This window comes from Hibiscus syriacus, unplaced genomic scaffold (genome assembly GCF_006381635.1).
Source record: "Hibiscus syriacus cultivar Baekdansim isolate YM2019G1 unplaced genomic scaffold, ASM638163v2 tig00110377_pilon, whole genome shotgun sequence".
Lineage (NCBI taxonomy): Eukaryota > Viridiplantae > Streptophyta > Magnoliopsida > Malvales > Malvaceae > Hibiscus > Hibiscus syriacus.
The window spans coordinates 81203-153291 of record NW_024062711.1 but is presented as its reverse complement, the minus strand read 5'-3'; the positions used below and the strand labels follow the sequence as shown (position 1 = coordinate 153291).

The following is a 72089-nucleotide window of genomic DNA, read 5'->3' as shown; positions in this document are numbered from 1 at the left end:
TCTTCTCATTATGAATTTCTTCTTCCTTCTTTAGATGAGTTCTTCTCATTATGAACTTTCTCTGGAAAAGCTGATCCATCAAATGATGGATTTGAGCAAAAGGTTAAACAAATTCTTCTCATTATAAATTTCTTCTTCCTTCTTCAGATGAGTTCTTCTCATTATGAACTTTTTTCTGGAAAAGCTGATCCATCAAATGATGGATTTGAGCAAAAGGTTGAACAAATTCTTCTCATTATGAATTTCTTCTTCCTTCTTCAGATGAGTTCTTCTCATTATGAACTTTTTTCTGGAAAAGCTGATCCATCAAATGATGGATTTGAATCTTTGCTAAAATCTTTGAAATTCTTGTCAAAATTCAACATGGATGAGAATGAATGAAAATGCAACTATTTTTGTAAATACCTAAATATGATGCATGAATGTTAAGTTATTTGATTTCAGATTGGTGAACTGAGTATTTCTTCAGTTGTAGAAACCCAATAAATCTTTCTTCTTCAAATCAGAGAATCTATCATCTTTGACAAATGTAGATGTAGATATAATGTCACAAAATCTCTTGAGAATAAAACTCAATAGTATAGGCTCTTGAAAAGCTTGCATTCATGCAACATGTTGATTCTGATAACAACTCATCTGATTATGAAGTGATCTTTCAAGATGATTTCACAGATATCGATAGTTCTTTTAATACCGAGAAAATATTGAATTCTGATTCTGATGAGGAGAGTAAACTGTTATACTTGAAAAGAAATGGGATTCTCAGAGGCTGAGGCTTCAATAGCCATGAAGAGATGTGGTTCAGATTCATCAATTACAAAATTGACAGATTTTATATGTGCTGCTCAAATGGCTAAGGCTGCTGACGCACTTCTTCCGGTAAAAGATAGGAAGCCATTATGCAATGATCCCAATTACAAGAAAAGGTGAAACTTGGGCTATGATTTTTGGGAAAGGAATAAGCAGAAGAAGCTTGAAAAGAAGCTTCTTAATGAAGATAATCATGCAGTTCATCTTTTAATTCCAATGATTGGTTCTGTGGTTCCTACCGAACCAGATCAGATAACTCAAAGAACACTTCCAGAAGATGCTATTGGGTCTTCTTATTTCTACTATGAGCACATTCATCTTTCAAATCCAATGATTGGTTTTTGGGGTTCATACTAAACCAGATTAGATAACTCAAAGAACACTTCCAGAAGATACTATTGGGTCTTCTTATTTCTACTATGAGCACATGGCACTTGCTCCAATTAATGTTTCGACTGGAATATCATAGTACTTTATTCGATGTAGAGCCAGAATTTGTAGATTCGAAGCATTTTCATGCTACTACACTGAAAAGGGCTATATTCATAATTCTGCCAATTGAGAACAGATTTTCTCTTATTCTGCTTCCTCCATGTGCTGATGTTTTTCCATTGACAAAGAAATGATGGCCTTCCTTCGAGTGTCCAAAAGTATGTTCTTGATGAGTGCTGAAAATGGAATCTGGTATAGGTTGAAAAGAATAAAATTGTTCCACTTGAATCTGATGAGGTGGAAATGCTTCTAGGTTTCCCTAAAAACCATACACAAGGATCTGTATAGAGACATGTTCCATGGTGGTATCAATGTCCTGTCTCTTTTCTCTGGGATCAATGATGCAGAGGTTGCATTTTACTGTCTTGGCATACTTTTGAAAACAGATGTGCAAGAACTGAATGATGATCGGTTGGAGCAATTGATGAGTAGTTTTAACGGACTCGACCTTATTGTCGGTGGCATCCAGCGTAACAACCTTACTGGAAGAAATAAACATCATTGTGATGGGCTTGAAGATTTTTGTTGGTGCATTTACTTGCAATGATTGCTACAACAAACTGTCTCTTCTGCTGCTCCAATATATCCCACTCTTTTCGAATCATGGAACGGTTTAGTTGACAGTAAAACTTATCATCTTCAACTTTTGGAATACTGTAACCAATGTTACCCTATATAATCAGAGTGCAGATAATGACTTGTTCATGGCTTTATGATGGTGATAATTTGCTTACTTTGTATTCCATGCCTTTAAAAGTATTAACATAAAGTGATATTCAGAAATCTTTAACTTATTTCAAAATTATGTTAATCCATAAAAGAATAAATTGAATTTTCGAAAATAAATTGAATCTCAAATAAATTGAACTTGGAATTTATTAATAAATAGATAGAATTGTATTCAAAGTTATGGCAAGCATAAGAATGATAAAAATTCAAATGACTCAACAAATTATTAGCATAAGTATTTCTAAATTAATCAAATTGACACAATTTAGAGTAATGATGTAAGCTTTTGTCTGGAAGATCTCAAACGTTGTCAAAATGCTTGTAGATGTGAAGTTTCTCCCAAACTGTCAAAATCTTAAGAGGGTTCAATTGCCAGATGCCTAATATCAATATGCATTTGAGCCGCCCATTCAGGTTTTCAACTCAAATCCTTCCTTTGGTTACAAGATGTCCTTTGCGAGTTTTCATCTTGACCCCCTTTTTTCTTTTTTTTTCCTTTCTTTCTTTCTTTCTTTTTTGTTCTTTTTTTCTTCAAGCATAATATTTCTTGACAGAATCCGAGTTTATTGGATTTCTCAAAAAAATTTCATCCATTTCTGCCAAGATCAACGCTCCTCCGGAAAAGGCCTTTTTTACAACGTATGGCCCTTCCCAATTAGGCATCCATTTCCCACGGAAATCTTTATGTATAGGAAAGATATTTTTTAGTACTAGATCACCCTCTTGGAATTCTCTTGGATGTACTTTCTTGTCATGAGACTTCATCATCTGTTTCTGATACATCTGTCCATGGCAAATAGCTTTCAATCTTTTCTCCTCAATAAGGTTCAATTGATCAAATCTACCTTGGATCCATTCGGATTCATCCAATTTTGTTTCTCTCAACATTCGAAGCGATGGAATCTCAACTTCAATTGGTAAGACTGCTTCCATCCCGTAGACTAAAGAAAAAGGTGTTGCCCCAGTAGATGTTCGAACAGTAGTTCGGTATGCATATAAAGCAAAAGGTAACTTCTCGTGCCAATCTTTGTACGTTTTAGTGGTCTTTGTAATGATTCTCTTGATGTTCTTATTTGTTGCTTCAACTGCCCCATTCATCTTTGGACGATATGCCACTGAGTTTGCATGTTTGATCTTAAACTGTGCACAAAGTTCGGTCATCATTTTGTTGTTCAGGTTCAGAGCATTATCTATAATGATCCTTTCTGGTAGGCCATACCGGCAAACTATCTTTTTCTTTATGAATTTGCAGACTGTGGACCTCTTAATATTGGCATATGAAGCAGCTTCAACCCATTTGGTAAAATAATCAATTGCCACAAGGATGAAGCAATGTCCATTCGATGCTTTTGGTGTGATTGCACCAATGACATCTATTCCCCACATAGAAAATGGCCAGGGTGCTGTCATTACATGTAAAGGAGATGGGGGTACATGAATCTTGTCTGCATATATCTGGCATTTATGACATTTCCTTGCATAATCAATGCAATCTGTGTGCATGGTAGCCCAATAGTATCCATATCTCATTATTTTTCTGGCCATGGAAAGACCATTTGCATGTGTTCCACATATTCCACTGTGTACTTCTTCAATGATGCTTCTGGCTTCGCTGGTATTTAAACATCTCAATAGCATTTGATCATTGCTTCTTCTATACATAATCTCGCCATCAAGAAAATATCCAGCAACCATTCTTCTCAAGGTTATTTTATCAATTTCAGATACATTTTGTGGATAACTTTGATTTTTGATATATTGCAGGATATCATGATACCATGGTTTACCATCTACCTCTTCTTCCACACTATAACAATGTGCAGGAATTTCATATACTTGCATTTTGATTGGCATCATATCAACTTTCTTAGTTGCCTGAAACATATCAGCTAATGTAGACAAAGCATCTGCCATTTGATTTTCTTCTCGAGGGAGATAATTGAAGGTGACTTTCTCAAATTCTTTCACTAATTTGAGGGTAAAATTTCGGTATTCCAACAATTTGGGATCTTTTGTTTCCCATTCACCTCGTAATTGATACACCACTATCGATGAATCTCCATATATCTTGAGACATTTGATTTTTCTTTCTATAGTTGCTTTCAATCCCATGACACAAGCTTCATATTCCGCCATGTTATTAGTGCAAAAGAACTCCAATCTACTTGTAAAGGGATAATAAATATTTTCTGGAGAAATTAACACTGCCCCGATTCCTCGTCCCAAGGCGTTGGATGCTCCGTCCAAGTAAAGCTTCCAAGATGCAGATGCATCATTTGTTCCGACTTCTTCATTCATGGATATACACAACAAATCTTCATCTGGAAAATTGAAACTCAAAGGATGATAATTATTTGATACACGACTGGCCAGAAAATCAGCTATGACACTTCCTTTTATCGCTTTTTGCTTGACATATACAATATCAAACTCAGATAATAACATTTGCCATCTAGCCATTCTGCCTGTCAAAGCTGGTGATTCCATTAAGAATTTCAAAGGATCAAGTTTGGATATCAACCAAGTAGTATGATATAACATATATTGTCTGAGTCTTCGAGTAGCCCACACCAAGGCACAACATAATTTTTGTATTGGTGGATATCGAATTTCACAATCAGTAAATTTCTTGCTCAGATAATAAATAGCTTTTTCTTTTCTTCCAGATTCATCATGCTGTCCCAGTACACATCCCATCGAATTTTCAAAGACCGTCAAGTAGAGAATTAACGGTCTATCAGGCATTGGTGATACTAAAATGGGGGCATTGGATAAATATTTCTTAATAATATCCAAAGTTTCTTGACATTCATCATTCCAGACTTCAGGATTGTTCTTTCGAAGTAATTTGAACACTGGATCACATTTGTCAGTTAATTGAGAAATGAACCGAGATATATAATTTAATCTTCCCAAAAAGCCTCGAACTTCTTTTTTTGTATTGGGTGGTGGAAGATCTTGAATTTCTTTTACTTTATCTGGATCAATCTCGATTCCTTTTTTACTGACCATAAATCCCAAAAGTTTCCCGGAAGTTACCCCAAAAGTGCATTTAGCGGGGTTGAGCTTTAATTGATACTTCCTCAATCTCTGGAAAAGCTTTCTCAGATTTTGAATATGTCTTCTTCAGTTCGGGATTTGGCAATCATGTCATCTACATATACTTCAATCTCTTTTTGCATCATGTCATGAAACAAAGTTACCATGGCTCTTTGATACGTTGCCCCTGCATTTTTCAATCCAAATGGCATCACTTTATAGCAGAATGTGCCCCGCATGGTTACAAATGTTGTTTTTTCCATATCTTCATGATTCATTTTTATCTGATTATATCCTGAAAAGCCATCCATGAATGAAAACCATGCATGTCCTGCAGTATTGTCCACCAAGGTGTCTACGTGGGGTAATGGAAAACTATCTTTCGGACTAGCTTTGTTGAGATCTCTGTAATCCAAACACATTCGAACTTTCCCATTTTTCTTTGGTACGGGAACAATGTTGGCTACCCATTCTGGGTATTTGGCTACCTGTAAGAAACCTGCATTAATTTGTTTCATCACTTCCTCTTTGATCTGCAACAACATTTCTGGCCTCATTCGCCTGAGCTTTTGTTGGACCGGTTTATATTCTGGATTGATTGGAAGCTTGTGCATTACTATATCTGTACTCAAACCAGGCATATCTTGATAAGACTAGGTGAAGATATCTTTGAACTCTTGAAGAAGATTTATCAATTCTTGTTTTATCTGGATTGTCAGAGTAGTACCAATTTTCACCTCTTTCATTTCTTCATCTGTTCCCAGATTTACAGTTTCAATCTCTTCTTTGTGAGGTAGAATTTTTTTATCTTCTTTTTCTACCAGTCTTAATAATTCAGTAGGAACATCACATTCCAGTTCATCCTCACACCCATTGATTTCTTCCATACATATGGGATGCTCTAAATTTATCTCAAGATTAAATTTAGGAATAAACATGCTATTAACATTGTGACACCTGCAAATTTAAGTCGGACATATTTTCGAAAGAATATAGTAAATTTATGAAATAAATGTAAAATGTAAGAAAATGTAAAGAATGATTGCCATCTGAAAATTTTAAAGAAAATTTCTTATATTTAATATTAGGTTAACATAATTTCCTTTACAAGATAACAAAAAGTTTTCATACTTTTGAGCTAAACATAAAGATTAGTTCTGAATATTACTCTGTGTTAATATTAAAAACTATAGGAAGGTCTTCAGTGGTCCAATTGTTGAGTGTTTCTCCAGGAAAACATGGGCGAATCCTATCCAAATATTTGCCAGTCTTGTTGTCATTCATGATCATGTTGATAAATAATCCATTCATAGCTTCTTCAATTATGCTTTGATCTTTCATCAACTTTTCTTCTTTAAAGGCCTCAACAAGCTGTTGTTCTACATTAATTGTTCCCCCTTATTTGAATGTGGTCTTTAACTGTGGGAAAGACATGTGTTCCCAAAGGATTTCTTCTCCTTTCAACCTTGCCTTTCTATCTTCACACCTTCTTTTCATCTCTTTGTTCTTTTGCTAAAAATTGGGCTTAAATCCAAGCCCAAAACGATCTTTCTTCATCTTTATACTTACAGGAATTGAAATCCCTTGAAGATTCTTTCCTAAACCTTTCCCAGCTTTAGCTCCGATGCCTAAAGTTTGTCGTACCGTCATCTTGGTGCAATCAGATAATCTGGGATATAGAATTTTGCTTCCTTCTGCAATAAAGGTTGCATTGACAAATTCAAGAGCTCGGAAAGAGCATTTAAGAGCATCATCATTGGTTTCAATATATGGAACATCACTTGTTATAGACGCAATGATTTCTTCTTCAGCTCCTACGCATATTAGTTGTCCATCAACAACAAATTTCAATTTCTGATGTAATGAAGAAGGAACGGCTCCTGCTGAATGAATCCATGGCCTCCCTAATAAACAATTATATGTAGGGTGGATGTCCATCACCACAAAGTCAATATTGTACACGACTGGTCCGATTAACAACGGTATTTCCATTTTCCCAAGCACCTCTTTTTGAGTACCATCAAAAGCTCGTACTACATTCTGGTAACTCTTCATGTGTGATTTATCCACAGGCATTCTTTGAAGTGTGACTAGAGGCAACAAGTTGAGAGAGGATCCATTGACAATCAATACTCCTGGCAAAACATGACCATGACAATGTGTAGTGATATTCAAAGCTTTTACTAACCCCATTCTGCCTTCAGGTATTTCATCATCCGTGAACGTTATGTAATTGTCAGCTGCTATATGTCCCACAATTCTGTCAAGTTTATTGAGGGATATATCTTCAGGGATAAAGGTTTGATTAAGCATTCTCATCAAATCATTTCTATGTGCTTCTGAATTCATCAATAGATCAAGAATAGAAATTCTCGCTTGTTGTTTGTATAGTTGTTCAACCACACTATACTCACTATGTTTCAGGAATTTCAAAAATTCTTGCGCTTGTTTTTCTGTTACAGGCTCATTGAATGCTGGAGGGGATTCATCATCAAATACCTTTTGGGGTATTACCATGGTTTTTCCTTTTGTTTTCACTTGTTCCGAGGTATTGGATGTTTCGGGAGAGTAACATGTCCCACTTCTTGTAAAGAATCCGACTTCACTCACTGCTTCAGATGTCGAACCCAGACTCTGTATTTTCTCTTTTGTTTTTTCTAGAGAAACAGATCCTCCTACCATTGAAACATTGGTAGTATAATTCCAAGGTATTCTGCGGGTATCCTTGTATGGAAATGGTAGAGGAGTGGTGATAACTACTTTCGGCTTTATTGGTGCAGGAATCACCGTAGAAGATTTTACATTAATGATCACAGGATCACTTGTTCTCTGACTAGGTTTAGAATCTTCTGATGAGCAAACATCATCTTCTTTTTTCCTTGGTTCTTCTTCAAAGAATTCTATCTCTCCGCTATTCATCAATTCTTGCAACAAATCCCTAAACTCAGGACATATTTGAATTTCATGCCCCTTCTCTTGATGATATTCACAATAATTCTTGCCTTCATTATGCTTTGGCCTGAATTGTTGTGGAATTATACCGGCTAAAGAGAGTTGTTGAAATATCCAAACAAAAGGATATTTAATTTTAGAAATGCCAGTTTTTGCTTTCTTTCTGTTCTCTTCCTGAATTGCATTCACGTTTTTATCTCCATGATTTGGCAATGGATGATTTGATGTAGATGGTGAATTGAATTCCAACTTTCCAGTGTTGATCAAATTTTGAACCACCCTTTTGAATGCCAAACAGTTTTCAATAGAATGACCCGTAATTCCTTCATGGTAAACACAGTGTGCCTTTACATCATACCATGGAGGGAATGGTGGTTGCATGGGAACCAAAGGATAGGGCCGTATGACATCTGCTTTTATCAGCGAATCATAGATCTCTACATAGGGTACTGGTAAAGGTGTAAAAGACAACCTTTCATTTTCCTTTCGAGATCCTCTGGACTCTGCTCGATTAGTGTTTGTTTCCTCTTTCTTAACCCTTGGCTGGGTTATTGTAACACTTTTCGATGAATCCTTGTTGTAAGAGTTTGCATTGTTGATTTCATTTTCTTTTTTCCGGTACATAGGTCTTTTGGAACTAGACCCTTCATTTGATTCAATTTTGCCACTTTTCAAGATATTTTCAATGAGTTCTCCAGAAATGACCAAATCTGCAAAATTTCTGGTTGCATTCCCCATTAGATGATTTAAATAAGGAGCTTTCAATGTATGGACAAATATTACTGTGGCCTCTTTTTCTGACAAAGGTGGTTGAACTTGGGCTGCTGTGTCACGCCATCTCTGAGCATAATGTCTGAACGTTTCGTTATTCTTTTTCTCCAAATTTTGGAGAGTCCATCTATCAGGGACCATGTCTGTTACGTGGCGGTACTGCTCTAGGAATGCTTTAGCCAGATCTTTCCAAGATCTAATGTTGGCTTTGGTCAATTGAGTATACCATTTTAAGGCTGGTCCTGTCAAACTATCTTGAAAGCAGTGAATTAACAATTTCTAGTCTTTCACATATCCTGCCATTCTGCGACAAAACATAGTAATGTGGGATGAAGGGCATGTGGTACCGTCATATCTATCAAATTCGGGAACTTTGAACTTGATGGGGAGGATTAGGTCTGGAACCAAACTCAACTCACCAGCGTCAAACCCATAGAATGATTCAGTTATTTCCATGGATTTCATTCGTTCTTCTAAGCTCTTGATCTGTCTGGTCAATTCTTCATTTACTTTTTCTTTCTCATTCAAATCGGGGATTAGATGCTCAGCATTAAAATCCCCTATTTTCACATCTGATATAAGTGGATTTTTGCTTGAAGATGCAGGATCCACTTGTCGATTTTCATGTGGTTTGGCTTCTTGAAATGCTGATGTGCGGGCATTGATTTGTATAGGTGTAGTACCAGAGTGATAAATTGGTTCTGGTGGAAAACCTAAAGGATACATAGGTTCTTGGTCGAAAGATACAGGATTTTCATGCATTTTTCCAATGATAGCCTGCCTTTTAAACATGTCTTCTATTTTCTGCATCATGCTTTCTTGTGAGTTTGCAATACTGGCTTCAATTTTCTCTAGCTTCATTCTCATTTCTTCTTGTTCTTTATTATGTTATTCCTCAATACGTTGTATTTTATCCTCCATAATTCTCTTAGTAGCTTGTCTAGTACCGTAGTGATGTTGTATTTCTCTTTTGGCCAGAATAACTGCGATTGAAAATTCTTTTGATATTATTTTTTCAAATTTTAATTAACGAATGTTATAAAAATAATGAAAATAATGCAATGAATGTATGTATGCGGAATGCATGTATGCAAAAAGGTATTGATCCCAAAAATTTAACTGTCATAGAACAACTTTCATCGGCATATAAAAGTTTCTTTATAATAGTTCATAACTACAGATAAGGCGTAGCTTTCCTATTAAGCTCTATAATTTCTTTCATTAACCATGACACCTTCTTTCTGAACTTAGAAACTGGATCAACGTGATGCTCAATTATTTTAGCTTCAACAGCTAGTTCCCCAACATATCTAGCAACTTCGCTCATTTGTACCATGGCCTCGAATACTATATTACTTCTTTCTTCACTTCTTTCTACATAGAAATCAGTTAACTTTTGCCATTGTTCATTAGTTCCTTCAAGAGTTTGCTCTAACTCAGTGATTCTGACTTGACAATTGTGCAGAGTTTTTTCAAGATCTCTAATGCGTCTTCGCAGTGAAGCACTTTCCTCATTACTTTCTTTGAGATCATTAGGTCCTAGACGAACCTTTTCTTGAAATAATGACTCTTCAAGTTGCAAAATGTAAGCGTTAAACTCTGAGTTTTTGTTTCTAGACTGATCCAGATCTTCTTCAAGTTTTGTTCGTGCTTCTTGCGTTCTTTGATTAAGCTTCTGGATTTGAACATTCTTGTTTCTGCATCTTTGCATCCAATTGCTAGCCATTTCTTGCTCTACCTCAAGTTTGGTGTTGAAATTCTTTCTTTCCATCTCCCATTTTTCTTTTTCAATATTGAACTCTTCAATCTTTTGGCCTCTGACTTCAAGTTCGGTAATCAGCTGGTTCATTTCAGATTCAAATCCCTTGAACATGATATTTTTCTCACCCTCAAATTTATCAAGAATATCACTCTTCATCTCTTCTAAATCTTTGGCTCAATCTCTTTCTCTTTGCATTTCATTCATGATCTCGCGGTGTTCAGCTTTGTGTTTTATAATTCGCTCTCTTCTGTTAACCTCAAAATCTTCCATTTTTTGTTTTCCTTTCTCAAGGCTTTTGAGTAGACGGCTATTCTTTCCTTTCAGATCTTCAACTCGACTTTTCTCGATGTTCAATTCTCTGGTCATTTGTACTGTTGATTGGCTTGGTCCTGATGCTTTCCGGGATCTATATAACTCCTGGTAATTTTTCTTTAATGCTCTAAATTCACCATCAACTTTTTCTTTGTTTTCTCTCAACATTGCACATTATGATGAATGAAAGTCAATGTCAACACCCAACATAGCTTTATCTCGTCTCATTTGCTCTAATTCTCTCGACCAGCCTTCTCTTTCTGCTTCAAACTCAGCTCTCAGGATTTCAATCTCTGATGGAACCACCTTAATGCGATCTTCCATAGAGATATCCTCATTTTGATCTGGTAGAGGAATATTTTCATTTTTCCTGACAGATCTCCATTCCTCATAATCAGGAGTTAGCATTTCTTTTGCTGCTTTAGCTCGGATACAAAAAGTTGTTTTCTGAGCTGTAAAGGCTTCCATGACATTTCTTTTATAATTTTTGATGTGGAATAATAACTCAGATGAATGTAATCCAGTAGTGATAGGTACAAATTGACGACCTTCATACTGTCTTATGACCAGAAGTGGTGCATATCCAATTCCTCCCCACAATCCGAGCAGCATTATCCAATTGTAATCACCACATTTGTAAAAGAATTCTCTTTGGATTTGCCATGGGGCTCGCCAAACAATGTCATTGCTTTGAAGATTTCGAAAGGCATTAATCCACATATCTTTCTTAATTTCTTTCGGCCATTCTTGCTCCAGAAATTCTTTTAATGGTGAGTAATCCGTATTAAAGCGCCGGTATGAAACCTTTTCTGTCCTCCAGAAATGGCTACGGATCCAAACATATAACAATTAGGTACACCCTGAGAATCGTCCACCTCCTAGCTTTCTACAAGCATTTAACGATCTTAAAGTCTCTGCTAGAATTGCAGAAGCAGGATTAATCTTTTTTAGTAGCTACTCAAACAAATCTACTACTACAGCTTCAATATATCCCAATACTTTTGGGAAGATGACCACACCATACATACCCAGAGCAAATAGATCGAATCGTACTTTAGTGTATGGATGACTCTGAATAAGTTCTTTAATGTTAGTCCAAGCAATGCCTTCGCTTTCGCCTTTTTGTTTTGTACGGGATGCTACCCATTCTTCTCGTACTCCGGTAATCTTTGCTAATTTAACTCGAAAGGGTTGAGTTTTAATTGACTTTGAATAAAATTCGATTCTCCAAAGCCCCTTCTATATGTAACAAAGTTGTGTATTCTTCAATAGTAGGGACCAAGTCCTCTTTATTGAGAGTGAAACAATTGTACTCGGGATTCCAGAATTGAATTAGGGCTCGAAGTAAGTAATCATCAACTTCAACATAGAGCAAATATGGGATGTCTCCGTAAGTCTGATAAAACTGCAACTTTTTGTTTGAGTCCCAACTTTCCCAAATGCTTCGCAAATCTTGCATATCATTTCTTTTTAGCGAAACTGGAGCATAACTGGCCAAGTCCGATACATAGTCATCTTGCAGACTGTCTCCTCCTTGTCTTTGTAAGTCCTCAACCCACTGTCTTACTTCTAAATTTAGAATTATTTGATTTGAACACTTTTTATCCATGGATGAAGGCTTTCCAATGAGACAATTAACACGAGGATCAATGCCTTTTATCTTGTATGATGCTATGCAAACAGAAGAAATAAATAACACACAAAAAGAAATGAACTAGTTTACATAATAAAGGAGAAATAATTTAATAATAATGTCTACCTAAATATCCTTATTTAAACATGCTTTTTTCATAATTTAAATAATTTAAATTCACATGTAATTTAATCAGTAAGAAAATAAATAAATAAATTAAAAGGAAAGTTAGAATTCATTTCTCCTGTGTGTACACCGATTTTGGACAAAATTTCGGCATGGCTTCAGATCGAAAGAGTTTCTAGGGTTTATTATATGCAAGGTTTCAGATCTAAGAATAAATGTACCCGAACTGTCCTTGTTAATACCCCCTTGGGCTATCAAACCCTCAATCCTAGTCCATTACAGATTTAAACGGATCGAGTTTAATTCGAGGGGACACATTTCTCTATGCCTGACACGGAGAATAAATTCTCACGAAGACATAGAGCATATGAACCCCGAAAGTTACTTGCTAGGTCTGACATGGAGAATAAATTCTCACGAAGACGTCGCTTTCACTCCCACTTAAAAGGGACAAACTCAATTATAGAGCTTTATGTTATGCAATGCAAGTGTTGTGTGTGAGGAGAAATGTTCAAACCTTTGACAGAAAAATAAATAATGAAATAAAATACTTGCAAATAAAATGAAATATTAATAAGAAAATATATAAATGCTATGAAAATAATAAGTATATAAAAAATTTGAAAAGGAAAGAATTATAAATCAAATATATGAATTTTTAATTTATAATTAATAGAGACAATTTATAATTGATTTTAAAAGTTTGACCAGTTCCCCAGCAGAGTCGCCAAGCTGTCGTAACCGGTTTTCGCCCGGGCATGAATTTTTTTTACTTGGCGGGAAAAGTGATATGAATAAATGGTATTTAAAATAAAATGGGAGTCGCCATCGGCCTTTCGGATCAGGTAGGTCGAATACCTAAAAATCATCCTTTAAAAGAGTTTTTAAGAAAACGTCAATTAAAAGATAAACTGATCTGCGTTTTAACCAAAAATTCGTTCTTTTTAATAATAAAAAGGGATTCATGGTCGGTTACGTTTAGGGAAGGATTAGCACCCCTACAATGCCCAAAATTGGTACTTTTTAATTATAAATTGTCTCTATTATTGGAAATTTAAAAAATTCAAAATATATTTAATTTATAATCCTATTATTTTAAGATTATAACTATGAAAAATATACATTAATTTATATATATATTTATAAATAAAATATTTATTTATTTAGAAATATCAGAAAATGACTTCTAGGTGCCTTAAGACAGCTCTTTTCTTTGATATTAATAAATATTATAATAATTAAAATTTTTTATGATATTTAATTTTAAAATATCAGAATAGGACATCCAGTTGTATTAAGACTGCCCTTTTCTTTGATATTGAAAAATAAATAAATATTAAAATAAAAATAATTTATGACTATATAATAATAATAATAAAAATAATATTTAAATATATAAATAAAATTAAAACATAAATAAACAATAAAAATACGATTAGAACTATATATTTAAAAGCAATGAAAATATTAATTACTAAATTATAATCTAATAAAATTAAATACTTAATTTAATTAATTATTTAAAATTATAGGGATTAAACATGCTATTTTTCTTATTTATTAATTTAGTAACTAAACTAAAATTATATAAAATTCGAAAATCAGATTAAAATAAACTAAACATATGATTTGGGGTTAAAATATTAGTTAATAAAATTAGAGGACTAAATATGTTATTTATCCTAAATATTTATAAATACGGTTAAGGGCTAAAATATAAATAAATAAAATTTAGAGACCAAATTAAAAGGATTATAAATTCGATTTAGTGACTAAAATGTAAGGATTACAAGTTTAAGGGATTGTGGACAGGATTTAACATTTAGTTAATTACACAAATAGCCCTCCCCGAAACGACGTCGTTCGGGAAGGGCTATTTAAAGCCCGAAACCGGCTGGCCCGAAGGGCCAGCTCTCATTTCTTTTTTTCCCTCTCTCTCTCTTCTTTGAGAGAGTTTAAAACTCTATCGCTTCTCTCTAAAACAGAGAGAAGCACACCGACCGGCCGTCGTTTGCCGGCGGTGGCCGGAATTTTTTTTTTACACTAAAACGTAGATCGGACCGTCCTAATGACGGTTCTGGTGTTCCTTTCTTTTAAATAGCTCCCGATCGGAGCAAATCTAAGAAAATACCTTCGGTATTTTTGGTTTTCCAGCGCCGTTTGGGGTTCTCCGGTAAGGTAAACTCCTCATTCTCTCTTCTCGATTTGATTGCTAGTTGTTGTGAGTTGGTCTCTTTTTTTCCTTTTTTGTATCTTTGCTCTCGGTTTTTTGGTTGCTCTTTCTGTGGGGTTTTTTTTTCTGTTCTCCGTTCTTCCTCTCTCCTTTCTGTTGGCAGGGGGCTCGGTGGCTTTTATAGCCACCACCGGTGATGGCTTCGGACCGGTCCAAAAGGGGTTCTTCGGTGAGTCACCGGACTTCTAGTGGTGACTCACCGTTTGGGGGAGACGTGTGCGGCTGGAGTGGCTCTTCTGGAAGCCTTCGACGAGATGTGGCAGCGGTGGAGATGATGGGAGTAGCTGCGGCGGCCGCGTGGCCTTAGGGTATGATACCCTAGGGTTTGCATCTGGAGGAGTGTGGGCCGTTGGATCTCTCAGATCCAACGGCTGAGATTGAGGCGGCGGCTAGAGCTAGGGTTTAGAAACTCTAGCTGAAACCATAAATGTTTAGGGTTTCCTTTTGGGTTTGGGCCGGTTCTGGTTGGGCCTGGGATTTGGGCTTGTAATTATTATTTTTTTAATAATAATAATAGTATATATTATAATAATAATAATAATTATAATAATAATAATAATAAATAAAAAATGGGTAAAAAAGTTAGTATCTTCAGCTTTTATGTCTTCATCCGGTTTCATCTTGAAATTTTCATAACTATGGTTGAGAAGACTGATTTTGGTTTCTCTTACTTCGTTGGTTCCTTCATGAGTGACTTGGAACTTGTCCCAAATCTCCTTGGCATTAGAACAAAATGAGACTCTTCCATATTCATCCGGGTCTAATGCACAAAATAGAATGTGCATAGCCTTCGCATTGAGTTAGAGCTTCGTCTTCTCTCCATCACTCCAATCATCCATCTCATCGGTTGGAATGGAGTATCCTCTTATGATTGAGTTCCAAGCTCCTAGATCGTTTGCTTGAATGAAGAGCATTATTCTATTCTTCCAATAGGCATAATTTGCTCCATTGAAATACAGTGGCTTGTTGACCGGTTGAGAGCCTTCATTATAGTAAGAGCCGGAGGTTGAAGCCATCTTCTCGGTTGCATCGAGAATCAGTAGAGATTCTTCAATGATCGTCTCAAGGATGTGAAGCCTTCTAAAGAGGCAAGCTCTGATACCAATTATTAAGATTTATGAAGCTCAATTGAACAACCGAAAAAGTTACCTAGAGGGGGAAAATTGGTTTTTTGTTTAGTTTAAGGAGTAATGAGATTTAAAGGTATAGAAAAATTGATGCACAATGATTTATAGTGGTTCGACTTTCTCAACCAAAGTCTACATCCACTACCTAAGCTCCTCACTTTGGATTTTCTAACAAATCCACTAATTTGTTCTTTCTTTTTCAAGGATCAAGAGTAGCCTTTACAAACTCCCTACTTTTTCAAAGGCTTAGCTATACAAGACCCTTTTACAAAAGGAAAATGATGTAAACAAAAAAACCTCTAAAAAGGAAGATGTTTACAAATTAAAGCTCACAAAAACACAACTATTTACAAGAAAAGAAAATAAAGAGTGAAAAACGTTTCTCTTGTGTTTGAATGCTTGGATAGGTGTTAGTAGCCTTCTTCAAGTGTCTTGAATTTGTATTTATATGTTGGAATGAGCTTGTGGCTGTTTCTAGCCGTTGGGAGTGATTTGGAGCCATTGGGAGTGATTTGGAGCCAATTGGATGAAATTCCATGCAAAATAAAGCTACCCAGGACAGGGAGTATCAGTACTCCATTAATGAGTATCGATACTTTCTTTATTATTTTTAAATAAAACTAGTCGTTACTAGTCGTTGGACTTGACGGTATCGATAATATACTTATGGTATCAATACTACTATGTAAAGTAGTATCAGTACCCCATGGGTATGGGTACCTATTTTGCATTCTGTAATTTGAGCAATATTGATAGTATCGATACTAACTTAAGACTATCGATACTTCTTTTACCTTTAGTATCGGTACCACAGGAATAGTATCAGTACTGTTTATGCAGTATCGATCTGTAAGAACAGTATCGATACTTCTTTCCCAGAAAAGCATTTTTGTGCTCAAATTCACTTTTAATGGACTTTGAATTATTTTTGAAAATTTTTAAAACTTTGAACAAATTCAATTCAAATCCAAAAACATTTTGCCTTAATTTGTTATATCAAAATATTATAAAACAAAGGGTAAACAATCACTTTTCCAGCACTAACGACTATAATAAGGTGATTTAGCGTTCGTTGTCAAATAATTTAGAGTACTTAGAACAAATATTACTTTATAATCACCTTAGTTTAATAAATAATATATATTAATGATAATATATTAGTATTTAAAAATATTTTTATATTTTATAATATATTAATTAATTTACTAACTATATATATAATTACATCGGATAAATTAAATATTAATAAAACCAAATGATTCACGAGCACAAATGATACTAAAAAGGCTAATGCAATAGACTGATTTTTGGTCGTTTAATCGTATTTACTAAATAAGATCTAACAAGCACAAAAAAGTAGATTTAACAATGAAATTCATTTTTTAGATTTAACATCGGCAGAATACGTAGATTTTTATTTACTCTTTAACTATTATTAACTCACACTATCCTTAATAGGGTAATAAGCAGCGATGGAATTTAGTGATAAAATTTGGAAGATCAATTTCAAAATTTTAAAAGATTTAGAAATTTAAATTAAAGTTTTCAAAAACATTTAAAGAGTTTAGCATATATATTTTTTTCAAAAATAATTACGGCTTAATTTAATTTTTTTTTTGAAATTTGAGAAGTTTAATGAGAATTTTTAAGAATTATAGAAAGGGTTACGTTAGAAGATTTTACCTAAAATTTTGAAAGTTTTATGTGGGAACAAATTAAATTATTTGAAAGTTTTAAAGATCTAAATTATAATTGTTTAAAATTTTAGGCCCGTGACTCCTGTTAATCCCTATTATGTAGTTATTGAAAATTAATATAGTTTTAAAACTAAATGTAAAATTAAAGCTATTTTATTTGAAATTAGTTATCAAAATCAATGACCCATAATATAGTTTTAAAAAGAATTATGAAACGAAAAGGATATGAGGGCGAGAAATATGATATAATAGGAACCCACACAAAGTGTTGTTTAAAAAGAAAAAGAAAAGAGACGGGGCATCCTCCTCTTCATGTTTCCATTTAAGTTTCGTAAATCTAATCTAAACTATTTCTTTATTTTCAGCTTTCAACACAACAACTAAAAGCCGTAAATTCCAGGACGAGTTAGGACTTCTTTTTTCCGCTCTTCATGTCTTCCACTTCAGCTTAGTTTTTGTAACTTGTCTTTTCTTTACCAGAGACAATATCTTTTTGTTTTCACGGAAATAACAAGAACACTGTCACAGGTTTTAACTGTTCACAGAAAATGTATAAAGCTGTAAATTTTGAGAATAAAATATATCAAAATAAGAACTGTTTTGTAAACTTGAAAGATATTATTCAATCTTCTTCAATTCTTAGCTTTAACTCTTAACTAATAACTACCATTACGCTTCCCCATTAAGAGCCCCTGGTCCCATGTACAGCATACCTCATCTCACCACCACATATAGCAGGTTTTCATTTAAACACCCTTCAAAGTTCAACTTCAAACCTACCACCATTTACAATTTGTTTCAAAGTTCAGATTTTGGGTTTCGTCGTGCGAAGAAAATGGCGATGGTTCTCGATAATTATATATAGTCGTTACATTCCTGGTTTCTCTTTTTAGCCTTCTTTTTCTTCTCGTTTTGCGGCCTAATAATAAAAATAGGGAGAAGAAATTTAAGCAAGTTTCTCCTAGAGAAATTGAGATCAAAACCGACGCTGTCAATGGCACCAGCTCTGGAGAATGCTCGCCTGAAAGCGGTTCCGGCGACGACGTCATCATTGTCGGTGCCGGTGTTGCCGGTGCTGCTCTTGCTTATACCCTTGGCGAGGTAAATACTAAATTCCATTTTTCTTGTAGTTTCTTTTTTTAATCGGTTGCTTTTGTTAAATTACGAGTCCATTAATATATTTTAATAATTATCACAGAGAAAAGTTGGGATTTTAATTTTAAAGAAATTTCAGTGTTGATGAAAATCTGGGTTTTAATTGCTTTGGATTGAAATTTAGTTAATATTTAGCCGCACGTAAATTACACATGGATACGTTTCACGAAATTGGCGTGCTTGGCATTATCTTATCATAACAACAAACTGGTGTGGATTTTGACACTGTTGATGTAATTGCCATGAAAAAGATATTTCATACATATATTTATGTTCAATTCTTTATTGGTTTTGATTGGAAATTTTGTCCTAATGAAATTACAAGGATGTTTTTGTTAATTTCAGGATGGAAGACGTGTTCATATAATCGAAAGGGACTTGACAGAACCCGACAGAATTGTTGGTGAACTGCTGCAGCCAGGAGGATACCTGAAACTGGTTGAATTGGGCCTTGAGGGTATGGGTATACAAGCTTTTGTTTTGTTTTGAGTGGAATCTGTTCCCATAATTTGAAAAGCAATCTATAGATTAATATTTCTTTTGATTCCAGATTGCGTAGAGGAAATCGATGCTCAGCTAGTATTGGGCTACGCTCTCTTCAAAGATGGAAGACACACTAGACTTCCATATCCCCTGGAGAAATTTTGTGCAGATGTTTCTGGTAGGAGCTTCCGTAACGGGCGTTTCATACAGAGGATGAGAGAAAAGGCTACTACTCTTCCCAAGTATTTTTTTTTTTTTTTTTGCTTCATGGATTCGTGATGGATACAAATTGTACTGCAACATTGTTGAATTTACATAAGGAACATTGTTAAATTTCAGTGTACGGCTAGAGCAAGGAACAGTGACATCTTTGCTTGAAGAAAAAGGGACAATTAGAGGGGTGCAATACAAAACTAAGGATGGTGAAGAACTAAGAGCTTATGCTCCTCTTACCATTGTATGCGATGGTTGCTTTTCGAACCTACGCCACTCTCTTTGCAACCCCAAGGTGAAAGTTGCTAACTTTGAATCGTTTCCCATGAGTAAACAATCATTTTCTGCTTCAATACAAGATATAATCCTCTGGTATGTATTTGTTTTATTGCTGATAATGTTGTATAGGTGGATGTGCCCTCTTGTTTTGTTGGTTTGGTCTTAGAGAATTGTGAACTTCCATTTGCAAATCATGGGCATGTTATCCTGGCGGATCCGTCACCTATCTTGTTTTATCCGATCAGTAGCGCAGAAGTTCGATGCTTGGTTGATGTACCTGGAAAGAAAGTTCCTTCCATTGCAAATGGGGAAATGGCGAATTATTTGAAGACCGTGGTGGCACCACAGGTATCTTCTGTTCTTGATCACTTGCCTGCTGCAAACATTTTTACCTTGGTTAAGCCGAAGAGAGTGTTTGTTTTAGGTTCCACCCGAGCTTCACGATGCCTTCATAACCGCTGTCAACAAAGGTCATATTAGAACCATGCCGAATAGAAGCATGCCAGCTGATCCTCATCCGACTCCAGGAGCTCTTCTAATGGGCGATGCATTCAACATGCGCCATCCGTTAACTGGTGGAGGAATGACTGTGGCATTATCTGATATTGTTGTACTTCGGAATCTTCTCAAGCCTTTGCGTGACCTTCATGATGCAGCCTCCTTGACCAACTATCTCGAATCATTTTACACTTTACGCAAGGTTAGTCGGCTTCTTAGATACTGTTCTAGTAATCATACTTCTTTCTCCGTATACAATAAATACTTTGAATTGCAGCCTGTTGCATCTACAATAAATACTCTGGCGGGTGCCCTTTATAAGGTGTTCTCTGCTTCACCTGATGAAGCGAGGAAAGAAATGAGGCAGGCGTGTTTTGACTATTTAAGCCTTGGAGGTGTTTTTTCTACAGGACCAGTAGCTTTACTCTCTGGTCTAAACCCTCGCCCATTGAGTTTGGTTCTTCACTTCTTTGCCGTTGCAATTTACGGAGTTGGTCGTCTAATCCTACCGTTTCCTTCACTGAAACGCATGTCGATTGGAGCTAGGTTAATCTCGGTATGAATTTTCAACCCTTTATGCTGTTGATTGCTCTCTCTCTCTCTCCCTCCCTCTCTCTTTGTGCTGAACATTTTCCCTACATTCTGCAGAGTGCATCTGGAATTATTTTCCCCATAATAAAGGCAGAGGGGGTGAGGCAAATGTTCTTCCCGGCCACAGTTCCAGCAGTATATCGAGCTCCTCCGGTTGATTGATAGTTTCAGCATTTTAGCTAGCACCTAAGATGAAAAGCTTCAGCTACCACTGATTGATAAGTGTATGTTATGTTGCATATTTGCACGAGGACATTATGCAACTGTTTTGAAACTCTTCTTTCATTGTTGTTGCGCTCTTGGTCTCTCATTTTCACGTCAAGTGATTGTTTCAAAGTCAGGGTTTTTTTTTAACGTTCTTATTATTTCTTTTCTTCTTGCTAGTGGAACTTTGATGATTGTTTAAGTTGGTTTTTAAAAGAGTTGAGTACCGTTGAAATTTACCCAGTTATGAAAAAAGGCTTGAATGGCCACCAAACTCAACGATATTGCTAACTCTCTTGCCTCTCGTGGCCTTTGCCTATAGATTCAGTTTTTTCTTTAGCTCCTTTATAATGAAAGGAAAAGCTTTATATCATTCTTGACAGTGATTCAAAAATAAAACAAAAGGGTGGCCTATGTCACTGCAGTTTGCCAATATCTTCCATGAAATATTAAAAAACCTATATAAAAGGAATTCTTCATGGATTCTCAGGTTCACACGTGTTTAGGACACTTAATAGGTTGGCTTAAATGGATTAAAGGAAGCTGTGTTTAGTAATTAAGTTTTATCCCCCCAGTAAAGCTGTGTTTTGGACTCTCATGGTCATCTTGCAGTGGACCCCATTGACTTATGGGAGATGAAGATAATAATAATAAGAATGGTCACACCCCAAATGTCCGATTAAAATTTTGAAAGAGTTAATCCAATCAATTAATTTTAAAATTAAAATTTAGAGTTTCTTTTTTTTTTTAATTTGTGTAGTTTTCTATAAATCATTTTTTTTTATTTTTTTTAGTCGACAACGGCTTTAGTTTTGATGTTGATTGCTGACTGTCGATTCTCTTTTCTCTTTGTTTCTTTTTCAATTTTTTAATAAGAATAATTTTACATTTGTGACACATTTTTCGTCTTCTTTCTTGATTGTTTGATTGTTCTTTTTATTTTATGTTTTCTTAGAGTTGAATTTGTCGAAGTCATTACTGACCAATATGACACTTATTTGTAATATTGTTGATCTTCTCTTCTATAGACCATCAGATTGAATTTGAATACACGATTTTTTGTTCGTGGATAGCTTCTCACGATGCTCGACTCTAATTTGAAGTTTTGGTGGTTTTTCAATAGTTTAATCTCCATTTGTGGTTCATTTGTCGATACAATCAAATTTGTTTGTATCTATTTTTTGTTCGAGTCTTTGGGTTGTGTCGTAACCGGTTTTCGTACAGGCACGAATTTTCTTGGCGGGAAAAGCATGTGAATAAATAAATATCATAATAGGATGATTTATTTATTTAAAATAATAACATGATTCGACTAAAATAGGCATATTTGATTTTTCAGGTTTTATTTATTTAAAATATCATAATAGGACATCTAATTACTTTAAGACAGTTCTTTATTTAATATTAAAAAATAAATATCGTCCTTTATTCAAATTATAACTCTGTCAAAATATAGCTATGAGTCTTTCATGTATATATATTTATATAAAATAAAAATAAAATAAAAAATAATAATTAAATTACTAAATTTCATGTATTGAAACATAAAGGTAATAATAAAAATAAAATAAAATTGTAATTAAACAAGGACCAACATAAAGAAAATTAAAACTATAGAATTAAATTAAAAAGTAATAAAATTTATGGTCAAAAATGAAAATTATTAAAATATCAGGGATTAAAATGTAATATATCAAAATTAAAGACCCTAATTTGAAATATCAAAAATCTAGGTGCTAACAGTGTAATTTAGCCATAAATATTAATACGGGATTAAAATAAAAATTATTAAAATTATACAAACTAAATAGGGTATTTTGCCTTAAATATATAAAAATACTGGTAGGGATTAAAATAAAATAAAATGCTAAGACTAAATTAATATACATAAAACTTAATTTTAATGACTAAAATGGAAAATTACAAAACCCTAGTGACTGTTCACGTATTTTACCTCACGCGAAAAATGTCCCTAGATTCCTTGCTAAACGGCGTCGTTTAGCGAAGGGTATAAATCCCCATATGATCGGCCTTTTGGCCCCCAAGCCTCATTTTTCTATTTTTTTTCTCTCTCGCCTATCTCTAGAATTCCCTCACCAAAGGGAATTCGGCCACCACCGGTCGTCGTGCTCCGACGCCGATGACCACCGTCGACCACCGTCCACGGTGGCCAGAATTTACAAAAATTTCCCAAATTAAAGCCTGAAATTTCCTAAACCCGATTCCAAGCCCCTATTATCCTAAACGCATACTAATCAGCTTAGATCTAGACTTTTACCTTCTGTAAAATAGTGTCTCCGATGACGGTTGGGCTTTGACGAAGGTAAGTTTCTCTGTTTTTCCTTTTTTTGGTTTTACTGTTTGGTATCTTGCTTGCCCTTGGTTGTTTTTGGTGTTTGTTCTTGCCCTCTGTTCATGTTTTTGCTTGTTGTCTTTGTCTTTTTCCCTTTTGCAGGTTCGGTGGCTTTCATAGCCACCACAGACGCTCTTTGGAGTGGTTAAAGGAGCGAACCTAGGTGAGTCACCAAAGCTATGGTGGTGACTCACCATAGGGCAATAACATGTTCGGCGTCATGGTGCTTCTAGAGTCTTCAGCGAGGCGGCGGAGGCGTGGCAGCAGCTGGCTGAACCATCTGGAGGCATTAAAAATTAATGAACGAAAGCTTAGACATTCATTATGTTTCAAACTTGTCCATTAAAAAAATTAGCGATCGTCTGAGTTGAGCGTTAACATGTTAACTGAGAAATTGTAGTCATTTGAGACTATGAGATCATATTTTATCACATTTTAGTCAGCAAGTTAGCGTACAACTCAAACGATTGTTAATTGTAACACCCCGATTTTCGAGTTAGTAGTTTCGGGTAAACCCAAGAGAATTTTATATAGGCCAAGAAACCAATTAAAAGTGTTGGATTAAAACTTGTCTTGTTTTAGTTGGGCTTGAGTCCATTAGGGCTTAAAAGGGGCTACTTTTTATTTATGAAAGAATTGAGGAGGACTAGGAGAGTAAATAGCCCCTAAATTATTTCAAAGGCTGAAAATCTTTTATTACATGAGGTCATACATGCATAGGTTTTTCATTCCTCTTTTTCTTCATCTTTGTTTTCTTCCTCTCCACATTCAAACTTTATCTGTCATTTTGGTATCTTGAGAAGAGAAAAAGTGAGAACTTTGTTAGTTTCATCTTTTGTCAAAGAAGTCCAATGTAAGAATTGAAATCCTTACCCTCTAATATTTCATCCAAGTGTTCTTTTGCAAACTTTAGCAATGAAAAACCATAAGTGGGGGTTTAAGGTGGGTTTTTGGTTTTAGAGTTTTTTAATGTTCCCAAAATGTTTATAAAGATTAGGAGTCTTGTTTCTAACTTTCTTAAGCCCATAGATAAGTTAGTAACCCATTTTATTGTTTGTGATTAGTGAAAGAGATAAGGGAAAGCTCCAAGGGGAAAGGTAAAGAGAATCTTGTTCTTGGGTGAACTCAAAAGTGTTAGATTACAACTTAGGACTGAGGTAACACACCTATGAATCTTCTATACCATATGTAGGTCATTTATTGTGTTTATTCGCTTGTATGAGTTCATTAAGCATGTTGTGCGAAATTTGTATGATCATATATTTAGATTTTTTTAAGGTATATGAAGCATGCCAAGTGATATATTATGATCCCCAACAATCCCTATAAACTTTACATAACGTTTAATAACCTTAGGAAGGAAATTGATTGGGTTGGGGTTGTATTTTTGTGGGAAAAAAGGGTTTTCTGGGCTTGAGTATCGGTACTGGATAAACAATATCGATATTGTTATTCGTGTAGCTTAAAACAAAGGTGTTTTAAGCTTAGAATATCGATATATGTACATGTGGTATCGAAACTATTTTGCGAGTATCGATACCTTGGGCTTGGTATCAATACTGATATAGTCATTTCAATTCTAGTAGCCACTTTTAGTATCGGTACTCATGGGAGTATCGATACTATAAGTGGAGTATCGATACCAAGGGATTTACCAAAAATCGAAGCCATTTTTGGTATTGATACTCATGGTATTAGCAATACCCTTTAGTTAGTATTGATATTGAATGGCTAGTATCAATAACATCGTCATTGTTTATATAAAAAAAATATGGTCGTTTGTTGAGGGGTTCAGGAAGGGGTTTATGAGTCGTAGGGACTTCTCTAATAATACTAAAGTGGAAATAATTGATAAACTCCATAATTTTATTGGAGACGACATAACACTTGTCTTTGTGTGATGTTTCGGTAAACGATAAGGACACGTGGACTACTTTAGATGTACGATAATCATCTTGTGTATTTAGTCATCTGGATGTGTTAAGTCATTTCTTATGCACTTTAAATGCTACTTGGACGTAGGCTCCGATGCTATGTGACCTCGAAGGCGTCCCAAATACAAGGCAATGAGGGCCTTTCTAAATGAAGATTTTGATGATGTGTGACTCAGGTCATATCTAGGGTAGCTTGAGTATGATAGAGGGGTGTAAGCCCTGAGGTGCTATGTGACCCTCCGACTACACCATGATGCCTACTTTTGTTTTGTGTTGGAATGATTGCATGTTCATGCTTGTACTCGTTTGTATGTACATGTGATGAATGCATATAGTATGTAAGAGTTGTTTGTGTGACACTAAGCTTGTGAGCTCAACGTTTGAAATGTGTTTCTGTCTGCAAGTTCTTAGGAGGAGGGATTGAGGAGTCATCGTCAATCGCAAAGTTCTAGCTTGGATTCTATCAGAGTACGTCTCTAATACTTAGTAGTGGCATGTTCTTCAGGGAAGTTATTTGTATTTGAGTCATAAACTCTATTTCTCATGAATATGTATTTTGAATTTAAATGATGGAGCTCTTATTTTGCAAACGTTATATTTGAATGTTTAAACTCATGTTTATTTTATAGATTTGATTTAAATCATGTTAAATGTCCTTTTCAAGAGGTAAAGTTTTGGGTTAGTCACTTCGATGGTCCCTGTGATGTTCTAATTTATTAATCTTCAGTTCGTACTGGATTAGGGCGTCACATTTTTAATGGAAAATGACGAGTTTGGAACATAATGAATAGTCGGATGACATTTTGTAACTTTTGATAGTCAAATGACTCAACAAAGCAACTCTCTATTGTCAGGGGATCATTTTTGTAACTTTTAATAGTCAAAAGACTCAATAAAGTAGTATCTTATAGTCGGGGGACAATTTGTGTACTTTACCCAAAAAATTCACACTTATAGTTGAGTGACTAAGATTTTGGTCATTAAAGTGTCTCATATTTGAATCTTATAATCATCGAAAAATATTGATTTCGTTTAAAAAATAATAAAGTTCGGATACTAAAACAAAACAAAAGTGATAGTTTAGATACAAAACGTGTAATTTACCGTTTTAATATTTACATAATTTAATTAATTTTGTGTTTAGATATATAACTTTAGTGGTGTGCTGGCGTGCAACGTGAGATTTTCCACGATTCTTTATGTTATTTCATAATTTGTAGAGAGACATAGAGAGAGAAAATGCAGTCGGTCCGTGTGGGATTTGCATGCATTGTATTTACTTTCACTTGTCTCCTTTAGTTCCTTTTTTGACGTAAGCATATAACATTTTTAAACCAAAAGTAACATCGTGGAGATATAGATGCTATTAGAGTATATCAACTTCAGCTTGTAATCTTTATAGCTTATAGTTTGTTTTGTTAGTCAGTTTATTGTTATCAGTTAGTTACTTGATTTGTTAGCAGTAGTTCTTGATTAGTTAGTTAACTTTACATCTGTATATAAACCAGTATGTAATCCTTCTTAAAGATATAAGAAAAGTTGTACTCACTTTACAGCTTCTTCAATTGTTATATGGTATCAGAAGTTTATTGTTTTTCCTTCCACGTTTCATCATGCTTGATTCATTGAATGATAGCTTCGACAATGGGGCAAATCCCTATTACTTGCATCAATCTGACAATCATGGCATGGTATTGGTGAGTCAGTTGCTTTCCAATGATAATTTCCATAGCTAGAAAAGGTCAATGATGCTTGCCTTATCTGCCAAGAACAAGCTTGGATTTGTTGATGGTTCAATCCAAGCTCTGGATCCTTCCATGGTAAACCAATTCAACACCTGGACAAGAGCTAATAATTTGGTCAATTCTTGGCTTCTCAATTCAGTATGCAAAGACATTGCTGCAAGTTTGTTGTATCACACGATTGCTGCTGAGATGTGGAAAGATTTGGTTGATCGTTTCCAGCAGGCAAATGGACCACGTTTATTTCACTTAAAGAACCGTTTATGTGAGCTCGGGCAGGATAAATTGTCTGTAAGCAATTATTATACTCAGTTGAAAATTGTTTGGGATGAATTGTGTTCAATTCGATAGTTATGCAGTTGCCTCCAATGTAATTGTGGAGGAGTATAGCGTATGCTTGTCGAACAGCAGCAAGAACAAGTAATTCAATTCTTAATGGGGTTAAATGAGTCTTATGCTCATATAAGGGGACAGATTCTTTTAATGGATCCTCTTTCTCCCATTTCAAAAGTTTTTTCTTTGATCGTTCAAGAAGAAAATCAATGAAATATACAATCTTCTCATCCCATTTCCGAGCCAACCTTTGTTGTTAAGTCTCACCCCGTCACTAATACTCGCAAAAATAGACCTTTGTGTAGCCATTGTAATCTTCTTGGCCATACAAAATACAGGTGTTACAAACTGATCGGTTATCCACCTGGCTACAGTTCAAAGAATTGGTCTTCTTCTCGTGGTAAGAGTTCTCAGCCTATTCATACCAACTCTGTTGTTTCTCAGCAAAGCTCTCCTGCAGTCACTGAAGCCTTTACTTCTGAGCAATGTCAGCAATTGATTGTCATGCTTACTTCCCAGTTACAATCCGCATCATCCCTAAAAATTCCTGCTACCTCGGTAAATACTGCCATGCAATGTAAGATCATATCATGCATAAATGTTTATGGTGTTGGGATGTCTGAATACTGGATTTTGGACTCGGGAGCTTCAAGACATATATGTCATTCAAGAAACCATTTTGAATCATTATTTCCTGTAACGAGTTGCTCAGTCACCTTACCTAACGGATCCATCATCCCAGTCAGTTTTGCAGGCACAATTCGGTTTTCATCCTATTTTGTTTTACATGATGTGTTGTTTGTTCTAGAATTTCAGTTCAATTTGCTTTCAGTCAGTGCATTGCTCAAATTCTCTGATCTTAATGTGTTCTTTTGTAAAACGAACCGCCTAATTCAGGACCTTCATCGAGTGATTGGGAAGGGTGAGCTGGTTCAAGGACTTTACTTGTTGCAGATGCCTTCATTTAGATCTAATATTGCTTGTAATAATGTGTCTAGTAGTTTATCTAGTGACTGGCACAACAAATTGGGCCATCCTAGTCTCCATGTCATGCATCTCCTCAAGGATGTTTTGTTTTTAAAGAATGTAAAGATGAAAGAACCTTGTCAGGTTTGCCTATTGGCCAAACAACAAAGGTTGTCATTTCCAGTTTCTTCTTCTTATACTACACGATTATTTGAGTTAGTTCATTGTGATATATAGGGACCTTACAAGCACAAAACATATTATGGACAGGCTTCTTTTCTAACCTTGGTTGACGATTTCTCACGATCTACCTGGGTTTATCTGCTACAACATAAATCTGATGTCAACACCATTATACATGCTTTCATATCAATGGTTAAGAAACAATTCGAAATTGACATAAAATCATTCAGGTCTGATAATGCTCCAGAGTTAAAATTCACCGAGTTGTTCACTAAATTGGGTATAATGCATCAGTTTTCATGCGTGGAAACACCACAACAAAATTCTATTGTTGAACGAAAACATCAACATCTATTGGTTGTTGCTCGTACTTTGTACTTTCAATCAAAGGTGCCAATAACATTTTGGGGTGATTGCTTACTCACTGCAACATTTCTAATAAATAGACTTCCATCACTTGTTTTGAACAACAAATCCCCTTATGAGGACCTACATGGTCATCTACCAGATTACAGCAAGTTTCGAGCATTTGGTTGTCTTTGCTTTGTTTCCACTTTGAAGTCTCAATGGGACAAATTTTCAGTTAGAGCTTTACCCGGGATGTTTCTTGGATATCCTCCAGGTGTAAAGGGATATCGCGTTTATATGTTGCAAAGTCAGAAGATTGTTATTTCCAGAAACATGGAATTCCATGAAGGGTTATTTCCCTTTCAAAATGTTAGATTGTCTGACAATTCTGTTGATATTTTTTCAGGATTTTTTCTTGCCAAAGGTTGTAAATGACACGTTCAATACTCCACACGTGCATGAAATTCAACAGACTCCTCTTGAACACGCTGATTTGAATGATGGAGCTTCTCTTGGCTCTAATAACTCCACTGATGATACTCTCCTGGGCTCTACTGATTTAGATAACAATGCCTTTCTTGAGCATACTGAATCACACGCGGATGTTGCTTCAGAACCCACTGCCTCAACTGATGAAATTCCAATACCAGTTCGACGCTCCTCTCGTACTATTCAGAAACCTTCATACCTTTAGCATTATCATTGCAATAATGCTTCCTCAAAGTGTTTATATCCCATCGAAAGTTTTGTTTCTTCTTCAAAACTTTCCACCGAGTATAGAGCATTTGTTGCCAATATTTCGACTATTGATGAGCCCTCTTATTATCATCAAGCTGTCAAGTCTCCCACTTGGAGAAATGCTATGTGTGATGAACTTCGAGCCATGAAAGAACTTGAAACATGGACCATTGTTCCGTTACCTACTGGGAAGAGTGTTGTTGATTGCAAATGGGTCTATCGAGTGAAGTATAATGCTGATGGCTCGATTGACCGGTGTAAAGCCAAACTGGTTGCTAAGGGCTTCACACAAATTGAAGGCATTGATTACATGGACACTTTTTCACCTGTTGCCAAAATGACCTCATTTCGAGTCCTTCTTTCTCTTGCAGCAGCACGCAACAAGCACTTGTTACAATTAGATGTAAGCAATGCCTTTCTAAATGGCACGTTAGACGAGGAAGTTTATATGAAACTACCTCTCGGATACAAATCTGAATACAAAGGTTCTAACATGGTTTGCAAACTTCACAAATCTATTTACGATTTGAAGCAAGCATCCAGACAGTGGTTCACTACATTCTCAAACGCTGTTATTCAACTTGGTTTTCAGCAATCTCCATTTGAACATTCTTTATTCACAAGGGGTTGTGGCAGTGGATTCATTGCTCTTCTCGTCTATGTAGATGACATAGTTTTGACTGGGGAAAATCTACAAGTTCTACATGAAATACAGAATCTTTTACAAAAGCATTTCAAACTAAAGGAGTTGGGGGCCCTGCGTTATTTCCTAGGCTTTGAAATTACTAGGAATAACACTGGAATCATTCTATCCCAGAGGAAATATGCATTACAATTACTAGTAGATACTGGATGCTTGGGTACCAAGCCAACCGAATCGCCAATGCTTTTGTCCTCGAAGGTAAGTGCAAATGAAGGAGAATTACTTCCTGATCCCCAGGAGTATCGTCGATTAATAGGCCGTTTGTTGTATTTGACTAATACTAGGCCAGATGTCGTCCATACTGTCCATTTGCTGAGCCAGTTTGTTTCTTCACCTCACCTCCCTCATATGATTGCATTAAAGCATCTTTTGGCATATGTTAAAAGTTCTCCTGGTCTTGGTTTGTTTTTCCCAGTTCAATCCACTAATCACTTGAGCATATTTGTTGACTCAGACTATAGTTCCTGTCCTGATACAAGACGGTCCACAACTGGGTTTTGTGCTTTTTTTGGTAACAGTTTGGTGTCCTGGAAATCAAAGAAACAAGCTGTTGTTAGCCGATCTTCTTGCGAGGCTGAATATCGAGCTATGGCCATGGCTACGTGTGAATTAGTTTGGCTCGTTTCTTTTCTCTATTCTTTTCACGTGGATGTTGGTTTTGCAAGATTATATTGCGATAATCAGGCTGCAATCAACCTTGCAACTAATCAAGTGTTTCATGAGAGAACAAAGCATATAGAAGTTGATTGTCATTTTGTACGAGACAAGGTGAAAGAGGGTTTTTTGAAGTTGTTTCATGTCCGTTCCTCAGACCAGTTGGCTGACATTTTCACCAAAACACTTCGGCCTCTTGTACATTGAGATTTCATTACCAAGCTGGTTCTCTTTAATATACATGCACATCCAGCTTGAGGGGGGTATTAGAGTATATCAACATCAGCTTGTAATCTTTATAGCTTATAGTTTGTTTTGTTAGTCAATTTATTGTTATCAGATAGTTAGCTGATTTGTTAGCAGTAGTTCTTGATTAGTTAGTTAAATTTACATATGTATATAAACCAGTATGTAATCCTTCTTAAAGATATAAGAAAAGTTTTACTCACTTTACAGCTTCTTCAATTGTTATAGATGCGAATAAAAGCTAAAAGCTGCTTTCGTTTTGGTTCAAAGTCGTCACCTGCAACGTAAGCTTTGGAACCAAGAGTTGCTCGCAAGAAATTTATAAAGTGAACGTTTCTAGGGTTTAATTTGTCTCTCGAAAAAAAGTTGATAGTTTACGCGGTTGTGGACTGATAAAAAAAATGGTTGCTTTCGTCTGTTTTAAGAAAGTAAAAGCATGTCCATCTTATTGTGGATGACTCGAGGAAAATAGGAAAAGAAAAAGATTTGGAGAAAGATTCCTTTTCTTTTCCCAGTTTCTACTGAAAGCTTCCATGATTTTCACTTAATTTACTAGTTAAAAATAGATACATATAACTCAAATCATTTTAAATTTTTAATTAGATCGTTGCCTAAACAGCAATTAATGTGTTTTCAATTAACAAAAGAAAGGCAAGACCACGGCACCTAGGTAAACATCCCGCTTACCGAAGACGCCGACGCTTTGCCATTCCCCTCTTCGGAGTAACCTTTTAAAAAGCTTGGTTAAATCTAAATGACATAAGCAAGCTTTAAAAACCCTTCCAAAGTTAACCAGGATTACTGCTGGACTTGTCTTTCTATTTTCAAGTGCAAATGATTATTTCTTATCAAAGTCTTGAAAGAAATGAGCTCTGAACTTTATATAATTAGTGCATGTTTTCAAATTGTTTCCAAGTTTTAGGTTCCTCCAATTTTTTCTTTTCAAAATAAAATGTTCAGTTCTCAGTTCAAACTAGTGTCTTGGTTTGGAAAACCGGACACACGGGCAGTTTGCCTAGGAAAAGTTTGTTTCCAAGTAGGCATGAGATAAGACTGAAATTTTTAAAATATATTTTTTATTAATAATTTACTTTTATCCCTTAAAATATTATAAATTATCACCTCTTAGATTGAGGGAGTAAACAAAGAATCAATCAATCCATCCCAACAAATCTCAAACACCACACCTAACTCCCCCAAAATCTTATAGATTTTGTCATTCATATCAGCCACCAAACCATCACAATTCACAATTCTCACTCTCAATCAAAACCTACCGCACCACCGCCACCACTCTACACAAACCAAGAAAATATCACAAAACCATCTACTACTCGAAAACCAACACCAAACGAAAAAAAGAGGATGAACAAGCATTTACATGTTTTTTTTTTATTTAACAAGATCCAAGTTAGTTAAAATGGTTTGCTGATTGCAAATTAATCCCTTCCCGTGTATATACGAGTCCCTTCTGCTCTTTTGCAATATACCAAAAGGAGTGATTTTCAAATTCAATGATTCATCACTGTCTATTATTCATGATTTCACAAAGACACGGATGCAAGACAGGAAAGAAACATAGTACCTTTGTGCAAAATAGTTAAAACATCAATCGACTCTAGCAGCTGAAAAGGAAATTATATTGCTATAACAACTGCTTCAGCCCTGCCCTCAATTCGGTTTTCTCATCCTCATCTGGTTTGGCAGCAGCAACATCATCTTCAAACTTCTGTTCATCTTTTTCTTACTTGCCTTCCATTGGCTACAGAATAAAAAATTGCATGAACCTTAGGGATACATAATAAAGACTGATAAGGAAAGTGTGTCATAAAACATATATTAAGAAAACATATACAACGATGCGCCGACTAAATGTCACGGAACACTTCCTACAAGATGGAAGAATTAATGTCTGATCCACTTGTATACCTACTATGAGAAAATTTATTAACTTGCTCAAAAACAGGTAATAGTACTGTTAAAAATGGAGATGCAGCATTGGTAAGGAAAATAACAAGAGCAAAGAGTTCACATTGTAAATAAGAGTCCAGTAAAATGTCGATAGTCATCAGCATGCAAGAAACATGCAGACAAGTACAACCAGAAATTACCTGAGAGGGGTGCTTGGTAACTCGAGAAGCATTCCCCACAAGTACTTTTTGCACCACAAAGGGTTCTCCAGATTTACCATCGTCTCCTGTAGCATTTCCATGAATATTTCCTCGATTGGAAAACTCTAAAGTTTCTTTTACATGGATGACTTCAGAAATATCAGCTACTCTATCACCAGTCCACGCATTGGTCTCATCAACCCCTCCTTGATTTTGGTTGCATGACATCAATGCAGGCTGATCCAGCACTGTATTTGATTCAATGGAATTTACACTGAAAAAGAACAAATGACATTGTAATGAAAAGTAAGATATGTGCATCAAAGAAGAACATGCTAAAACAAATCAATTTAAGTACAAAAGTGGATACCAGGGAGTACTATCCTCTGCAATTACAGAAGCCGCTTTCTTTTGCCAACTATTTTTAGTGTCATTTGAAGGTATGTTGTCAACTCTCCTTTTCCTTCCAGCTGACGTCAAGCATCCATCTTCAAGGTCAGATATCGAAGATCCTTCAGGCTTAATTTGGGCCTTGGCAGGGGTATGCTTGAATATCAATTCACTGCAGCGCTTGATCCAAGAGAAATGGGCTGAGTTAGGAGTACTATCTGGTTTTGGCATCAGAGAGCTGAATCCATTGCCATTCAGAGTAAAAACCTTATTTTTATCTGAACCAGGTTCAACATTTTGCACGACAGCTTGCTGCTGCAGATTCTTTCTTTCAGATGCTTTATGCTGGCTAAGCTCAACAATAGAGCGCTGCATTTGAGCCACTTTCATGCTCTCCAAAGCAGCTTTCAAGTCCCCCAACTGTTTTAACTCTTCAATCTCAACATGTATCTCTTTTCTATCTTCATGTAATAATTCCCTCTGTTGCTTCAATTTGTGTCTTTGCACCTTAAGTTCCTCAATAGACTTTTTCAAGTCAGCCCATTCATGTTCCCTTCGCTCACGGTCCAACTTGATTTCCAACCGCTCAGCATCAAGCCTTCTCATTTCTAAAGTAGCTCGTTCCAACTCTTTCTCCGCGTTTTCCTTTAGAGCATTAATATGATCAAGTTGATTTTTCTTTTCTCGCTCAAATACTTCCTCCCTTTCCTTAAAAGAACTTTCCAATTCTTCATGCCTTTTCTCAATACAATTTTTCCCGCTCCCTCTTTTATATTTCAATTCCTAACAAGAAATCAGCACGCTCTTGTTGAATCTTGTGGAACCAATCAGAATGCTCAGACGCCATCTTTTTCATGAATTCCTCTCTCTCACGATTCAATGATCCTACATCCTTGTTATGTTGCTCTCGCATCATATCGCACTCATTTCTCAATCTATCACGCTCATCCTTGAGAAACTTTGAAATTGCTTCTCTCTCCTCACAAACACGTGCTGCTTCCTTCCGCAACTCTTCTCTTTTTTCATCAATCGACTCCCACTCAGTTTCAAATTTTGCCTTTTCTACTTCCAACCTATCAAGATCAGCCATCAGGTCCAATTTTTGAGCCCTAACCATATCAAGTTCTTCCTTCAGTTTTAATTCTAAAGACGATAATTCATGCATATCACTTCTCAGGGCTTCTAGTTTCTCCTTTTCACAATCAACCTGGTTTCGTTTATCTTCCAATAACGACAGTGACTTCTGAAGCTCTAGTTTCATTTTACTGATCTCTTCCCTCTCTTTTTCTAAAAGGGATTTCTTCAACTCAAGGTCTTTTTCCAAAGCACCAACACTTTTGTCTCTCACGTCCACGAGACTCGACTTCTCAACCACTTCCTTCTCCTTCTCTGCTAATATCCTCAATTGAACTTCAAGATCATGTTCTCTTTCACAAATTTGATCCTCCTTGTGATTGATATCCATCTCCTTTAACTCCATTGCCCGTCTCTTCGTTTCTATCTCGTCTTCCACCAATTTGCGCCTGAGCTCAAGCTCAGCCTCAAACTCAGAGTTTCTGGTTCTCAATGCATTTTCATGACTGGCAATAGCCTTGCGAAATTCATCCTGCATCATTCAGTGAAAAGCATAAATTTCCGATAAAAGAAACAGGAACAAAATGAACATATTGAACAGTGTTCAACAAAATATAACTCACAAAGTCCTTGTTTGCAAGTTTCTCTTGAGAAACAAGCAGATCTTTCTCTTTCTTGCTAAGCAAAGCTTCTCGCTCAATAATGGCCTGCATGCTTGACAGAAGAACTGAATTATTATGACTTTAGATGAAGTAAAAGCAACGAATTCACATGAAATAGCACCCCAAATCAGAAACTGTTATGGGCAAATGAAATATGCAACCTCCTCCCTTTTTGACAGAGAAACTAAAGTCAACTCAAAGTTGGATTTCTCATCCTTCAAAGCTCTTCGTTCCTTTTCAATATCAACTTTTGAAGACTGCAACTCCTTTTCAAGTTGATTTATTTCTTGAGTTCTACTGGAAATATACTCCTCTCTTTGATTCATGGAAGCTTGTCCATCAAGCAGTCTTTCATGTTCTTGTTGTACAATCTTCTGCCTCTCACTCAGCAATTGCCGTTCACGGGTGATCTCTCTCTCTTTTGCATCGGAACTAAAACATAGAACCAAATAATTAACACTCATAGAACCAAAATTCGTTTGAATTTATAGACTTCTTGCACGATCTGAAATCATGGTAAAAACTATTGTACGAATTATATTACCATCAGCAAACAGTACAAATGTAACAAACCATGCACATTTCCACAGAAACCACCCTGACCCAGCCAATTAGTTTTTAGTTGCTTACTTTCAGCAACAGGTGATTCAATCATGTCTGTCTCGTATAAACAATTTAATTAGATTACTATCAATCATGCTGTAGATTCTTATTATAGGAACATTTCATTACAAGACCTAAATCATATTGCAATCCATCACAGAAAAGACTGCATTGTATGAATAAAGATCAGATATATAGAGCACAAGTACTTCCTTCTGGGAATAAAAGCATGTCAACTCAAACTAATAAGGAAAAAACAGAGAAACAATCAAAAAAAGAAAATGACAGTACAAACAACATGAAGAAGGAAAACACAATACATACGACATACTCATTTTTGAACAATACAATGCGTCTACAAAGGTCATCTTCACGTGCTTCATCTTCTTGGAGCTTTCGCTTAGCATCGCGTTGGATGAGGGTAGCTTCTGCCTGTAAAGACTTTGCAGCATGTAAAGCCTTCTCAATCTATAAAATCCAATGACAAAGTACAAAGAAACATGTAAAGATGCTCAAAGAAAAGCGAAAAAGGAAAATAACTACAATATAGAGAGAGTCCAAATAATAACCATACACTAGCTAGGCATTCTTTCTCAACTCCTAAAGCTTTCTTCAAACCATCCTCACGCTTTTTTGCTTCTGCAAGAGCACATATATGTGCAGCTTGATCACGCTTATGCCTTAGCTCACTTGCTTCAGCAGAGGCTTTAATTTGTTCATACTTGGAAGCTAACTCCTTTCCTTCCGATGTAAGAAGGCCCATGTGGTGCTGGTGATCAGAAAGCTACATACATAAACAAATATTTAAATTTGTTAGCAGTTATGCGACAAGAAGCAGAGAATGAATTAAAGATTTACAGCATGAACTTATAAGCAACATGTGAACATTGCAAGGTTCATCATCTGTTAAACCAAGATTACTGTCAATCCACGCTCTTATCCTTTGTACGAAGCAGTCATTTTTTCGCATCAAGCTAGGTAAAGATCACAACTTAATAAAGTGCCATCCATTGGTACTAACAAGTGAAAAAAACTTACAAGGAAAAACTTCCAATTAAAAACACTCAATCCCAAAATTATGACAGAGAAGGCGAGAAAATGCCAACCAAAAACAATGAAACAATTAAAAGAACCACAAAAAGACACAAAAAATTCTCCTAAAAGCTCTTATAAACCTACAACTTGATTCAAAGGTGTCATTTGCATGCCCAAAACATCAACCAGCTAATGGCTACCACAAGTGGAAACAAAAATTCAATAAAAATTTTCAAACAGATAGGTAGAATAATCAAGGTTGTTCCATCAAAGCTCATACAATGAGAACACATATATGCAACTAAATTGGCATTTAAGTGAAATACAGAAGTTCTAACCCAAAGTAATGTTCAAGACTTAATTTGGTAGTTCGACATTGAAAATTAACCTCATAAATCAGATGATTCAGATCGTCAAAATTACTGAAACAACTTTATATGCAAGATGCTAAAACACTTTAAGAATTCATTATCCTTTTATGCTGAAATATGTTAAAGATCAGTTCCACTACCTATATTTTTCACAGTAAACTTGCATATATCATTTTAATTTTCATTAGAAGCTTTGGAACTCAAGCTGAAACCCTCGAAGTCGTTGATGATGTTATTCTGTATCCATCTTTACAGCTCACAATTTAATTGTTCAAAATATATTTTTACCTATGGCACCAAAAACCCCCAAAAAAAAGCCCTGAAAAAGAAATACAATCATGAAAATAATTTGAGAAGATCAGTTTAAAGTTTGAAGCAAACCTCTGCTTCAAGCTTCGCAATATAAGCAATTAGAGCAGCTTTATCTCTCTTCTTGATGGATTCTTCATCGAATCCAGCTTCTTTGAGCCGCTTCCAGATCGTTTCGTCACCAAGGGTGTCGAAACGATTTTTTCTTAATAGGTGAAAAAGGTGAGAATTTGAAAACCGCATTAATTCTTAATTGTCTCTTTTCATTTTAAAAACATATGCGATTTAAAAGACCTCTCGTTTCGAAAATTTTTAGATTTCCTTTACGATCGAAAAAATACAATTCAAAGAGTCGCCACCAATATTTGATTAGGGTGTGATTGGGCACCAAAAAATGATGTCATTTTAAATAAAAATGAGTTTTAATTAAAACAACAAATGAGGTCTGCGTTACCAAAATCCGAGTTCGGGAGTCGATTACGTGGGGAAGGATTAGCACCCCCACAACGCCCTAAATCGGTACCTAATCGATTAATTAACGTCTTTGCAATGAACGTTACAAATTCGGATTCATTTTGATTTTTGATCCCATCAAATAAAAATGTAAATTTAAAACATTCAAAAGCACTCAAAATAATAAATTAAAATTACCAAGTCGTTTTAGAAAGATAAAGAATGTTCGATTATTACAAATATCGAGACCAGATCTAAAGATATAACAACCTCTTCTCGATATATTTAAATAAACGAACATTTCTTTATCTCTCATTCCCAAATTTTAGGTGACGAATCAATTTTTTTGGTTTCACTTTCGGGATAAATTTTTAATTTAAAATCATTAAAAGCGGACCTCAAATCAGTTATGACTGCCCACTTCAAAATTTTAAATTAAAAGTATATACCCTTAATCCAATTATGTCATATGGTCGAGTTATGCACGTGAGGATATCATAAAATCAATATATACATAAAATGATTATCTAATTAATGAACAACCTATGTGTACATGCATACATATCATCATCATTCAGCCTAGAAATAGCATATACCCTAACGAAATAATCATACCACATACACAAAAGAAACTTAAGCACGGACTAAAATGAAACAAGTAAAACTTTAAAATCTAATATCTAAACAACAGACATTAAACGCATCAATATTAGGACGAAATTAAATAAATATGAACTAAATAAATAAAATTAGAAACATGAAAACTTCAATCTAGGGACTGAAATGAAACATAGAAAGTAAAAGTGAAATGTCTAAACAATAAGTATTAACACATTCATATTAAGGACTAACATTACATTCGGATAGAACACAGAGTCAAAATTAGAAACACGGACACAATGTTTAAGGATCAAAATGCATGAAACTGAAAATTCAAAGACCCAAGTGTCAAATAACCCACATGAATCAGTCATCCACAAAGTGCTGCCGTTTTGAAGATCTAATATATGTGATACCCTGAGCGCCTTAAACCCTAATCTCACTTGGCTAAACCGGTCCACAACGCCGTTCTACACTCTCATTTCCTTCTATCCTCTTCTTCTACTTCTCTCCGCCTCTTCCTTCAGGCCAACCTTCGTTGGTTTTCTTTTCACCCTTTTTTTCTTTTTGATTCTGTTTTTGTTCTCGTCCCCCCGTTGATGAGGTTCCCCCCTAGTTAACAAAACTGCCCTCTCTTTTAGTTTAACTCTTCCTAAAAAACTGCTCTTCAGGTCGTGCCCCCACTTACAAACTGTTTTCTTCAGTTTTACTCTCTTTTCATAACCGTTTGCCTCATTGCTTCTTACGTGGCTCCAAAAATAATCTGACTTGGTTATTCACTGGGTATTACAAATGTCATACTTATTTTAGTCATGCAATCCACTTTGAGTCTTGTATTGGACCTAGGACAAAACGAGCATCTACAAGGGGACTCTTCAAAACCCTAGATCCCGGAGTAATCGACAAACACCTACTACTGCCCTGCGTGAACGGACTCGTCATCTTCCAAGCCCCGATCACCTTATCAAACCGTAGATTTTGTACGACTTTAGCTGATTTTTATCGATTCTTCGCTTTTTTTCGCTTTGTCCACTGAAAAAAAGGTAAAAGTAAAAAAGAATCAAAGAAGTAGAGAGCCACTGGGTCACCACTGAGTCGGGTTGTGTCTTTGGAGAGGAAATGGCTGAGACAAAAACTTTATACTGTGGTTGAAATGAAAGCGGTGTCATATTGACAAATTTAGGCCGCCAATTGTGTGTTTTGGGGGGGGGGGGGAATGAGAAAGGAATAGAGAGAGTGACAGTGAACATTCCATGTCAGTTATATTAAATTATTATTTAAAGAAAATTAATTAATGGTTGATTTAGTTGAAATAAATCTCGTGAATACTGTTACAATAAAATCTTTTAAGTTTATACGAAGCAAGTGGTTTTCTTAAATAATTGTTGTTATTTTTTTAAAATTTAAATTTGAATATATTGATATCAATAGCATAAATCTTCAATGTAAAAAAAATTAAAGTTTATCTTTAACATATATTATCTTATATTATTTTAAATTAATAAAAATTAACTTTGATTTGTTCAAAATTAAATTTTTATGTTTAATTTCTCCTGCTTCACTCGCTTTTGATTAAATTGGAATTTAAAAATCATTTCTTAAATTAATGTAAAATTGAACTTGAAAATCCTTCTGCAAAATAATGGGATTTATGGAATTATAAAATTATAAACTGTACTATTCATTTTATTTATATTTTTACTTTGATTAAAAAATTTAAAAAAGTTAAATTATTTGTTTTCATCGTTTGATTATTTTTCTCTGTTAAAATTTATTATTATTGAGTCACGTCGCTATCAACTCAAATTTTGACTATTATTTGCGGTGATGATCATCACGTTGACTGAATGATGTTATCATTAAATTCTAAAATTTTGAAATCATTATATTTCGATTCTTTGAGCATGAATTCGGCCATTGTTTCGCTCTAATCATAAGAAAAAGGTAGACTAAATTATAAAAGGTTATTTTTAATTCACGAGCTCTCAGTCTGCCACCCATCGCCTATTAATAAGGTTCATTTCGCCTATTAACAATTTAAATTACATCTTTCAAAAGTAAAAATAATTAATAATCGTTTTTAATTAATACAAAAATGATTTTATGAAAATTAACTTGTAGCGAAGAAATCCATATATTAACCACTTCATCGTTAATTTGTTTAATTCAATTTAGCCCATTCATGTTGTTTAAGAATATCTTCAGCCTTTGCATTTTATATATTATATCCGAAAGTTGTACGAGTGATAACAGCAATGTGTGTTCCAGTACCAGCTTGATCACATGCCAATGTGGTTCTTAAAGAAGCATGAGTATATTAGTTGTAATAGTTGGTCCCCGTGTTCTCACGGGATTCATTGCTGCGAACAATCCAACATACATTTCATGGGCTCTCACAGAGTATCAGTTTTCCCCTAAAGTGAATGCATCCATTTCATGACCATGACCGTGTGGGGAAGAAGCAAAGAAAAATAGAGCTAACTATAAGTTTATTTTGGCAATGCCAAAGTTTATTTACACAACTTTTATCTAAATATTGAAGGTTGCTTTCATTTTCTTATGATAGTTATCGAGCCAACCTTAGATCAGCTTGATCACAGTTGCTCCATCGTGGAGGCACACGAGTACGCTTGAAATGCTGCAACTAAAACTGTTAGAATACGTGAATCATACTGGGTTTACTAAAGTTAATCAGTTGCAAAATTCATCAGTTTATGTTGTTAACTGCATTCTACATGCATGTATTGTGCTTCTCCTAATGAGCTATATCAAGGGTATGATTTTCATATATATATATATATATATTATATATATATATATATAGAAGAGAGAGAGAGAGGAGAGAGAGAAAATTGGGGGGAATGAGCATTCTCGTGCTCAAGCTCAACAATCCAAATTCATTTATGCAAAACACTGCAAACAATAATATGGGCATTTATCAGAAAGTAGATGATTAAAACTTTGATACTGATCGGTATGAGGAGCTCACCTCACCTGCACTGCCACCACTGCAGGATCCAATAGAGCATTTGAGATTATGATGTTGCTTCCAAAGAATTAATTTCAATATATCCTTCTCATATAAACACAAAGGCTTATTCATTATTCTTCGCATCAACATATTACCGTTCATTCAAGGCAATGCTAACTAAAAAAAGGACGCACACCCAAGGAACTAGCTAACACAAAGTAACCTATTATTCTGACTTGGTTATTCACTGGGTATTACAAACTGTCATACTTATTTTAGTCATGCAATCCACTTTGAGTCTTGTATTGGACCTAGGACAAAAACGAGCATCTACAGCTGCCCCTCTTTGCTCATTGTCGTGTAACGAGAATAGAGCAAAGATCAAAAGATGACCGAATTTGTCTGGTCCTAAGAATGTTACGTCAGGATAAATACTTGAAAAATCTTCAAATGACGAGCCTGCTCCCTATTCCTTCAGGAAGTATAAGACTCGAACAATCTTCATAAAACGTGTCTGCTCTCTATTCATTCAGAGAGTATAAGACTTGAACAATCTTTAATAAAACGGGTCCGCTCTCTATTCCTTCAGAGAGTATAGAACTCGAAAAATCTTCAATAAACAGGTCCGCTCCCTATTCTTTCAGGGAGTATAGGACTCAATCTTCAACGAACTAGTCCGCTCTCTATTCCTTCAGAGAGTATAGGACTCAATCTTCAACGAACTTGTCCGCTCCCTATTCATTCAGAGAGTATAGGACTCAATCTTCAACGAATTGTCCGCTCCCTATTCATTCAGAGAGTAGGACTCAATCTTCAACGAACTTGTCCGCTCCCTATTCATTCAGAGAGTATAGGACTCAATCTTCAACGAACTTGTCCGCAGAGTATAGGACTCAATCTTCAACGAACTTGTCCGCTCCCTATTCATTCAGAGAGTATAGGACTCAATCTTCAACGAACTTGTCCGCTCCCTATTCATTCAGAGAGTATAGGACTCAATCTTCAACGAACTTATTTGCTTCACTACTCTTTCGTGAAGGCTTATAGATGATTTGCTTCAAAGGTCAAACCAGTTATCTTCATCTCGATGCTTTCATATCTTCAATCTTCAACTATCCCTGGAAACCTGTAGATATTTAAGCCATCATGCGATTATGAATGCCATGATCCTACTCATGCCTAAAATGTATGCAATTATGCAATTCAATGTTTTCTTCTTTGTAGGAACTCTATCTCCTTTTGATCTCGATGGAACTCGGCTTCATCTTGGCACAGAACGTTGATCAGTTCACCCCAGTTGACAATCTCAATTCCATATCTCTCGCCTTAACAGTACCTTGACTTATTCTTTCTTGTAACCCGTCAGTATCCCTGACCAACTTCTCGACCAATGATAACCTCCTTGGGTCATCTTTTAATGCTTATCAAGAAAAGACATCTCTTCATTTATATAAATACAGAGAATTTTAGGCAACTAAATGGCAAACTTTTAACTGGAAACATAAAAGAACAAAAGAGTAGGGTCTTCAAATATCATAATGCAAATGCTTTTGAACTGGCACGCCGTTAGAATATCTCGAGTGTAGCTTCTGTCAGAAGGATCTCCAAAATTGTGATGCTTACGAGTATGAAGCTACTTCTAAACTCCAAATATCTATCATTGGATGCCCTAAACCAGTTGAATCTCATATGCATTTTCTCTTGGTTATTTCAATCGAGACTCATTAATCTTTAGTCTCATTCCTAGACTCATTAATCTTTAGTCTCATTCTGATCACCAACTGTCATTGTTACTATCCATATCAGGAGCTCTTTCCACTTCCAAAATTGATTCAGAACCTCCACCATGCACGAATTCTGAATTCCAACTCAACTCAAGTCGCCCTTTGCGGTTTTCAACTTGAGACATCCTTTGGTTCCAAGACGCCCTTTTCGGGTTTTCGTCTTGAACCCTCCTTTTATTTCTCTTTTTTTCATTTTTCTCTTTTATTCCTTTTTCATTTTTTCTCTCTTTTTTTTCGTTTTTTTTATTTTTTCTTTTTTCTCATTTTCTTCTTTTCTCTTTATTTCTTCTTCAAGCAAAATATCTTAACAGCATCGGAATTCACTGGATATGGTAATTCTGACCCGTCCATTTCAGTTAGGACTAGAGCTCCCCCAGAAAAGGCCTTCTTGACAACATAAGGTCCTTCCCAATTGGACATCCATTTTCCTCTGAAATCCTTCTGAATAGGCAAAATCCTTTTAAGCACCAAATCTCCCTCATGGAATTCTCGAAGGCGAACTTTCTTACCATGTGCCCGTATCATACGTTTTTGGTACATCTGACCATGACAAATAGCTTTCAATCTCTTTTCTTCAATCAAATTCAACTGGTCATACCTAGCTTGGACCCATTCTGCCTCATCAAGCTTTACCTCTGAAAAAATCCGAAGTGAGGGAATTTCCACCTCAATAGGTAAGACAGCTTCCATCCCATAAACCAAAGAAAACGGAGTTGCCCCAGTTGAAGTCCGTACTGAAGTTCGATAAGCAAACAGAGCAAAGGGCAACTTCTCATGCCAATCTTTATAGGTCTCAGTCATTTTCTCTATGAGCCTTTTGATGTTCTTATTGGCCGCCTCTACTGCCCCATTCATCTTTGGGTGATAAGTGGTGGAATTATGATGCTTTATTTTGAACTGTTTACAGACCGAGTCCATCATTTTTATTTAAATTCAACGCATTATCGGAGATAATCCTCTCGGGCAAACCATATCTACAAATGATCTCCTTCTTCAAAAATTTGCATATTGTAGACTGGGTAACATTTGCGTAAGAAGCCGCTTCTACCCACTTGGTGAAATAATCTATGGCTACCAGAATAAAGCGATGACCATTTGAAGCTTTGGGCGAAATTTGTCCAATAACATCCATGCCCCACATTGAGAATGGCCACGGAGCTATCATTACATGCAACGGATGAGGAGGAGTATGTATCCTATCTCCATAAATCTGACATTTGTGACATTTTCGGGCATAATTGATACAGTATGTTTCCATAGTTGACCAATAATACCCAAATCTCATAATCTGCCTAGCCATAACATGCCCATTAGCATGGGTACCACATATTCCCTCATGCACTTCTTCCAGAATCAATTTGGCTTCTTTCGCGTCCACACATCTTAACAAGATCTGATCCAGACTTTTCTTGTATAGGGTCTCACCATCAAGCACATACCCTGATGACATTCTTCTAATGGTTCTCTTATCATTCTCAGTGGCCTGTTCTGGATAACTCTGATACTTATATATTGCAAGATATCATAATACCAGGGGTTTCCATCTTCTTCTTCTTCAATATTAAAACAATGGGCTGGATACTCATAAGCCTTCATTTCAATGGGCATCATATTTGAATGCTCGCTCATCTTAAATGCCGCTGCCAGTGTGGCTAAGGCATCTGCCATTTGATTTTCTTCTCTGGGGAGGTAATTGAAAGTTACTTCTTCAAATTCTTCAACAAGCTCCATAACCAATTTACGGTATTCTACAAGCTTGGAATCTTTTGTCTCCCATTCTCCTCTGAGCTGGTATATTACCAAAGCTGAATCTCCATACACCTTGAGCATTTTTACTTTGCGTTCAACAGCAGTTCTAAGACCCAGAACACAAGCTTCATACTCAGCCATATTGTTAGTACAATCAAAATTAAGCCGACTGGTGAAAGGATAATGCTCTCCCTCTGGTGAGACCAAAATTGCCCCGATTCCATGTCCCAAGGCATTTGAAGCACCATCAAAGTTCAACTTCTAATATTTGCTAGTGGATGCCACTACTTCTTCTACCGAAATAGCCATTAAATCTTCATCTGGGAAATCAAAGCTCAACGACTCATATTCTTCCGAAGCTCTGCTTGCAATGAATTCCGCTATAGCACTTCCTTTAATTGCCGTCTGGTTTACATACTGGATGTCAAATTCGGACAATAAGATCTGCCAACGAGCTAATCTTCCAGATAATGCAGGCACACCCATTAGATATTTCAAGGGATCAAGCTTGGATATAAGCCAAGTAGTATGATACAACATATATTGCCTAAGCCTTCGGGTAGCCCATACTAAAGAGCAACACAACTTTTCAATGGGTGAGTATCTTGTCTCACATTCAGTGAACTTCTTGCTGAGATAATAGATAGCCCTTTCTTCTCTCAGTTTGGTCACGTTGCCCCAGCACACACCCCATTGAATTTTCATAAACCGACAAATACAGAATCAAGGGTTTGCCTGAGATGGGTGGTGCTAAGATCGGAGTGCTCGACAAATATCTTTTCACTGCTTCAAAAGCTCTTTGACAGTCTTCACTCCATTCTCCTGAGTTATTCTTACGAAGAAAGCGGAATATGGGATCACACTTTTCAGTCAGCTGTGAAATAAACCGAGCTATATAATTCAATCTCCCCAAAAATCCTCTGACTTCTTTTTGTGTTCGTGGGGCTGGCAAGTCTTGAATAGCCTTTACTTTATCTGGGTCTATTTCAATTCCTTTTTGGCTTACTACAAATCCCAACAGCTTCCCAGATGTCACCCCAAAAGTACATTTATTTGGGTTGAGTTTTAGCTGGCATCTTCTTAGTCTTTTAAAAAGCTTTCTCAAATTCCCAATATGCTCTTCCTCTGTCTTGGCTTTGACAATCATCATCGACATAAACTTCTATCTCTTTATGCATCATTCGTGAAATAACGTCACCATGGCCCTTTGATATGTTGCCCCTCCATTCTTCAGTCCAAACGGCATTACTTTATAACAAAACGTTCCCCACATGGTAACGAATGTTGTTTTTTCCATATCTTCAGGGTTCATCTTAATTTGATTGTAGCCAGAGAAACCATCCATAAAAGAGAACAAAGAATTTCCAGCAGTATTATCCACTAGAGTCTATATGTGGCAAAGGAAAATTATCTTTTGGACTAGCTCGGTTGAGATCCCTGTAGTCAACACACATTCGAACTTTCCCATCCTTCTTCGGTACTGGGACAATATTAGCTACCCATTCAGGATATTTGGCCACTTTAAGAAACCCGGCATCAAATTGTTTCTTCACTTCCTCTTTAATCTTGAGCAGCATCTCAGGTCTCATTCTTCTCAGTTTTTGCTGTACCGGTTTACATTCAGGCTTTATTGGCAGTTTGTGAACAACCAACTCTGTATCTAAACCCGGCATATCTTCGTATGACCAAGCAAACACATTCTTGTATTCTTGAAGCAATTCTATCAAATCATGTCGACCTCCAACTGACAGAGTGGTACCAATCTTTATTTCTCTCTTATCCTCATCCGTCCCCAAATTCAAACTTTCAGTAGACTCTTTATGAGGTAGAATCTGCTTATCTTCATTCTCCACCATTTTCAGCAATTCAGAAGGTAGTTCACATCCTTCATCATCATCACAATCTTCGATTTCCCCTTGACATATAGGCTTCTCGAAATCAATCTCCGGGTCAGAGTCATTGGCATTCATATTATTGATATCTGAGCTCCTGAAAAATAATGAAAGAGAAGATATATATACATATATACATATGGGAGGATCTTTTCCCATATAAATAAATAGAAAGAAATAAATACATACATATATACAACAAAGAATGAATGAATGAAATGCATGGGAGAATGTTTGCCATTTGGAACTAACAGAATGCATCTTTTATTGAAAGCAAGAAAAAACAAACAGCTTAACCCTTTACATAAAATCACCTATTGCCCCAGGGTATGAACAACAGGGAGAAAGTTCCAGTGCATTACTCTGTAACAGATTTGTAAACTACAGGCAGTTCTTCCGCGGTCCAATTGTTCAACACGAAGCCCGGCGGTGCAGGATAAATGCCCATAACTCTCATTTCCTCAAATTCATCATCAGTTATAACGTTAATGCCTAAATCTCCCAAGGCATCCTCAACTATCACCTCGGTGTTCCTTGAATCCCCTTGAAACATATGTCCCCCAGATATGAAAATACTACTCAACGGCGGGAAGGTCATGGGTTCCCAGCTAAGGTCTTCACCAGCCAATCTGGCCTTTCTGATTTCTTGGCCCTTCTTAATTCCCCTCATCTTATCCCTCGAAGTTGGCTGATATCCCAAACCAAATCGGTCTTTTTTAGTAATAGGGCATATGGGATTCACCGGTCCTTGCAACTGTCGGCCTAAACCCTTTCCAACTTTTGCTCCTCTTCCAAGAGTCAATCTAAGCCCCATCTTGGTACAGTTTGACAATCGAGGCTTTGGTATCTTCTTGCCTTCAGCCACAAACGTAGCATTGACAAATTCCAACGATCTGAAAGAACACTCGACGGCTTGCTCATCAACTTCAATATACGGAGCAGTAGTAGAAACAGAAGCAATAATGTCCTCTTCAACATGAATACATACCAACCTTCCATCAATCACAAATTTCAGTCTCTGGTGTAATGTGGACGGAACTGCACCGGCCTGATGAATCCAAGGCCTTCCCAACAAACAATTGTATGTAGGCATAATGTCCATTACGAGAAATTCTACTTCATAAGTTGCTGGACCAATATTCAGAGGAACATCAATCTTGCCCAACACTTCTCTTTTAGTCCCATCGAAAGCTCGAACCACACTTTGACAGGTTCTCATAAGTGTACTATCTAATGGAAGCTTCTTCAGAGTCACTAAAGGCATCACATTCAAAGCTGAACCATTATCAACCAAGACCCGGGACAACACATGCCCTTTACATTTAACTGTAATGTGCAACGCCTTCTGACTACCCATCATCCCAGAAGGGATTTCATCCTCAGAAAAAGATAAAAAATTATCGGCTTGTACATTAGAAACTAACCGATCCAACTTTTCAACGGGCAATTCTTTCGGAACAAAAGTCTGGTTCAAAACCTTTAACAGAGCATTCCTATGGGCCTCTGAACTCAAAAGTAATGATAAAACAGAAATACGGGCAGGCAACTTGTGTAACTGCTCCACAACACTGTATTCACTGTGTTTCAGAAACTTCAAAAATTCTACCGCTTCACTCTCGGTTACTGGTTCATTAATAACAGGCTTATCCTCTTCTATCTGCACATCCACTTTTTTCCCTTTATCGACTGCAACCTTCTTCTCAGACTCCTTAGGTGGATTAAGAGAATAACACCTACCGCTTCTAGTAAAGCGTCCCACCTCATCTACTTCCTCGTTCTCTTTTGTTACATCTCCCATCTGGCAATCATATCTCCAAGGCACTTGTTTATTATCCCGATATGGGAATGGAGATGGAGGTGTAATAACCACTTTCGGGGCTACTTTCTCAGCAACTCGATTTTTGGGAGTAATAATTAGGGGACAACTGGAATTGTATACTCCTTTAGATGATCCTTCTGAAGCGCAAACTTCCGCTTCCTCTTCTTCAGCAATCTCTCTAAAGAACTCAATTTCTTTATTGTCCATCATGTCTTGTACCAAAAATAGGAAGTCAGGACATTGCTGAATACTGTGTCCTTCACTGTTATGATACTGACACACCTCTCCACTATTAAACTGTTCACTCATCAAACTGGGTTTCATTAATCCTACCTTGACCATCTGGCACCACACCCAACTCATGGGTGATACCACCTCACCAACATTCCTTACAATTTTCTTTCCTTTCTCTTCAGTAATCGCATTAACTCCTGCCCCTGCATGGCTTGGCAACGGATTCTGAGCTATATTTGGCTGCTCACTATCACCAAAGTTGATGACATTCCTCGTTCTCAAAGCTTGGACAACCTTCTTAAAAGCAGTACAATTCTCAATGGAATGCCCAGGGTTCCCTGCATGGTACTCACACTGAGCACTAGCATCATACCATTTGGGAAAAGGAGGTTGCATTGGAGTCACGTGATACGGCGAAACCACATGCCGATCATACAAAATCTGAAACAATTCCTTATAAGTCATCGGAATTGGATCAAATTGAGGCCTCTCTCTCCTCTGGTCCCTTGCCCCTTGTCTATTGTCATTTTGTGTTGATGACCCTGCTCCTTGAGGACGGGAAACAGTAATGTTATTAGAATCGTACTGCCTCACATTACTGACTTCGTTTTCCTTTTTCCTCGTTGGTGGTCTCTTACTAGACTCTCCTCCCTCGAGCTTCCCACTCTTAACAGCCATTTCAATCATTTCTCCCGCCGTAACTACATCAGCAAAACTTCGATAAGGATTACCGATAAGATGCGAGAAAAAAGGAGCCTTTAAAGTGTTGACAAAAAGCATATTTGTTTCTTCCTCTTCCAATGGCGGGTGGACTTGCACTGCTACATCTCTCCATCTTTGAGCATATTGTCTAAAACTCTCGTTAGACTTTTTTTCCATTCCTTGCAACATCATTCTGTTTGGCCTAACATCTTTTACATGTTTGTATTGCTCAAGAAAAGACTTAGCCAAGTCTTTCCACGATTTAATATTAGCTTTACTCAGCTGGTTATACCACCGGATTGCCGAGCCAGTTAAGCTTTCCTAAAAGCAGTGTATCAACAATTGATCGTCCCCCTATGTATCCGATCATCTTCCTACAAAACATTGTGATATGTGCAGAGGGGCACCTGGTACCATCAAACTTTTCAAAGTCAGGAACTTTAAACTTTGGAGGCAAGACCAGATCAGGAACTAGACTTAACTCCTTTGCGTCAAATCCATAGACACTGGTATCTTCCTTCATGGCTCTGACCTCTCTTTCTAACTGCTTCCATTTCTCTTCCAACAGATTGTTTTGATCTTTCTTGGCTTCTTCATCAAGGTCCGGAACTTGATGATATTGATGTTCTTCCTGATATGAACTAGATCCAGGCTGTACGTTAACAGAAGCACCGACTGGATTAATGTGCACCTTCCCGACATAAACAGGGGTCACTTGAACATTCTGAGATTGTTCTGGGGTTAACCCTGGATGATGAAGTGGGTCTTCAGTTACACCTTCTGGCATAGGGCTTTTCCCATGTTCTGGATTTCTTCCTTCCAACATACTCGCAAACTTGGCAAACATCTCCTTTTGGGCATTCATCATATCTTCTTGCATTTTCTTGATATTATCTTGTAACTCCGACTGAGCCTTCTCAATTTGGGCAAGTTTGTCTTCCATAACTTTCTTCCTGGTTCTGTAGATATACTTGGGATTTTCCAGTATTACTCTGTCACAGAGTCATTTTGTTATCGCTGATATTTATTAATGAATATAAAATATATGATTATGAATGAATAAAATGCGATGCAAATACTAAATGTATTAAAAATGCATATGCAAAATGCAGGGTGTTGATCCTGGACCGACTCCTTAGAACAACTCTTTATATTAGAACGACGTTCAATTACAAAGTCGAAACATATCACAAATAAATCTGCACCATTTCTCCTATTTCTTGTACGTGTGCTAGCAACTCCACGATCTTCTGGTTTTCTTCAGCCTCGGGATCCAGTTCTTCAGTCACATCAGCAGCTTCCTCAGATAGAATGACCAAATACTGAGCTATTCCCCGCGCGTGGTTTAGGTAACAAGCAAGAAAAGCCTCTATTTGCTTAACTCTCGCCTGAGCTCGCTCCCACCGAAAACGCCACTGTATATCCCCCTCATAGGGAACTATCGATAGCTCACTTGCTTGCCTCTGAAAATCTTGCTTCAAGCTCACTCACTTGTTTTTTCAGACTTTCAACCTCTCCCTGGCTCGAGCTACCTTCCTTGTTTCGGTATCGTCGTAATGCAGTCTCTAAACTTGAAATTTCCTCCTTCAACTTCTCATTCTGGGCTTGACTCTTTTGTAACCGCTGCTCTAAAGAATCCTTTTCTTTCGATAAAATTTTCACTTGGTGCCTGCTTTGCTTGAGCTCTTCTTGACTCTCTCCGGCTACTCTTTTGAGGCTCGCCACCTCTTGCCTCAATTCGACAGACTTACTCGAGCTAGAACCTACTTGAGCTTTTACCATTCGCTGATAAGTTGACCGAAGATCGTCAAAGTCTAGCCGAAGTTGCTTCTCTACTTTTTCAATTCGATCTGCTCTACTCTTCTGAATGTCAATCTCCAATCCTTTTTGATACACTTCATCTTCTAGCTTCTGCAAAGTCATTCTCCATTGTCTTCGTTCTGCTTCGAAATCGCGCTTGGCTAACTCTAATGGAGATGGCACCACTCTCAACTGTTCCTCCACTGGCTGAATATTTTCAGGATTCACCATCGGGATATTGTCATTTACTCGACCGCTTCTCCACTGCTCGTACTCTTGAGATAACTCGAGATCATAAGTGAACAGATTCACACGACGAGTTTGCTTCCAAGCCTCAGCAACCCCTTTAACTTTAACCTTATACTGATCTCCTTTGAATGCAAAATCCGATCCTACCAAGTCCCACGTGGCTGGGATGAACTGTCTCGATCCATACTGTCTGGAAACTAGTAGCGGTGCATACCCAACAGAACCCCATATACCTGACAAAGGAACCCAATCTCGCTCTCCACATCGGTAAAGTATATCCGAAGAGGTATTCCACGAAGCTCGCCACAAAATATCTCCATCTCTGATATCCTTGAAGATGACCATCCATTTTTCTTCAGTAAAACCCCCATGCCACTCTTTAGCAAGAAATTCCTTCAAAGGTGAGAAACCGTCTAGAAATACTCGTCCTGGTGCTCTTTCAACATGTTTGAAATGACTCAGAATCCACACTAGCAGCAAAGGCGCACATCCTATAAAGCGTCCTTCTCCCTCGCGCCTACAAGAACTCAAAGACCGAAACGTCTCAGCTAGAATAGCTGGAACAGGATCCACGTGCTTGTCTAATCTTTCAAACAGGTCAACAACTGATACGTCTACATATCCTAGCACTTTTGGAAAAATAACAAGCCCATAAATCCCTAAAGCAAACAAGTCAAGCTTCTTTCTTTTATCAGGATGATGAGCAATTACTTCTTTCAGAGCAGCCCAAGAGATGCACTCACTGTCTCCCTTCTTCTTAATGTTTCTGACTACCCAATCTTCACTCATTCCGGTCATCAATAGTAATTTTTTCTTAAATGAAGGAGTGACTGGCAGCTTGGTATATATTCTATCCATTTGGGACCTCGGACAACGGACCAAAGCTTGATACTCCTCTATTGTTGGTGTCAGATCTACTCTACCAAATGTGAAACAGCTATAAGCTGGGTTCCAGAACTGTGCCAATGCTCTAAACAAATTTCGGTCAATAGGAACATCCAGAAGACAAGGAATATCGCCGTACAACTGATAAAACATCTCCTTATCGGCTGCTTCCCATCTTCCCCATATTTCTCTTAGCTCACTCAGATCATTCTGACGTACGTTGATGTGAGTGTAACCAAATAACTCTGACACATATCCAGGCATCACGCTGTCTCCATTGGTCAACTGGGACTGCTCCGACCACCTCAGAACATCTGCATTGTCCTCAACCTCTTTCCGAACCGTTCGTTCCATATTACTGGCCTTCTATATGGACATCGACCCCAAATCAACACCATGTAATGGACAATGCAATGCAACACAGAAAAGAAACAAGGCAAAAACAACAAAAGATCGGTTAGTAAACATAAAGCAATTAAGTCGGGATAATAATTTATTCAAGAATCCTACCCACATGCTGGCTACCCAATCATGCTTTATCAGATCCTACCCAACATGATATCTACCCCCATGCTTTGTTATCCATAAAAAGAAATCCTAACCGCATGATATCTAATTCGCATGCTTATTCAAAAATAAACCTAACCGCATGATATCTAGTTCGCATGCATTTATTCGAAAAAACGAAAATAAATGACTCAAAAAAACTTTTCCTTGTGTACCCTCCTCACGGGATTCTTAAGGTTCGGGTTTGGTTCAACCTAAGTTCGGGCTCTATGTTCACTATATGCCGGGTTAGGTTCTAAAGTAATAGGTTCTCGAATTGTCCTTGCCGGTGCCCCATTGGGCTGCCGAACCCTCAATCTTGGCCCATCACAGGCTTTAGGGGATTGAGTTCAATTTCGAGGGAACACACCTCCTTATGTCCATGCGGAGGTGATTACCATCACGAGGACCATAAGGCGTGAGCTCCAGGAGCGATCCACTATCCCATGCGGAGGTGAAAACCACACGAGGGCATAGTCTCTCACTCCTACTTAAATAGGACGGAGCGGGGTTTTAGCTCATGTTATGATAATGCAGCTGTGCAGTGTGTGAGGAAAAGCGAAAAAACAATCAATAAAAACACTCAAAATCAATTCCCAAAACAAATAATTATTCTGAAATCATTAACAAACAGATTAGTACAACTATTTAATTGTTAATCGAATTAAATTAAAGAAATCAAAATACAAACAAAAATTATTAAAAAACAAACAATGGATCAAAAATCAAATTAAATCGAATTTGTAATTTTCAATTACAAAGACAATTAATTAATCGACTATCGGCTTGACTCTCTAAAAAAGTCCCCAGCGGAGTCGCCAAGCTGTCGAAACGATTTTTTCTTAATAGGTGAAAAAGGTGAGAATTTGAAAACCGCATTAATTCTTAATTGTCTCTTTTAATTTTAAAAACATATGCGATTTAAAAGACCTCTCGTTTCGAAAATTTTTAGATTTCCTTTACGATCGAAAAAATACAATTCAAAGAGTCGCCACCAATCTTTGATTAGGGTGTGATTGGGCACCAAAAAATGATGTCATTTTAAATAAAAATGAGTTTTAATTAAAACAACAAATTGAGGTCTGCGTTACCAAAATCCGAGTTCGGGAGTCGATTACGTGTGGGGAAGGATTAGCACCCCCACAACGCCCTAAATCGGTACCTATTCGATTAATTAACGTCTTTGCAATGAACGTTACAAATTCGGATTTATTTTGATTTTTGATCCCATCAAATAAAAATGTAAATTTAAAACATTCAAAAGCACTCAAAATAATTAAATTAAAATTACCAAGTCGTTTTAGAAAGATAAAGAATGTTCGATTATTTACAAATATCGAGACCAGATCTTAAAGATATAACAACCTCTTCTCGATATATTTAAATAAACGAACATTTCTTTATCTCTCATTCCCAAATTTTAGGTGACGAATCAATTTTTTTGGTTTCACTTTCGGGATACATTTTTAATTTAAAATCATTAAAAGCAGACCTCAAATCAGTTATGACTGCCCACTTCAACAATTTTAAATTAAAAGTATATTACCCTTAATCCAATTATGTCATATGGTCGAGTTATGCACGTGAGGATATCATACAAAAATCAATATATACATAAAATGATTATCTAATTAATGAACAACCTATGTGTACATGCATACATATCATCATCATTCAGCCTAGAAATAGCATATACCCTAAACGAATCCTAAATAATCATACTCACATACACAAAAGAAACTTAAGCACGGACTAAAATGAAACAAGTAAAAACTTTAAAATCTAATATCTAAACAACAGACATTAAACGCATCAATATTTAGGACGAAAATTAAATAAATATGAACTAAATAAATAAAATTAGAAACATGAAAACTTCAATCTAGGGACTGAAATGAAACATAGAAAAGTTAAAAGTGAAATGTCTAAACAATAAGTATTTAAACACATTCATATTAAGGACTAACATTACATTCGGATAGAACACAGAGTCAAAATTAGAAACACGGACACAATGATTTAAGGATCAAAATGCATGAAACTGAAAATTCAAATGACCCAAGTGTCAAATAACCCACATGAATCAGTCATCCACAAAGTGCTGCCGTTTTGAAGATCTAATATATGTGTGATACCCTGAGCGCCTTAAACCCTAATCTCACTTATGCTAAACCGGTCCACAACGCCGTTCTACACTCTCATTTCCCTTCTATCCTCTTCTTCTACTTCTCTCTCGCCTCTTCCTTCAGGCCAACCTTCGTTGGTTTTCTTTTCACCCTTTTTTTTCTTTTTGATTCTGTTTTTGTTCTCGTCCCCCCGTTGATGAGTGGTTCCCCCCTAGTTAAACAAAACTGCCCTCTCTTTTAGTTTAACTCTTCCTAAAAAACTGCTCTTCAGGTCGTGCCCCCACTTACAAACTGTTTTCTTCAGTTTTTACTCTCTTTTTCCATAACCGTTTGCCTCATTGCTTCTTACGTGGCTCCAAAAATAATCTGACTTAGTTATTCACTGGGTATTACAAACTGTCATACTTATTTTAGTCATGCAATCCACTTTGAGTCTTGTATTGGACCTAGGACAAAAACGAGCATCTACAAAGGGGACTCTTCAAAACCCTAGATCCCGGAGTAATCGACAACACCCTACTACTGCCCTGCGTGAACGGACTCGTCATCTTCCAAGCCCGATCACCTTATCAAACCGTAGATTTTGTACGACTTTAGCTGATTTTTATCGAATTCTTCGCTTTTTTTCGCTTTGTCCACTGAAAAAAAGGTAAAAGTAAAAAAGAATCAAAGAAGTAGAGAGCCACTGGGTCACCACTGAGTCGGGTTGTGTCTTTGGAGAGGAAATGGCTGAGACAAAAACTTTATACTGTGGTTGAAATGAAAGCGGTGTCATATTGACAAATTTAGGCCGCCAATTGTGTTTTGGGGGGGGGGGGGGAATGAGAAAGGAATAGAGAGAGTGACAGTGAACATTCCATGTCAGTTATATTAAATTATTATTTAAAGAAAAATTAATTAATGGTTGATTTAGTTGAAAATAAATCTCGTGAATACTGTTACAATAAAATCTTTTAAGTTTATACGAAGCAAGTGGTTTTTCTTTAAATAAATTGTTGTTATTTTTTTAAAATTTAAATTTGAATATTATTGATATCAATAGCATAAATCTTCAATGTAAAAAAATTAAAAGTTTATCTTTAACATATATTATCTTATATTTATTTTAAATTAATAAAAAAATTAACTTTGATTTGTTCAAAATTAAATTTTTATGTTTAATTTCTCCTGCTTCACTCGCTTTTGATTAAATTGGAATTTAAAAATCATTTCTTAAATTAATGTAAAATTGAACTTGAAAATCCTTCTGCAAAATAATGGTATTTAATGGAATTATAAAATTATAAACTGTACTATTCATTTTTATTTATATTTTTACTTTGATTATTAAAATTTAAAAAAGTTAAATTATTTTTGTTTTCATCGTTTGATTATTTTTCTCTGTTAAAATTTTTATTATTATTGAGTCACGTCGCTATCAACTCAAATTTTGACTATTATTTGCGGTGATTGATCATCACGTTGACTGAATGATGTTATCATTAAATTCTAAAATTTTGAAATCATTATATTTCGATTCTTTGAGCATGAATTCGGCCATTGTTTCGCTCTAATCATAAGAAAAAGGTAGACTAAATTATAAAAGGTTATTTTTAATTCACGAGCTCTCAGTCTGCCACCCATCGCCTATTAATAAGGGTTCATTTTCGCCTATTAACAATTTAAATTACATCTTTCATAAAGTAAAAATAATTAATAAATCGTTTTTAATTAATACAAAAATGATTTTATGAAAATTAACTTTGTAGCGAAGAAATCCATAATATTAACCACTTCATCGTTAATTTGTTAATTCAATTTAGCCCATTCATGTTGTTTAAGAATATCTTCAGCCTTTGCATTTTATATATTATATCCGAAAGTTGTACGAGTGATAACAGCAATGTGTGTTCCAGTACCAGCTTGATCACATGCCAATGTGGTTCTTAAAGAAGCATGAGTATATTAGTTGTAATAGTTGGTCCCCGTGTTCTCACGGGATTCATTGCTGCGAACAATCCAACATACATTTCATGGGCTCTCACAGAGTATCAGTTTTCCCCTAAAGTGAATGCATCCATTTCATGACCATGACCGTGTGGGGAAGAAGCAAAGAAAAAATAGAGCTAACTATAAGTTTATTTTGGCAATGCCAAAGTTTATTTACACAACTTTTATCTAAATATTGAAGGTTGCTTTCATTTTCTTATGATAGTTATCGAGCCAACCTTAGATCAGCTTGATCACAGTTGCTCCATCGTGGAGGCACACGAGTACGCTTGAAATGCTGCAACTAAAACTGTTAGAATACGTGAATCATACTGGGTTTACTAAAGTTAATCAGTTGCAAAATTCATCAGTTTATGTTGTTAACTGCATTCTACATGCATGTATTGTGCTTCTCCTAATGAGCTATATCAAGGGTATGATTTTCATATATATATATATATATATATATATATATATATAGAGAGAGAGAGAGAGAGAGAGAGAGAGAGAGAGAAAATTGGGGGGGAATGAGCATTCTCGTGCTCAAGCTCAACAATCCAAATTCATTTATGCAAAACACTGCAAACAATAATATGGGCATTTATCAGAAAGTAGATGATTAAAACTTTGATACTGATCGGTATGAGGAGCTCACCTCACCTGCACTGCCACCACTGCAGGATCCAATAGAGCATTTGAGATTATGATGTTGCTTCCAAAGAATTAATTTCAATATATCCTTCTCATATAAACACAAAGGCTTATTCATTATTCTTCGCATCAACATATTACCGTTCATTCAAGGCAATGCTAACTAAAAAAAGGACGCACACCCAAGGAACTAGCTAACACAAAGTAACCTATTATTCTCTTACATGTCCACCAACTTCGGTCGTTATATCCATCTGGCCTTGCCGCCTTGGTGCCACCTGCAATTCCCGCTTGACCCCTCCCTTCTGGTTAGGGGTGTTCAAATTAATAGGTTACCATTAACTAATATAACAATTTATTTAAATTACAATTTTTAGAGAATAGAATTAGAAATAATATCAAAATGGTTCCTCTCTATTTTATTAGTTATCATGTTTATCTTGTATAGGAGCACATTAAATCAAACATAGATGACTTCATAGATGACTTTTCAAAAAAAATTCAAACGTAGACGAGAGAAATATTTGATTTTAAACTAAAAAATGTAAATATGTACATAAGATTTTAAATTGAAAAAGAAATATATATATACCTTATAATATATATATATATAATACATCAACAAATATATAAGATTTATATGTCTATCATCATAAATTTTAAAACTTTCATGGAGTATTATGTTTGAAAAAAATTATAATAGGTGAAGTTAACCAACAAACGAATTGTTAATAATCGTTAACAATTAATGGTTAATCATTTTTTAATGATTAGATTACAGTTAGAAATTTTTAATAGTCGTTATACGATTATACTGAAACAACAGGGTAGTTATTTTTTATTTTAATAGTTACATGGGGACTTTCCATGAGATTACCTATTCTAAAATTACTTTCGTCCAAATACACCTAACTGCAGAGTTTTGATGAGATCCAATACATTAATGCTAGTATGATTGCATTGAGAAGTCTGTATGTTGAGGGGTGTCATTTAACACCCCAAAAGTTTTTATTTTTGTTAATTTTATCTATATATATAATATAAAAGAAAAAAAATGACACTCATTTTTAAAAGATTTTGACACTCTTTAAAAAAATTGACCTCACATTTTAAAAAATATTTAATTAATAAAAATTTTAAAACTCAATTTTTCCATTTTAAAAAATTCTTCATATAATTTCTAAACGGATAAACTACATGATTGATCACTTTTGTTTAAGTTTTATACATTTTTTTCTCAATGAATTCAGAAAACATAATATTTGGTCACTTTCGTTTTTATTTAATTAAGATTTGATCAATTTTGTTTTTATTTAATTAAGATATAATCACTGAGGCCTGAGAGTTAATTGTCGGTAAACCTTTAACGAATTGCTGATGTGGTACAATGAATTTATAAATTAAAAATTGTAAACTACACAAATAGTCAATCATGTTTGAGTAAGTTCTCATTTTCCTCATTAAAGTTCCAAAAAATAACAAATTGGTCAGTAAAATATCAAATAGGTCCTTGACCAATTATTTTATATATAAGTTATTCCAAAATCTTTCTAATTTTTTGTTTATAATTCAAAATATTTGATTGTTTCATATCCAAAAAATTAATTTCTAAGTTTTATTTTTAAATTTAAAAAGTATATATATATATATATTGGGGAAAATGGAAAAATTAGAAAACTTTTGGGGTAAATTAGATATAAAATAATTGATATTTTACTAATCAATTTGTTACTTTTGAAACTTTAGTTGAGAGAACAAAAACTTGCTCAAACATTAGTGATTATTTGTATAATTTACCTTTTATATTTTTTTTATAAAATTATTATATCATGTCAACAATTTGTTAAAGGTATACTGACAAGTAATTCTCAATGATCAAATCTTACCAAAATAAAAATGAAAATATCAAAATATTATGTTTTTTGAATTTAATATGAAAAAATATATAAAACTTAAATGAAAATGGCTAATACTATAATTTACCTTTTTAAATTTGATACCTCAAATCGAATTTTTTTAGTTCCACCCTTGTATGATCGCATCCAAAACAGGGTAATTACTTTTTTTATTTACCAAAGCCGGGTAATCAGTATTAGAATATAATTAGCCATTTGCGGTTGGGCTCATACTGAACTGGCCCGTAACTGAATTTAGTTGAAGTCGTCAGAATATTGAAGATTCTAGTATAATAGATTCTTGGGCTATATATAACCAAGTATTATAATGAGTTAAAAAAACTTGAATTTTGTGTGTAAAATTAAAAATTAAAAAAATAGATGTAAAAATAAAATATATTTTTGACTCCGTTTAAACATAGGTAAATGAGTTTAGACGAAAAGTCATAATAATCAATAATTTATTATTATTAATAATATATATATATATATATATATATATATATATTATAATAATATAAATATGATAGAATAGAATAAATGGAAAAGGAGTAAAAGTGATATAATACTAAAAAAATCGAGTTCTTTTTTTTAGTATATTTAAAATAAAATAGGAGATCATATGAAAAAAGTAATCGATTTTTTCGTTTCCTTGGATCACTGGCCATCTGCCGGGAGTTTCGAGTTTAATACCGATATTTTAGCAACAAATTCAATATCTAAGCGTAATCCTTGGTGTATTGATTTTTTTGAAAATGGAGTATTTACATATATTGTTTATTTCAAGAATAGGCTATATTCACCCAATTGTACTTTTTTCATTTTAACTATGAAAGAAAAGAGTGCATTATCTCACGAATTACTTCTAAATAAATTTTCAAAATCTTATTTAAAAATCGTAGCGTTTCGTGATTCATTGGTACATCGACTATGATTCTCTATTAACCAATAATCTACGACCATTAACATGGTTAAGGCCAAACCGTTTGAAGTTCAGATGCAACAGGTTATAATTTTTAATCATTTAATAATCGTAGCGCTTGAAGTTTTTTTATAACTAATTTAGGGTGATTACAAGTTATAATATTTGTTCTAAACACTTTTAATCATTTAATAATGAATGCTCAAATATCGTGCGATCATTGGTGTTCGAACTTCAAACATCTTTAGATATAACAATCATCCCTTTCACCTCTGAGATTACTTGATTCATGCAAATTAGTTGAAGTTGTTAGATAATGCAAATAATTAAATAAAATAAATATTTTTTAGAAAAGATTTTTTTCTATATGTAGAAGATATTAAAGAGTAATTGAGATTTTATAATAACCGCATTTATTTATTATTGATTTACCCTTTATTTTTTCTTATAAATATCAAACTATACTATTTTATATATCAATTATTTGTTTTCTCTACAATATTTTCTTTTTATCTCTGAAAAGAGCAATCCAAGCGAGTTACATTTCCTTATTTTGGGTGTACGAAATCTGAAAAATTGTGTTAACCTTAGAGGCAATCTCCACTTTCGGGATTACACCAATCCGGACAAATTACTTCTAAAGCAGTGATTACACGTACATTAATTATATTGTCTTTATTTTATTTATTTATTTATTATTTATGTTAGTAAATGCTAACATCTTCAGTTTGCGGGAGTACCTTTTTCTAAAGTAAAAGTATGATCTCAAAAGACTGATTGAAATTCGAATGATTCAGAAAAATTGAGGCGAAATAGAGAAGAACGAAACATTTATGCAATGTGCTATGCTTGATATGGAGTTGGATAGTGGATGCTACCAACTAAAGTGGTAACAAAAAGTTGAGTGTGAATCGAGGAAAATTCAAAATAAATTAAACAATAATAAAATCAGTGATGATTCAAGGGATCTTCCAATAGTCTCATCTTTTCACCTTCTACCTCAAATATGGGTTTAAAAATAATTATAATATATATTAATATTATATTGATGATTCAAGTGGATAAAGTGCAAGGATATGTTTTCATATGATACGTCCGTCTTTTTCCTCTTTATTTATTATTATTATTATTATTATTAGTATTAATGTGTTTTGATCTTAAATTATGTAATTGACTCTTTATTTATTGGTGGAGAAATGACGTCAATAATATGATTTTACTTCAAGTGAGCAACTCGCAGAATGAGAAATGAATTTCATTTATTTAATTTATATGTTCATTACATGATTAACTTTATAAATTAATTCTATAAAAAAATTATTGCATGCTTGTATATTTAGAAATATATGTTTAGATGTTAGATGAATTCTATGAATAAATTTAGGATAAACTATACCAGTGATCACCTAATTATAACTCATTTTCATTTTGACCATTATTTTTTAATATTTGTTAATTGAGTCATTCAACTATTTAAATGCATTCATTCAAGTTACTTGTTGTTAACATTTAACGGAAGTGTTGAGCTAGTAGTTAATTAAATTGATATAATTACACATTTGTTCCGTAATTTTTATACATTCTATCAATTTGGTCATAATTTTAATTCAATTTAATAAATTTAATCTCTAATTAGATGATGACACATATCACTACTAGATTGGAGGATATTTTATTAATTTTATTAATTTAATTTAATTTATTTTGTATCAAATAAGGTGATGACATGTGTCACTGCCTGATTGGATACATAATGTTATGAAGAAATATTATTACATTGAAGGAATTCAAACTTACACCGTAGAGCACCCCTAAGAACAGTTAAACCGGTAAGCCAAACCAATCACTTTGTTATTATTTACACTATTTTATATAAGTTGCTACAGCTAATGGCAGAGAAAAAAAAACGAAACTGCCACGCTGGTGAAGAAATTTAAACTTGGGAATGTACAAGCACATTAACGATAGATCAAACCTATATTTAATTAAAATTTATAATATTATATATATATAATTATTAATATAATTTTTTTAAATAAAAATAATAAGTACAATTTAGATTTTTAAACTATATTTATTTTTATATAAAATCTTTATATATAATCATCAAATTAATCTTTTTAATCTTTTTAATTTTTAATATATTTATTTAATATATTATTTGTATTTAAAAGCTTAATTTAATTATTATATTTAAAGAAATTATATAAAAAATAAATATAGTTTGAAAATCTAATTTTTTATTTTAATTTTTTTCAAATAACTAAATTTAATTATTATATATAAAATATTATAAATTTTAATCGAATGAGCTTGATTTTATGGTTAAAGTGGTTGTACTCCCTCTTGTAATCACCATTTTTCAACTTATATCCATATTATTAATATTATTATTATTATTATTATTATTATTATTAATAATAATATTATTATTATTAATACTATTATTATTAATATTATTAATATTTATATTATTATTATTATTATTATTATTATTATTATTACAAACCCAAAATGCCCAAAACCCATCCAGGCCCAAAAATACAAACCTAGGCCCAAAACCAACCCAACAGCCCGAGCCCAAAACCAAACAAACCCAAATCAAACCTAAATCTAACCTTAATATCTTCATCAGCTGCCACCGCCGCTGCCAGAGTTGAGATCCACAGCCGTCGACCGAGTCTCTTTCACACCTAGCCGTGCCGATTATCATCGTCGACAAGCCAAGCCAAGCAAAGCCATCAGAAACTTCAACAAATGCCAGAAAATTCGGAGCACTAAAAACCCCAAAACATCATCAACATTAGATGCCAGAGAGCTTATAGATTAGGTTTCTATTTTTCTGTTTTTTATTGAAAAACTTTGTAAAAAGTTTTTCAATAAAACTCGAACAGAAACAATGTAAAGGGATCCATTCTCTTTGTTTTTTAAGAAGAAATAAAAAACGAAAGGTAAAACCTTTTCTTAATTTGAATATAAAGTTTTTCCCCTTTTTGTTCCAGTTCGAATGAAAAACATATGAATGTTTTATTTGAAAAAAATAAGAGAAGATAGATAGTTACCTGAGAGGGGAGATGAACCAAAAAGTTGGTTTATCTTCACGGTGGTCAGAGCAAGAGAAAGTTGAAATGTCGAGTGTCTTTTTGGTACATAGGTGTGATGTTTGATGATTTTAACCCCATATCAGGGTCTAACGGAGTAGATCAGGATGTTTGGGTTATTTTGGAGTTCAGTATAGGAACTTCGGCCACCGTGTGTGGTGGCCGGAGCGGCGGACGACAAGGTTGACAAGGTGTTTAGTTTTTCAAGAGTTGTTCAAGGAACAATTATTTTTTGGGATCAACTCATTGTTGTATTTGTAATTTGCATTCACACTTTTGCGTCTTTATTTTTGTATTTTCATTACACATTCATATTTTGTTTATTTCAAACCTTTTTTACATGTATTCAATAATAAAAAATCGGGAATAATTCGTGGAGCATTCCATGATAGAAATTCTAAAAAAGTAAAGTGGAGCCAACTTGGTCTTCATAGAGAAAGATAGAAGCCATGAATGAGATTTTAACACGAGTTGGTAAAATCGAGAAACTCCAAGAGCAACTTGTTAAGACTCACCAAGAGATGATTGATCAGGAAAAGAAGTTTCAGGACGAATCGAGAGATCATATGTCTAAATTAAGGCCATGGTGACTGTCTTGATTCATGGAGAGAAACCACTAGAGGATCCCGCTGTAAAGACTTTGAATGAGACTCTGAATGTTAATGGGGACAATGTGACACCAATACATGATCAAGGAATTGTTAAAGAGTATGGTAACTCAAGTCAGCTTCAAGATTTGGATGTGGCCTCTGGGGTATTGTTGAATTGGTGGTGAATGAAGAATCAATGAAATGTGAAAGTTTCCTTTTAAAAAATGAGCTCCACTCAAAGAAGAGGGATATGGAAGGAGATCGAATGCTGGCCAAGAAAGGAAAGAAGAGCCAAAATTCCATGATTCAACACTTTATCCCCTTGCAACCATTAAATCAGGGTCATTAGACTTTATCTCTAAATACAACACAAGCTAGTCTTCTATCAGGAGAGTTGGATGATTGCACCACGTTATGCCCAGCCACAGTGGCCTCCGAATGAGAAATGGTCTTATAAGGAGGTTCCTTGGGTAAAACCATACTGAAAACTCAAGATGTTCAACTAACGTTTCTAGGAACCTTGAAGAAAAATTACAGGATCCTTTAGAGCAAGCAATTCAGAGATCTACGGTAGAGAAGCAAAAAGTCAGAATTCAATGACCAAACATATCTTTCCCAATAGAGATTAATGCAGTCAAGTTCTGTATGGGTTACATGGAGAAACAGAAGAAGTAAAGCAATCTAAACAATAAAGTTTTAGTGGATGTAATCCGAGACTGACCCATAGGATTGAGAACGAATAGGTCAGATGCAAGCCTTAAAATATCTCAGATGCCTATATAAGATTTTCTGATGATAAGTGGGGCATTAGAAATTTCGAAGAGCTTGACAGATAATCCACCAATCTTCACATCAATTGTTGCTCAAAACCCAACCAAGACTATTATCCTGAAAGAAAATCGTTTTGGATCAAAATTTGGGCACAATTCCTAACCGGGGAAGAAATAGATAAAAAAACCGGGGAAGAAATAGATAAAAAAGAAAAACAAGAAAGAGATCAACCTGAAAGAAGGTGATAATCTTTTAGGGCACATGAAGAATACTTTCCAATTTGGGAAATTCGATGTTGAACCACTTCGGTGGAAGCAACTGATGAAGAAGAGAAGTAGAAATATCAAAAGCTGCATGTCAGCGAAATGCCCAAAGATGCTGAGTTTGGAAAATTCGTACTGAAATCTGACTATGTTTCCCTGAATGAGAACTAAACAAGTGGACTACAGAGGATTTCCTTATAGTTTTTAGATGAAATTTAGAGTAATACTTGGAATTAAATCTTATACTTTTGCCTGCGAGCATTCAAAAATCTTCTGTGAAGGGCTACTATGTTAATCTTACTTTGTTTGCAATAACGATGCTTTTCTTCATTTCTCAAGTGGCAATCATTTTATACGTTTCATATTCTTTATCATTCTTTTATTTCCTATTTTATTCTTTCATTCATTCCATATAAATAACTATCATTTCTCGAATGTATATATTCGTTCCAAATTTTCTTTACATGTGCCCAAATCATTTATAGCATTAATATTTCTGAATTTTAATCTTGAGATAAATTTTGAGTTGCATCTGTTTAGTAGAACTCTGTGAGTGTAAGAATGAGAAAGAATGGGATATTTCTGACAAATTATTGAGGATGAGGGAAAGCTGAGGGTGAATAGATCTTATCTCATCGTGAAGAAATCGAGATTTTTGAATGAAGAAAAGATAGTAGAGATTATTTTGTTAACCAGCGTAACATACAGTTGCGTTATTTCCCATACATTAATATGGGCAAACCAAACCGTCCCACTAATATTCCCATTGAGCTTTGCTCTTTGGTGTACTTGTAATGCTATACAAAAACTCTGAATACCACTTTCCAGGGAGCTTTGCTAGTTGAAAAATCAAGACAGAAGCCTCATGAAAGAATAATTGTCTTGTTTAGTGCTTTACAGGGGATCAATTATAGTGTTGGGCCAATGCTACATTCATGTGGCGCTTCTGTCAGCACTAATTTCACCCAAATGAAAGGTCATGTTCTGCTTGCAGCAAGGTTAAAAGTGAAGAATTATGAGGATTTATTTCCACATAATGAGCAATAGAATTTTAACAACACAAACTAGTGAACCCAACTAAGATTGAACGATGAGATGCTGTTAATTTCTTGGAAGGATGTGATACAAATAGCCTTGTTTGAGATCTGATTAGATGTGGAGACATGAAAGGAATTATGATAGACCATCTCTTTGATGTGTTTCAAGATACAAATCAGAACAGACACTGCTCTCCCATTGTTAGAGTGGATAAAATGTTTGAGGACATCCAATCTAAACTTCTTGGAGCTCTATAGCTCATCTTTTGTGTTTTACCTATACGTATGTATGGGTATAGTCACCAAAGCTTGAAATGATAGATTCTCTGTTCAAAAGAGTGTCTAACAAGGAGGATGGGGGTATTATTAGGGAGGTTCTCTTGGACTTCTATACAAGTTCAAGAAAAGAAATCATGATCAGATAATCATATTCAGGGGTAAGGTCAACGGGTATCAGTTCAATCAGGTTTGTAACAAAAATTGGATCAAGTCATTGAGGCTTGCAAATTTCTTGAAGAGATTTGGAACAAAAACGGGTCTCATTTCAATTTATTTTATTTTATGCAAATTGTCGATATTCGTTTTATATTTGATTTACGTTTCTCGAGGAGGGAATATCCTTTTTAGTTAATAAATATGAGAGATAGCCTTCTTATCGGAGGATGAGCAAATCTCAATATTTCTTTTCGAATTAAAGGATTTTCCCTAATAAATAATTCGAAACAAATTAATCAATGTTCAATAAATTGATCACATTCTAACTTTATATTTGATTTATGATTTCCATCATTTACGACAACATGTAAGCGATTAAGTACCAATTTTTGGGAGTTGGGGGGTTCTAATCCTTCCCTACGTGTAATCGACTCCCGAACCCGTTAAATCAGATTTTTGGTAAACGCAGACCAACTGTTGTCTTAAAAAATGATTTTTCTTAAAATTGTTTTAAATGACATTTTTAACTATTCGACCTACCTAACTCAAAGGTCAATAGAGAATCCCTTTCCATTTAATTCAAATCAATTCAAAATCAACAATTTTTAAAATAAAAGTCATAATTGTTTTTGTAAACTTAATTATTTTATTAAAAATAATGGTTATGATAGTTTGGCGACTCTGCTGGGGACTTTTTTTTAGAGAGTCGAGATGTAAGTCGTTTGCACATTATTGTAGTGGTGGAAATTATGAGTTCGAGTCTATAGTTAGCTTATGATCCATTTATTGAGTTTTTTTCTAATTTTTATTTATTTATCGTACTAACATTTTAATTCATTTTTTCCAGCTTTTGTAAAGTTTTTGTAAAGTTTTTTTGTTTCCTTTTGAGTCAAAGGTTTGTACGTTCCTCCTCACACTCATCAAGTGTACGTGCATGACATAAGCTCTAGACCCGAGCTTCAATCCAAATAAGTCGTGGTGAATGCTTTACTCTCGTACGAATTTATTCTTCATATGAGTTTTAGCAAATAACCCATGGGATACATACCTTATACCTTCGCAGGGATTTATTCCTCGTATGAGTATAAGGCAGTAAATCCCCTCGAATTGAACTCGTTCCATTCGAAACCTGTAATGGATGAAGATCAAGGGTTTAGTAGCCCAAGGGGGCACTGACATCAATGACAATTCAATTACCATTTTCCTCATAGAGCCGAAAACCATGCATATAGTGAACCGTAGAACGGTCACCCTAGGTATAGTCATACTGAACCTCTGTCTATCATTAGGTACCCAAAATAAGTGTACACAAAGGAGGAGCGTTTATGAACCTTTATTTTTACTTTAAATTTTGTTGAACAAAAGCATGTGAACTAGATACCATGCAGTAAGGATTATTTTCTTGAAATAATCATTTTTGGGTCAGAGTAGGATTGTTGTTTAAGTATCCCCTTTTTAATTTTATTGATTATCTTACCCGCACTAACTTATTTCTTTTCTTTTGTTTGTGTCATTTTTCATCATTCTTTGCATTGCATTGCATCGTCATGACATAATGCAAAAGTGTTGATCTACAAGGGGATATTCAAGAGAAAATTTTCACAAGAAGAGATGAAAGTTTTCAATCAAGCAGTCACGTACATAGACATGCACCGAGGACTAAAAGAATTTAAAAAACTACAAGAAAGACTCTTGGTCGATGATCGTGTAGCATTTGAGAATGAAATGATAATCCACTGATCCGAGGAGTAATGCAGTAGTAGAGCCTTATCTATGATCATTTTATCGCTAGTCATCAAGGAGCGACGCACTGACTTCAACACCACCAGGGCATTAACGAAGTTTGGTTACAAAACGCTTGAGGGGCATTATTTTCGAGGACGAAGATCTGAGACGAAGAAGTGATCTATTTCAGACTCAACATTTAAAAGAAAACATGTTTGTAACATGGACTATCTTGCAATGTGATAACTTTTATTTCTGGTATAAATTATTATATGCTATTCACCGTTGGGATCAACATTTTTGCATATGTATTTGCATCTTTGCATTATGCATGGCATTCATTTAAGCATTTTTTTCATGCATTAATCATATCTCGTGGGGACTCTGAGGAAATATTTCTAACTGATCAACTTCACTTACACACTACTAAGAATTGTGGGGCATTGAAGCGCAAGGTCCAAGATCTGATTGATTTAGGGGCATGAACATTCGATGTGTAATGGGGCATTCTGATCAAGAGTAGACTGAGCATCCATCAGGAATTTTGTTGCATTCCCATAAAAAACATGTCATCTTGTTTGAACTTGTTTTTCTTTTCTTCCTATGATTGAATGTTTGTAAGTCAATTGACGTTCGAACATTTTAAATAAAATGCTTCCTTATGAGGACATGAGCAATGAACAAATTTTGGTCTTGAAATTCCTTGAATATCATCTTAATTAAAAACTTTTTTATAATTGAGGTTGTAAATCTTTGACAAATGACAATATTGAACCCTGTAAAACAAGAACCCCTAATCGTACCCTAGAATATACACCAGAGTATGTACCATTCTCTTGCAGGGACCTATCTAGTTCTCTCTTCACATGAAGAGTCAATCAAGGGCTTGGTATTCAGGTATGTGTTAGCAGCAGGCAAAATAGGGCATCTAGCATATGAAGTTGCAAAGCTAATTGGTTTCTATTTTTGTTGAGGACGTTCAATGATGATCATAATCTTCACAGATAGAATGGTCAAGTAGGTAAATCTAGTTTAGGTCAGTTGCTTAGAAATTGAACTCTAACGATGAGATTTTCTGACATTCAACAAACACATGGACTATAACATGTTCTTCTTGACGAGCTTAAGAAGTGGAATCCGTATACTCAGAATATATATATATACATACAATAAAGCTAATCTATTCCTCTAAAACAATTGGTTATAGAGAAAACTCGAAAGCCATGGCTTTATGAATATATTACATTCAAACCATGACATTGATCGGGTACTTGACAATTCGATGTTTGCTCCCCTGTGATTGTCAACTCAAAGAATTTGTTACGAAATGAATCATTCAGCTAGCCAGATAAAGGCAATTATAAAATATATATACAATAAAGCTGAATTCAACTAGCCAAACAATGGCAAATTAAATCGAATTTACTAAAAATGGAGTTTTAGTGAATATAAACTAAGGGAGTTGAGGAACACCTGTTATAGTCAATTTTACACGAGCACTCGGAAATCTCATTTTTAGACCGATATTTCTGCACTACCTTGGCTAGAGGAGTCTACGAAGCTTGAACAAATGGAATATTTCAGAGAACTGAAATAGAAGTGTTATAAAAACTCTAGTAATTGACTATGCTAGTGACGTCATTTTGTCTTCCTCTGATTAAAATGCCAAGCCAAGAAAGAGGTGCATGTCTTAATTTTCACGATGACCGAGAAAAGAAAAAAGGATGAATCAATGAAACAAACCCAAAAATGTAGGTAGCTAACCTCAAAACCAACATGTCGATCACAATATTAGTCAAATATTTGCATATATCAAAGATTAAAAGAGCTGTTGATTTTTTTGATATCCATTGAACTCCTGTTTTTCGATTTGTTTTAATTGTGAAACTTAGAATGAGACAATTTTTTTCATATTTTTTTATATTTTTTTTTTCAAAAATTTGAAAATAAAAATAAGAAGAAAAACATTTTCAAACAAGATAATCACACTAGAAGCATATCTTGGAATTCAACAAATATCTCTCAGAAGTTTGTGATCGAAGCTGGGGCAAAGGAAGCCAGATTCTTTGGGGCAAAAGGGCAAGGAAAACAAATTGTCTCAGGTCGAGGTTTACAAGAGAACATCCTGGTGAAAATGAAGACAACTGAATCATGGATAGAGTGAAGACTACTAACGCATCCATTCCCCTCATAGATCGAGAAAACATACATCAACATACATGAGTTTGCATCTTTGCATCATACATTCATCATCATGCGCAATAAAGACTTTGATTTTCCCTCTCATGAGGATACTTTTAAAAAATTTTACTTGAAATTTTGTTAAAGAAACATTTCCCCCTCTCATGAGGACTGTATACACCCGTTTTTGTCCGGGTCTACAAAAACATTTTATTATATTATATTATATTATATTTATTATTATTATTATTAATATTTTATTATTATTATTGTAGGCCCCATACTCAACAACCCTAATTTAGTGAGATTCAGAAAATAAATCAACATATTTGAGTCTTATTGAAACACTAAAACCAACGTATTTGAGTCATATTGAAACACTAAAACCGAAGCATTTGAGTCCAAGTAAGACTCTAAATCTGAGCTAAAAATAGGTTTCTTTAGACTATAAATAAACTCAAGCATCAAGAGGAAATGACACAGAGAAAAACGTGGGACCATAGTCCAGAGTCTGAAACACAAAGTACCCAGTGTGCTGCTGCTTCACACGATCCCAAGACATTTAAATCCAAGTCCGGGGTTACACCAGTGGTGCAAAAGCAAGCAAGAAGAAGCGCTAAGGATTTGTAGCTAAGCTGAATACACGGACTTTAATTTCCATTTGCAGTTCGAAAGATTTTTTTAATTGCTTTTGTTGTTTTGGAACGTGTTTGTTTGCGGAATTTTACAATTGTTGTTTTTTTCTGCTTTATAAAATACCAACGCTGACTGTTTTGAAATGGTCGAGTTCTATATTTGTTGTGTTTATTTCACATATTGGTGTTTCTCATGTTCATTTGTCATAATAAATATGAATTAAGAAATGATAATACATTATTT

The 72089-nt window shown here is 35.1% G+C and overlaps 1 protein-coding gene and 1 pseudogene across 1 annotated transcript; one reads left to right on the top strand and one right to left on the bottom strand.

The window, feature by feature from the left end:
- The first annotated feature begins 18383 nt into the window (after positions 1 to 18383).
- Positions 18384 to 21218, top strand: LOC120121530 (squalene epoxidase 3-like). The gene is given in 9 exon segments (XM_039140868.1): positions 18384 to 18539; positions 18542 to 18784; positions 19184 to 19295; positions 19389 to 19563; positions 19661 to 19829; positions 19943 to 20161; positions 20238 to 20513; positions 20589 to 20867; positions 20960 to 21218. Coding segments are annotated over 9 exon segments (1734 nt in total). The 3' UTR covers positions 21065 to 21218.
- Positions 21219 to 32849: 11631 nt separating this feature from the next.
- On the bottom strand, positions 32850 to 39911 carry LOC120121579 (annotated as a pseudogene).
- Positions 39912 to 72089: the final 32178 nt, after the last annotated feature.